General features: G+C 47.9%; 5 protein-coding genes and 1 non-coding gene across 19 annotated transcripts in view; 4 read left to right on the top strand and 2 right to left on the bottom strand.

The window, feature by feature from the left end:
• The window catches only part of Flna (filamin A), a 26239-nt gene extending 6638 nt beyond the window's left edge, over positions 1 to 19601 (bottom strand). For 2 of the 5 annotated variants that reach the window (XM_006992447.4, XM_042269264.2), the window contains exons 1-32: positions 19460 to 19601; positions 16021 to 16508; positions 12875 to 13123; positions 12672 to 12769; positions 12436 to 12583; positions 11720 to 11838; positions 11553 to 11630; positions 11297 to 11459; positions 11013 to 11213; positions 10315 to 10452; positions 10111 to 10234; positions 9827 to 9963; positions 9533 to 9726; positions 9200 to 9313; positions 8965 to 9108; positions 7961 to 8084; positions 7717 to 7877; positions 7543 to 7633; positions 7287 to 7456; positions 6962 to 7079; positions 6562 to 6824; positions 5461 to 6058; positions 5202 to 5375; positions 4966 to 5128; positions 4725 to 4885; positions 4463 to 4633; positions 3993 to 4116; positions 3751 to 3907; positions 2957 to 3146; positions 2775 to 2798; positions 321 to 568; positions 116 to 211 (exon numbers count right to left, since the gene is read on the bottom strand). In XM_006992447.4, the coding sequence (XP_006992509.1) occupies positions 116 to 211; positions 321 to 568; positions 2775 to 2798; positions 2957 to 3146; positions 3751 to 3907; positions 3993 to 4116; positions 4463 to 4633; positions 4725 to 4885; positions 4966 to 5128; positions 5202 to 5375; positions 5461 to 6058; positions 6562 to 6824; positions 6962 to 7079; positions 7287 to 7456; positions 7543 to 7633; positions 7717 to 7877; positions 7961 to 8084; positions 8965 to 9108; positions 9200 to 9313; positions 9533 to 9726; positions 9827 to 9963; positions 10111 to 10234; positions 10315 to 10452; positions 11013 to 11213; positions 11297 to 11459; positions 11553 to 11630; positions 11720 to 11838; positions 12436 to 12583; positions 12672 to 12769; positions 12875 to 13123; positions 16021 to 16393 (5313 nt within the window). In that variant the 5' untranslated portion in view covers positions 16394 to 16508; positions 19460 to 19601. Of the gene's footprint in view, positions 1 to 115; positions 212 to 320; positions 569 to 2774; positions 2799 to 2956; positions 3147 to 3750; positions 3908 to 3992; positions 4117 to 4462; positions 4634 to 4724; positions 4886 to 4965; positions 5129 to 5201; positions 5376 to 5460; positions 6059 to 6561; positions 6825 to 6961; positions 7080 to 7286; positions 7457 to 7542; positions 7634 to 7716; positions 7878 to 7960; positions 8085 to 8964; positions 9109 to 9199; positions 9314 to 9532; positions 9727 to 9826; positions 9964 to 10110; positions 10235 to 10314; positions 10453 to 11012; positions 11214 to 11296; positions 11460 to 11552; positions 11631 to 11719; positions 11839 to 12435; positions 12584 to 12671; positions 12770 to 12874; positions 13124 to 16020; positions 16509 to 17702; positions 17744 to 19459 lie in introns of those variants that run through there. The other 3 variants (XM_006992448.4, XM_076561676.1, XM_076561675.1) reach the window with 2 other exon arrangements.
• A 4441-nt stretch (positions 19602 to 24042) lies between these two features.
• Emd (emerin) lies at positions 24043 to 26514 on the top strand. Of its 2 annotated transcripts, XM_006992446.4 has the most exons (6): positions 24043 to 24272; positions 24436 to 24543; positions 24684 to 24761; positions 24956 to 25089; positions 25969 to 26015; positions 26098 to 26514. In XM_006992446.4, exons 1-6 carry the CDS (start codon positions 24191 to 24193, stop codon positions 26426 to 26428), a joined length of 780 nt encoding a protein of 259 aa, XP_006992508.1. In that variant the 5' UTR covers positions 24043 to 24190; the 3' UTR covers positions 26429 to 26514. The 2 variants fall into 2 exon arrangements, with proteins under 2 accessions (XP_006992508.1, XP_076417792.1); XM_076561677.1 differs by lacking the exon at positions 25969 to 26015.
• Positions 26515 to 44556: 18042 nt separating this feature from the next.
• Positions 44557 to 46990, top strand: Rpl10 (ribosomal protein L10). The gene is made up of 7 exons (XM_006992445.3): positions 44557 to 44598; positions 44706 to 44751; positions 45420 to 45478; positions 45570 to 45677; positions 45831 to 45969; positions 46518 to 46680; positions 46762 to 46990. Exons 2-7 carry the CDS (start codon positions 44729 to 44731, stop codon positions 46912 to 46914), a joined length of 645 nt encoding a protein of 214 aa, XP_006992507.3. The 5' UTR covers positions 44557 to 44598; positions 44706 to 44728; the 3' UTR covers positions 46915 to 46990.
• Positions 46335 to 46469, top strand: LOC121825926 (small nucleolar RNA SNORA70). The gene has a single exon (XR_006068289.1). It is a non-coding gene; the product is annotated as a small nucleolar RNA SNORA70 (small nucleolar RNA).
• Positions 46991 to 47064: 74 nt separating the features above from the next.
• Positions 47065 to 54592, bottom strand: Dnase1l1 (deoxyribonuclease 1 like 1). Its single transcript, XM_006992444.4, has 8 exons — positions 54455 to 54592; positions 49998 to 50305; positions 49573 to 49661; positions 49406 to 49492; positions 48522 to 48622; positions 48258 to 48370; positions 47930 to 48178; positions 47065 to 47814 (listed from the first exon to the last, which is right to left on the bottom strand). Exons 2-8 carry the CDS (start codon positions 50151 to 50153, stop codon positions 47686 to 47688), a joined length of 924 nt encoding a protein of 307 aa, XP_006992506.2. The 5' UTR covers positions 50154 to 50305; positions 54455 to 54592; the 3' UTR covers positions 47065 to 47685.
• A 38-nt stretch (positions 54593 to 54630) lies between these two features.
• Tafazzin (tafazzin, phospholipid-lysophospholipid transacylase) lies at positions 54631 to 63488 on the top strand. Of its 9 annotated transcripts, XM_006992439.4 has the most exons (11): positions 54631 to 54814; positions 54891 to 56310; positions 56458 to 56586; positions 56838 to 56883; positions 57123 to 57208; positions 61157 to 61237; positions 61315 to 61356; positions 61586 to 61651; positions 61795 to 61847; positions 62243 to 62320; positions 62437 to 63488. In XM_006992439.4, the coding sequence occupies exons 2-11, from the start codon at positions 56202 to 56204 to the stop codon at positions 62536 to 62538; spliced, it is 792 nt and encodes a 263-aa protein (XP_006992501.1). In that variant the 5' UTR covers positions 54631 to 54814; positions 54891 to 56201; the 3' UTR covers positions 62539 to 63488. The 9 variants fall into 9 exon arrangements, with proteins under 9 accessions (XP_006992501.1, XP_076417563.1, XP_015841585.1 ...); XM_076561448.1 differs by lacking the exon at positions 54891 to 56310 and having other exon boundaries at positions 54670 to 54814; positions 61589 to 61651; XM_076561447.1 differs by lacking the exon at positions 54631 to 54814 and having other exon boundaries at positions 55872 to 56310; positions 61589 to 61651.
• The last annotated feature ends 3877 nt before the right edge of the window (positions 63489 to 67365 follow it).

Here is a 67365-nt window from a genome sequence, read left to right as displayed (position 1 = left end):
ATCTGAGGTTTCTATGCACATATGGTAGAACAGGGCCACATGAGACACCCAGATGGCCAGCTCAAGTGTCCCTATGGGTCAGGCAAATTGAATAATAAACCAGGCCAGGCCTTACCCAGGTTTGCTGGCTACCCTGAGGATAGTTATACTGTGGAGCCAGCTGCTGAGGCCGTAGGGGGGTCTGCACTGTGGGTTGGTCCCCAGCCAAAGCCTGGAAGGCAAAGTGAGAGAGCTAAAGACTGTTGTCACAGAGGGACCTAGAAGGACAGACTAGGACTTTCCCAGATTTCCCTGCCCACCCGTCCTTGGCCCCTTCTCACTGTAACTTGGAAGGGGCTGTTGGGCACATGCTCGCCACCGAAGCGCACACAGATGACGTATTTGCCCGGCTGGGGGGCTGTGTAGAAGATGTCAAAGGTGCCATCCTCATTCTCCACCACGTCCACATCTACCTCTGAGCCATCAGGTGTGCACACTGTGCAAGTCACCTTGCCTTTGCCTGCTGCTTTCGTGTCCACAGTAATCACTGTCTCCTCCCCAATCTGGATGGTGGGGCCAATGCCAGCACCTGGGAGGGCAGAGTGGATCCCCAGAGGGGGAGCCAGCAGGTGAGCCAGGCATTTGGGATACTCCAATCAGCCTGACATCCATCCAGGTCTCTTAATGCTATGACCAAGCACAGCCAGCCCCACCCCCTAATCCAACCCATACCCCAAGCTAGGATGGTGAGTGGTTTCTCAGAAGGCAGGAAGGATTCTCCTGACCACCTCAAGCCTCTTTATGAAAGAGGCCCAACAGGTGGTACTGAGATACCTGGGAGGAAAAATAAGGGACCATCCCATCCCAGCACAAGCATTTATTGCCACCTCCTCTGCCAACTCAGCCTCAGGTGGTACCATGGTCTATGCTGATAAATACCAGCACTCTGACTAGGCCCATGGCTCCTTGTACCCCGTGGCCTGGCCCCGGGCTCCAGTGCTATGTGTGGATGCAGTGAGGCAGAGTCCTGCTGCAGTGTGGGGAGTGTGACACTTTCCTCCCTACCCACCCCCAGGCCTGAAGGTGAAACTGGAGTTTCCTGACAACTGAGAACGCTTGCTCAACCAGAGGCTTGCAGTGAGAAGCAGCCCAGCACAGACAAGAGCAAGTAGCAGGGAGGCAGCAGGATTAGCACCCGTGCAATGCATCACAGCAGGCTTGGCAAAGCTGTGGCGGCACCCAAGGAACAGGGGATAGAAGGCCCAAGCCACCACTGCAGGGTTGCAAGGATAAAGCATCTAAGCAGCCTCTAGGGCCCCATAGTGCCCAAGGAAAGGGAAAGGACAGTGACATTATGATCTGGGGCTCAGCTGTGGAGGCTTGAGAGCTGTGGGTTGTAAGGCCTGGCAGCAAGAGCACCCCTGCAGCCCAGCCTCCCAACAAGGAAAGCAGCTAGGTGCACCAGACCTACTTGGGGACCAAATTTAAGCCTCGCCCCCCCTTACCAGCCTACATCAAACCCCTCTATTGACCTTGGTCTCACATTCGCAACATGAGACTCAGATAGCATGTTTAGCTATATTCCTGGCTACCTGCTGCTCATGCTAACCTATAAGTTTCCTGCATGCCTGCCCTCTACTATTTAGCTAATGATTTGGGCCCTCTCCTGACAGCTACTTGATTACTCATTTCCATACCCAGGCTCAAGGTGATCAGCAGGTCTTAACCATAGCATCCTCAAAGTACACCTGTTAATCAAGCTACTGGTTAATGTCCCAACAGCCACTGACCTGGCCCAAGCCAACCTTCTGGCTTGCCCAAAGGTGATTAAATTCCCTTACTGGAACTTATTCCATTCCACACATAATGGTCAGAAAAATTGAGGCCACTCCAAGTCTCTAGCCTATTCTCCCCTCTCTTGCCCTGTGCACATATGTATAATCTCCAATCCCATGGACTATTCTACAAAGCAATCTAGCCTCTGCCACAAAAACCTAGCTACCTTATAATCCTGTCCTTGGCCACCTACCCAAGTGTCAGGCTTATAGCATTCAGAGGCATGTAAATAATTGTAGCCTTTTATCAGTATCCCTGTGGTGTTTCTGTTTTGGGGCAGACAAACCTGTCTGGTAGGAACTGTCTAATTAATGTCACTGCTGAGGGAATAGGAGGAGAGAAGGAAAGAAGGAGATGTGATGCAGAATGCACTTTGGGGCTCTGAGGCTGGGCCAGACCCCGCCATGCTGGCCACCCAAGCAGTTGACACTGGCACTACTGCACCACCAGCCAGCCCCACCCACTCATGCACCTCCCTCAGCCCAGGACACAGATGCCCCTGGGAGGCAGGGATAGAAGTCTGTGGATCTGACGAGGGCTAGAGACTCCCACTGGGTGGAGGAAACCACCTTGTACCCTGAGCCCACACAGGAGCCCTTGTGAGAAGGAAGCACCTGCTGCCCATCCCCAGGGGTGCCAAGATCCCCAGACCCCAAAGTCCCCAGTAGGGTGCCTCCTAGGATATACTTCACCCCAAAGCTCTCAGCTGCAACCCAAGTTCTCAGATGGGGAAATGGAGGCCCAGAGAGGGGAGAACCAGAGCACTCATGCTTAGCTCTAGAAACCTCCCTGGGCCCTGACCCTCCAGCCCATGGCCTTATCTACACAGCCTCCCCCATTCTGTCCTTGCCTAGAGCTGCAGCTGGAACTGTCCTGGGAATGAATTAGCAATGGAGAGGAAAGGAAACTGCCTCTCTGGGCAGCAGGGGCATTGGGAGTGGCCCCAGCAAGCAGCTTACCTAGCCCGTGACCTCCGATTGACACTGAGGTGAGAGGGCAGAGAGCAAGGAGAAAGGTCAGGTGAGTCACTCAAGGGGGTGGCCCCCAATCCCACACGCCGCCCCAAGCAGCGAGCCCTTGCACACAGGCACACCCAAGCCCCGTGCCGAGTGCCATGGTGGCTGATGGTGGGCTGGCTCACCTGTGACTGTGCACTTGCTGGCATCCCCAGTGGGCACAGCCCGGACACGGTATGGGGAGAAGGGGATCTCATCACCACCATACTTGATAAGGATTGTGTACCGGCCTGTCACATCTGGCACATAAGCCACTGTGTATGTGCCATCATGGTTGTCTTGGATGTGTGTTTTCTTGGGCTTGCCTTCAGGGTCCTGCGTAGCAAAGCACAGGGGAGGAGTCCTAGCAAGGCCTGGGCTATCTCAGGCCTTTCATAGAAACACCAAATACAGCTATAACAGTGATAGTTTCTGGACTCCTCTACCCCCATGGCCCCAGTGGCTACCTGTCTGTGGCAGAGTCGAGAATAGAAGCCCCCAAACATCCAGCATTCCCTGACATGACAAGAGCACAGATTGGTGCTCAGCTTCAGTCTTGGGCCTGTCCTATGGGCACTAGGAGTTTACATGAAAGATCTCAATGTTGTAACATTATACCTGTCCTGTGAGAATATTACATGTAAGGAAGCTGAAGCACTGTAGGCTTTTAGCACCATGCTCAATAGCAATGAATGTGTATTTGAGGAAGCTTGTCCCTTTCAACTTGGACAAAACTGCTACACATCCTAATGTAGTTGGTTATATTAGCAGACCAGAAGCAGAGGCCCTTCCCTTACAGTACAGCTCCAGGCAGACTAGTTATCTAGACTGGGCTGCCTACCCACCTGCAGCCCTATACTGCACCTGGCCAGGTCTTGTTCCTTGCCTCTCCTCCCTATGCCTGGAGTTGAAGTACAGCCCAGGAAGCCAGAAAGCTCACCGTAATCTGGACAGCCAATAGACCCTCCCCAGCATCCTTGGCATCAATGGTGAACTCCACAGGCAGGCTGGCAGGCACACCAGTGGTGTTGAGTCCAGGTCCACTGGCCTTCACCTTACTGGCATCATGTGTGGGCAGCACCTTGACCTTGAAGGGGCTGTGGGATCAGGGTGTTATGAATCATCAGAAAAATTTCAGTACCAAACTGCCTCCAGCATGCACAGTTGAACCCTGCTTCTTACCTCCGTGGCACCTCTTCTTCCCCATATAGCACAGAAATGCTATAGGACCCTTCTCGGCTGGGCACATAGTTGACAGTCTGAGTACCATCAGCATTGTCCACTACATCCACTGGCTCCACCAGACCTAGCCCCAGTCCCAAGGACAGATCTTTAGGTTGACTCCTTGTACCCAGTTCCAACCCCATCTCACTGGAGGACTAGGACTGGGCCCAAAGTCTGTCCTTAACTTCCCAATTCCAGGAATGACTCTAAGACCTTGTAGTATAAAACATATATCTAAGTGCCTCCTTAGGCCCTCTCTCTTGCCACATCTATTCAGTGGCCAAGTCCTGTCCATTATAACTTCTCTAGAGTTCTGCCTGGTTCTATGGTTGCCTGAAGCCCTCCACCATGTGCCCTAGCCTCCACATGCTGGATCTAAAAAGATGATACCTTCATAACTCCCTACTCCCAGATATGTGAACTCTCACCTTTAGGCCCCTGCACTTTGACTTGCAGTGGGGCAACTCCAGCCTTGCTTGTGTCCACCTTAAAGGACTGAGGAAGGTTGGCACGGACCATGCCTGGGCTTAGGCCAGGCCCAGAACACTTGACTTTAGATGCATCTGTCACATCATGCACAGGGACCTTGAATGGACTACCTGGAGTTTAATGTGAAAGGATGGTAGCTATGTAAGCGACTGTGGATATTAGCAGACAGTCCTAGTTTCATACTTATCATCATCTCCTCACCTGGCACTTGGTGGCCACCATACGTGACGTTAAGGCTATAGGTGCCAGCTTCATATGGTATGTATTCTACCGAGCAGCTGCCATCTTTATTATCCATGCAAGACATCTTGGCCTCGGAGGGGCCCTCAACAGCCAAGCCCAAGCCACCTGTGCCAGCTCCCCTATTCCAAACAGACAGTCTGTCATTACCTGGGGTTCCCAAGCCCATTGGCTGCCCTTGCCTCTTCAGTGGCTCACTCACCTAGTTTCCACTGTGAACTTGTTGGGTTTGTTAGTAGTACCACTTTGGATGCCTGGCCCATGGACACGTACCCGGGAGGGGTCACAGCCCTCTGTTACAGGCACCTTGAAGGGGCTGCTGGGCACAGGGCTGCCATCATAAGTCACATCCACAGAGTGTACTCCTAGAAGGCAGGGCAGGTCAGTAAGTCCACTTACTCCCTGCCCTGCCTAAGGTACTGCCCAGCATATTCATACCTTCCTCATAGGGAGTGTATTCCACTTTGTATGTGCCATCACCACAGTCCTGCACATAGGTTTCTGTCAGGTTGCCTGAGGGGTTGGCCACACGGGCCTTGACGTGTGGCCCTCCTGTCTGTGTAAGAGCCCGGGCATCCACACTAAACTCAGTGGTTGCTTCTCGGAAGATACCTGGAAAAGGCCACAGTGAGGAGGCTATGGCTATAGGACTCTTTGTACCCAGTGACTGCTACTCCCCTACAGTAGGCCTCCTTACCTTGACCCTCAATCCCAGGTCCATAGCACTGCACACCTGAGGTGTCCACAGCAGGCTCCACCTGCAGCTTGCTGGGGAAGTTGGGCACTGGCTGGCCACCATACTTGATTGTAACAGTGTAAGCCCCAGGACAGAGAGGAATGTAGGTGATTGTGTGTGTGCCATCACCATGGTCCTGAATGTATACTTCAGCTGGCAGTCCCGCCTCAGAGCAGATCTCAATAGTCAACTCAGCACTGCCAGCACTTGAGCAGTCCACTTGGAACTGCCCTACCTCACCAGCAGTAGCCCGCTCCAACCCAGGGCCTGAGCATTTCACCTTAGATGCATCAAAACAAGGAACCACATGGGCCTTGAATGGGGATCCAGGAATGTGGGTGTCAGCAAAAAGGATGTTGATGTTGTAGTCCCCAGGCTCAGTGGGCACATAAGACACAGAGCATGTGCCATCCCCGTTGTCCAGGCACTCAAGCTGTGCTTCACAGGGGCCTTCCACTGTCAGGCCCAGGCCACCAGTGCCAGCTCCCTTTGTATCAATGGTGAAGCGGGCAGGGGAGCCTGCATTGCCTCCCTGTAGCCCTGGTCCAAATGCCTTCACCTGAGGGAAGGAAGAGGTTAGAAGCAGCTACTAGCCTAACCTTTCATCTGCCTCCTTTTGCCATAGCTTTCCTCCCCACCCAGAGACATGAAAGGCATAGGCTGCCTAATAGGTCATCTACCCATCAATCATAAAGGCAAAAATGACAAAGGGTCAGGACAAATCTGAAGAAGATAGGGTGCCCTCAGAAAGGAAGATGGGAGCTAGGTGTGGTGGCGCACGCCTTTAATCCCAGCACTCAGGAGGCAGAGGCAGGCAGATCTCTGAGTTTGAGGTCAGCCTGGGCTACAAAGCGAGTTCCAGGACAGCCAGGGCTATTACACAGAAAAACCCTCCCCGATGAAAAAAGAAAAGGGAGGGAGGGAGGGAGGGAGGGAGGGAGGGAGGGAGGGAGGGAGGGAGGAAGGAAGGAAGGAAGGAAGGAAGGAAGGAAGGAAGGAAGGAAGGAAGGAAGGAAGGAAGGAAGATGGGCCCTCCCCTCATAAGCTCCCAAACCCAATTACCTTGCTAGGTTTGGTGGGAGCCACAGCTTCCAGTGGAAAGGGACTGCCAGGCACAGGCACACCATCATAGGTCACCTCCACCTCATAAGGCCCCTCTTCTCGGGGCACAAAACGTACCACACTGTTGTCAACTCCTAGGCCTGGCTCCACCTTGCAGGGCACTGCTGTACCTGAGGGACTCACAATCTTGGATGCTACTTTGCCTTGACCACCTGCACCCTTTGACTTCACTGTGAACTCCTGATCTTTGCCAACATCCATTTCTGTTGCAATGATGATAGTAGAGAAAGAGAAAAAAAAAAGAAATCAACCATCATTTATTTATGCAGCCTCAGGCAAGACTCAGATGGATAGAATTGAGTGGTCCTCCATGGCAATGACAAGTATAGCGACTACTTACTGTCACCAAGGCCAGACACCTTGATCTTGCTGAGGTCCAAGCTTGGAGATACTCCCACTGAAAATGGACTCTTGGGTATATGATCTCCTCCATAAGTGACACTGATACCTACTGGGCCCTAAAATAGGTACAGAAGGGCAGGGGTCACTCATCAGTCAGTACTCCAGTGTCTTTGGCCTATAGCTGCCCAGCTTGAGCAGGTGTAAAAGACACAAGCTTTGTTCCTCAGCCCCCTTCCCAGGTGAGAAATTAGAAACTTCTTACAGCAGGCTACCTAGCCCACCATATAAGAAATGGTATGGCTGCAGCAGGTGGAGATAGCTACCTGCTGCACGGGAGTGTACTTGACTGTGTAGGTATTATCATGGTGGTCAATGATGTCCACATCTCGCACTACATCTCCCTTAGCCAGTCCCGAGAACTGGACATCCAGCTTGCCTTTGCCAGCAGTTTTAGCATTGACCGTGAAATGGGTGGGTTTGCCAAGCTCAACACCTGAGGAGACATAACAAAATTGAGGTACCCTACTAAGTTCCCTACCCTTGGTTCCACTCAACCTTCTACAGAATACTCATCCTTACCAGTGCGCATAAGGCCAGGGCCTTCAGCCTTCACCTTGCTGGCATCATGAGAAGGCTCCACTTTGACTCTGATGGGGCTGGTGGGTGTGGCCTGCAAGTGATGGAAGGAAAACAGCTGAGGACAGCAGCACCCCAACACTTAGCAATCTAGGGACTAGGAGCAGCAACACCTACCTGGTCAGCAAAAAGGACCATGATGGTATAGCTGCCAGCCCCACGGGGTGTGTATTTCACAGTGAAGGTATCATTGTCATTGCGGATGATATCAAAGTCGATATCAGCCTCAGTGGGACCCACCACTCCAGGGGCACACTTGATACCAATGCTGACATCTCCTGTGGTCAACAAGTAGGATAAGAAGAGGCTGGAACATTGTGGAGACAGCCTGTCCTCCCATTCAAGACTAGGCCTTACTTACCCTGGCCAGCCTCCGTACAATCCACAGTAAAGTAGGTAGGTTCATGTGCCTTGAGTCCAGTCTTAGCCACTCCTGGACCATACACTTTGACTTTGTTTGGGTGGCTGCCAGCTCCCACATTCACCTGTAGAGTACAGGGGCAAATGAAAAAACATGACAAGTCTATGGCAGGAGAGCTGAGAGGCTCCCTCAGCTATTGCTGGTAGACAGGTCAAATATTGCTGCTGCCTTGGGACAACTGGAAGTTCCTCAAACAGATAAAAGTGGCCACATGATACTGTGATTCTACTCCTAGTGAAATAAACATATAGGTCCACACACTTAACCAAATGTTCCTACCAGAGCTATTCACATAGCCCAAAACTAACACATATCTACCAAATGTGTTTTCCATCTACACAATGTGATGTAAAAAGTATTCAGCCATAAAAAGATATGAAAGACCAACATGCTACAATGTGGAAAAACCTTCTCATGACACTCAGTGAAAGAAACCAAACAAAAAGTCACAGAGCAAACATGGCGGCGCACGCCTTTAATCCCAGCACTGGGGAGGCAGAGGCAGGCGGATCTCTGTGAGTTCGAGGCCAGCCTGGGCTACCAAGTGAGTTCCAGGACTGCTTGGTCTTCAGTGAGATGTCTCAAAAAGAAAACACACACACACACACACACCAAAAAGGTCACACTGTGTTTGTGTATAATATATATAATTATAATGTATATATAACTGCATCTATATGAAAGGTCCAGAAAAGGCAAATCCATAGATCAGGGGTTGCCAAGGGCTAAAGAAAGGGATAGGAGTTTCTTTGGGGATGAAAGGATAAGAATGTCTTTGGAGATGATGAAAATGTCCTAAACTAGACTATGGTGATGGCTGCTAAAAGTCAAGTCCACTGAAAATGGGAAAACTGTGTTGGTACGCAAGCCTGATCTAGTTAAAAACTGCTATAGGAACAAAGGGGTTCTGGGGAGATGGGCTAATGGCCCATGGGCTGGCTTACCCGGAAGGGACTATTGGGGATGCTGACACCACCCCAAGAAACCATGGCTGTGTGCTTCACTGGCTTTCTGGGCACATAAGAACAGCTGTAAGTGCCATTGCCATTGTCCTTGACTGTTGCCTCCACAGGGCAGCCCTCATTGTCCTGTAAGGCAAGCAAAAGCCAACAGCCTGCTGGTCAGTACCCAGACCTAGGGGCCTAACAATCCTGCCCCCAACATGGGTAGGCATCCCACCTGGACTTGAACTCGGAGAGGGGCCTTCCCAGCATGTTTGGCATCAACTATGAACTCTGCTGGCTTGTTGACAGCCACACCAGTCTTTTCCAATCCAGGCCCACGTGCCTTCACCTGGTAAGAAACTAATCTCAGACCAAGGAAAAGCCACCAAAGTCAGGCAGGGCAGTAAGTAACACACAGAGTGGCAGGACATGATTCTGGGAATACCAAGCCAGGCTCTGAGCTCTTAACCCCAGACTCACTGACAAGATGTGATAATGCCCACCCCCAGAAGCCTTTGCAAGCAAAAGTAGAAAGCCAAGGCTCGGGTCAGTGTTGTGTGCCCTTTACCCTGTCTGGGTAAAAATCCTGAGGTGCCTCTCGGATGTCAGCCATGAAAGGACTGAGACGGATGTCCTCGCTGTTACACAGCACATGAACAGCATACTCGCCAGCCTCCTGGGGCCAATAGCGCACATCACAGGAGCCATCACCCTTGTCATCACATTCGATCTTGGCCTGTGATGGACCTTCCACGGAGAAACCTGACAACAGCCATCAGTCCTATTGGTACCCTGGAGCCTTGGGGTAGGCTGCCCTTGTCACCCTCTGCTTCGGATGCCCACTCTGAAGCCTCCAACTTACCCAAGGTGCCCACATCATCACCAATGGCCTCTACCACGAAGTCTGCTGACTTGCCAACAACGCCGCCCTCCAGCCCAGGACCCCAGGCCCGCACCTTCTGATTGCCACACTCAGTGCCCACCTTCACCTCGAAGGGACTGCAAGCAAGAGTACCATATAGGTAAGCACCAAGAGGCACTGCCCTGTGCCCAACAACTGTGAGCTAGGCAGAAAGATGCCACTGGTCCCTCACCCGGCAGGGAGATGGAAGGGCTCAGAAATTGTGAGTAGTGAAGGGAGCTCACCTGCGGCCAATGTTCTGGCCACCCCATGTGATGGTGACTGTGTGTGTGCCAGGAATTGTAGGGTAATATTCAAAGCCATACACGCCATCCCCTAGGTCCTTCTGCTTTACACGCTCCTCGCCCTCTGCAAAGACAAGGAATAACTCAGGCCTGTCTAACTATGACATGAGGTCCATCACCCACCACCCCACCAGACAAACTTACTGGGGCCCTTTACAGTGACCTTTAGCTCCCCACTGCCAGCACCCTTTGTGTACACCTTGAAGTCGGCTGTCTCCTTCACTCGGACACCTTTAGGCTGGAGGCCTCGACCAACAGCCCGGCAGGCAGCAGGGTTACAGGCTGTGGACAAATAGGCCAGCTGAGTTGCTGGAAAACTGGGGTTGATTGTCCCTTCCCTTGCTACACACAGGGCCAGGCCATTGGGATTGGAGAGTTCCTTAGAGTTTGGCCCAACAGGCTGGTAAAGCACATGCAAGAAAGAACTGAAATGGGCCATGACCCTGGAACCTGCACCCCAAGCAGGAACATGGCAGTCTTCCTCCCAACTATTGGACACCAGCCCCAATACCTCCACCCAGCCCTCCCCAAAAAGAGGAAGATGGATCCAAGTACCATTGACCTGTGGGCAGAGCAGAGAGCAGCAGGTTTCTAGACAGCTGGAGCGTGCTCTTCCGAAGGTAAAAGCATGGAAAGGAAAGACAAGAGGGGCAAGGAGAGGAAGAGGAACAAGAAGGGCCCCAGTATGGGAAAGGAAAGACAGTGCTTGCCCAGACAGTAGAAGCTTGGAGACTGGGGCTCTCAAACAGGGGATTCAGTGGGACAGCCCCAATGGTCTACTCCTCCCTTGGGAGGCCCAGACCACAGCAGCACAGTAGAGGAGCATCCATGGCCAGGCCTACCTTGGCCAACAGTGACAGTGTAGGGGCTGCGAGGGATGGGAACACCAGCGAAGGTGACGTGCACTGTGTGGACACCCTCCATGGTGGGCTGGTAGTTACAGCGATAGGTGCTGTCACCCCTGGCCTCCAGCTGAGGCTCCACTGTGTCTTTCTGTCCTGTAGGGTCCTGGATGACGACTTCCACCTCACCTGTGCCAGCTCCTGTCCCAAGACACAGACTCAGCTCTGGGACTCCAGCATACCTCTCCCCTATGGCTGGCTGGGCCTCAGCTGCCTCCCCTCACCTGCAGTGAAGATCTCAAAGTAGGTAGTCTTGTTGGCGATGTTGCCGCTGGGCTCCAGACCAGGGCCCTGGGCAGTCACTTTGCTGGCATCACCCTGTGACTTGTCCACATATACCTCAAAGGGGCTCTTGGCAATATGTTGGCCAGCAAAGAGTACAGTCACCTATTCCCAGGAGGGGCAGGCTGTGAGGGTGAGATAAGAGGCCCTCTGCGGACTACCCATAGCCACCAGCCTCCTGCTCAGCCAAGGACTCACCTTATGAGTTCCTGTTACTTCAGGGACATACCAGACAGAGAAGGTACGGTTTTTGTCATTATTGGCAGTCACTTTGGCCTGTAGTGGGAAGGAGCCTATGAGTGTTAAGATCAGCTGTCCTAAAAGAAAACACAGCAGGATCCTGCCCTGCCAATGGATAACCCTACCTCTTCCTGGTGTCCAGCTGGGTCCTCCACATACACCAGCACCTCTCCCTGGCCAGCACTTCGGGTCTCCACAGTGAATTCTGCTCTCTTCTTTACCATATTGCCTGTAGGCTCAATGCCTGTCAGGAGAGGGTAAGGAAGCCATGGACTAGCTGGTAGGGCCACACCCTCACCTCTATACCCTGGTTCCTAGACACTAAAGCAGTAACAGGGACACAGCATTGAAGACTCTATCCTTCTGCAGGTTCAGTGCCCCTCCCCAAGCTAGGCACAATCCAATCAGGCAGGCTTGTTCAATATAAGCCCAGTATATTGAGCCTGGCCTCAGAAACCAGCTGTGTGTGCTCTTGCCACCAGGTTAGGCCCATTCTCTGGAACAGTCTGATTTGCTGCACTGGTTTCCCAAACCCTTGCACTTGCATGATCCTGACTGCTTCATCTCTAATTATAGAATAGTAACACACTGGGTCCTCCCTCAACCAAGAAACTTCCCAGAAGCCAGTATGACTTAAGGAACCTCAATAGGGAATGCCAATGCATTCCCTTGTCAGGGCACCATTTCTGACCAACCCTGATCCATTCATCCCCCTCAAGAGTGATTTGCCCAGCTGCCATGACCCTAAACCTCTTAGGACCCAACTTGAGAGAGACTACTGTCCCCATAGCCAGATATAGGTGCTCAACCCCCTGGAATGTCACTGCCCAGGCCCCCTTACCTGGCCCATAGGCTCGGGCTTTCTTTGGATTCAGTTTAGGCCGAAGAGGAGCCCCTGGCTTCAGCTTGGCCTTGGGAAACTGAGACAGGTAGGTCATGACAGAATGTTCATCTACGTTGGGGTCCACAATTTCCTCTGGGGTGATCACCTGTCACAGATAGAAGACAAGAGCCATTGGGCCTCTCCTCACCATAACCAAGCACCCTTTAGCTGCTAGAGCCATTCAGGGAGCATACCTGAGGAATGCCTAGCCAGTCGTCAGCCTGCTGCATGGCTTCTCGTGCATTGTTCACAGGCTTACTAGCATCCCAGGAGTCCCAGTCAGGACATAAGCCTACAACACAGAAAAGGTCATGTTGTGAGTCTAGGGGCTACAGGACCACCTTCTAGGTAGACCAGATAGCCTTAGCCCAAGATCTCCCATCTCTGTACCCCTCACCTGGGGCACAGCTATCAACAAGAGCACCCAGGGCCCGGCCACTCTGCCAGTCCCGACTGAAGTTGGTAATGGGCAGCTGTGGCAGCTTGTTCTGAATCCAGCCTAGGAGCCTCTGTTTGGGTGTTTGCTTCTTGGCTTCCTCATCTTCCTCCTCATCCCACATGGGCATCGAGATGGAGTAGTGTAGGATCAGGGTCCAGATGAGCCCTAAGATCAGCTTCAGATTCCCATCCACAATGGCCTTGCTGTCTGTGGGAAGAGGGGTGGCAACACTGGGCAGTTAGGGATTTCCCTCACCAAGGCCAGCGGGGAGGGACCTGGGTGGACAGGCACAGCAAGTCAATTAGGTGACAGAGGCCCCTTCCAGCTAAGGGTAGAATGTGGATCAAGCACCCTCTCTGCCCAGGGCCTCTGAAGGGGTGCAAAGAAATATTTAGTGATAAAAGACTTTTCAGGGGGAGGAAGAGACCCATAGACACATGATGACAATACAATGCAAAACCCCAAGGCCCAGAAGGAGGGTGAGAGAGCAAGTGAGATAAATGCTTTGCAACTGCTGAGATCAAAACCTGCCCCCTACCTCTTGGGATATATGGGAACAGACAGAAGTGGCCTAGCCCTAACTGGCCCAGAAACAGGGCCCCTGACCTCAAGCTGGGCTGGGACCAAAGAGGAAGGCTAGGTTGGCAAAGAGTAGTTAGGAAATACAACTGCTGTTCCAGGGTGGGGGACGAGGCAGGGGAAGTGGAGGTATTGGCAAGGATCCTTGTATGAAGGGGTGTGAGCCCCACCCTTTGCTACTTCCTTGTCCCCCCCCCAAGCTAGGAGTCAGGAGGTGGCACAAGAGGACTGGTTTGGGGGAGGGGCTATAAGTCAAAGGAACTACATTTGGTCCTGACTCATTGAAGCCTATGGGGAACTTCTGGGGTAACAGCCCCCATTGCCCAGTTGAAGGAGGAAGAAGAGGAAGAGTAGGGAGGGGCTAGCTTTAGCCTGCCTCTGTTGCCAAGGCCCACTTGGGAGTCCCTGTTGCAGATGTCTTGGGTGGGGTCCTCAAGCCCTGCTGCTTCAGCATAACCTGCTTAACTATTACTCACCACCCAGCCTACTTGCCACCTAACGGGCTAGGTCTCAGGCAGCCACCAGGCTTACCACAAGGGAAGTGGTTAGGGCGGGCACACCGAACATCCATCACCATGGTAACCCCTCTGAGCCCCACCCAAAGCCACCTCTGAGTCTTAACCTCCTCAAGGGTGTATGGCTTATGGTGGGTAGAGTTTTCTATAGCTCATCTTTGGAAAACTTACAGGCCTTTCCTGTAATCAGAGAATATTTCTCTAGTGAGTCAATGGGGGTGGGTCATGAAAACTAGAAGTACACCATTGGGAGGGCCATCTACATCAGGTGGCATCCCAGGAAGTGGGACAGCACCTGGAGGACTACCACTTGAGCCTCTCAAAGCAGTGTGATCTTCTTTCCTATTCCCTAACAGGTTGGGTCTGGCCTCCTGTGAATGTTTTTCATTCTTCCAAATTGGTGAGAGGATGGGGGAAGGAAGTTTAAAGATCAAGGGCACAATGACCCTACCCCAAGTCACAGGTCCAGCACAAAAGCCCCCAAGGAAACCATAAGTCCTTAGTGGCCTCTAAGGGGAGGAGCAAAGACAGATCCACCGTCCCAGGAAGGACCCTCCCCTGGTCTAATTAGGCTGGCTATGACAGCTAAGTCCCCCTCCTAAGAGGAGGAGAAGACCAGGGCCCAGGGTTGGGAGGCAGCCTAGTTAGATGGCCACGCCCCATCCCACCCCTAGCCCCTGGGCCAGCCAGCCCCCTCCCTCTCCTAATCACTGCTGCTTTCCAACATTTTTTTGCCTTATATGGCAAAGCTCTGGGAACTAGGCCTGCTCCAGCCAGCTCACAAGAAGGAGGGAAGAAGGGAGGAGGGAGGAGACCCCCCCCAAGAGCTGGGGTGTGGCCTGACTCCCCACATCCGGTTGCCCCCCCCAAGACTCAGAAATGACTCAGCTGGCTAGACTGAGGCTGGGACTAGGGATGGGCCTCCATACATCCACTGACATGCCTCTATGAGCATTCCAAAGAAAAAACTCAGCACTTGAAAACTGCTCTCTGAGGGGCCAGGAGAATCTTGGTCCCTCACTGATTTAGCATGTACCATCTCACTCAAAGTCCTAAGTATAACAGAAAGCCCTTTCTATTATGAAGAAAAGGTCCATTCTCCTACTCTTACTGTTCCACATTCCCAAGTTACCAATTCTGATGCCTGTCCATAAGCAGCCCCTACTTTGAAAAAGGCATGGGATCCTTCAAAAGGCAATATCAATGCCAATCTCTCCAGTTCAATGACATAGGCACTGAGCTGGCAGTAAACCCAATGCACACTGGAGCACCTTTCAATCAATCTCTGCATTCTAGATGCAGAAAACCAAGGTTTACATGGAAGTAAGAGTTTGATTCGTGATAGCAAAGCTGGCAACCAAGCACACTATGGCCAGATGCCCAAGTGCCTTCAGTCAACCACACCCAACACACCTGGGGTGCAGTTTTGCCAGAAATACATCTCTTTGCCCTCCTCCAAGTTCGCCAGAAAAGATATAAACTGGGGATTTGAACCACCTCCAATGGGGGAGTATTTTCAAGGCAAGAAGTTGAGGGCATCCTACATAATAGGAGCCACAAGCTGCACCCTCCACTTTAGAACTACAGAGGCACCTAAAAGCTAGAAGGGTCCTTTCAAAATTGCTGTTGTAGAGGAAGAGCCTGGACATCCCACTGCCCAAGGATGGAGTGCGGCTCTCAGGGGCAGAAACCTAGTCTGTGCCTGTCCCACTACGGGTGCAGCTTTGGGAGTGCTGGGGGTGCGGCCTACAGAGGATGTGAGCTCAGCCTGGGAGTAGGCCAGGAGGGCGCAGCGGGCGGGGGCGCGTAGCGGTTCACATGCTCAGTAGGCCAGCCTGCGCGCCTTTGTTCTCAAGGATCTCGCGGAGCTAGGCGGCTAAGAGGCCTAGGGGTACTCTTGGTTGCAGGGCATCTAGGGAGGGGAACCGGGAGGGGGGCTGTAGGGGTGAAAGGAGGGAGAGTTGCGGTGACCCCGCCCGCGTGGTGCCCCAGTGTGGCCCGCACCCTCACCTATGGACACGAGCTTGATGCTCTCACGGTCCAGGAACTCAAGCGCCACCGACACATTTTCGAGCTGCATCTGGCGAAAAGTGGGTCGTTGGTTGTGTTTGCGGTGCATCTTCTTCTGGCTGAGTACCTCGAGCAGTGCAATGAGCCGCAATCCATCGCTGAGGTCTGTCTGCAGATTGGCGATGCGCTTGCTCACGCACTTAAGGTGCTCATTGCACCAGCGGGTGAATGTGTTCTGCTGGATCTTCTTCCATGGTGCGTCCTCCGCTAGGTCTTTTTCGGTAGCCGGCATCTCGGCGTCGCGCGTATCGGTACCGCCTCCCGGAGCCGCGCCCGCTGCGCTCTGACCAGAGCGGGAGTGAGAGCTACTCATTTTGAGGCGCGAGGAGCAGAGGGGCGGTGCTGCAGCCTCAGCGAGGGGACGGCCCTTTAATTAAAGCCGAAGGCACTTCCGCGCTCAAGAGACAAGGCACAGAACAGAGGTTGCGCTGCGGAAAGAACGAGCCCTTTAAATGCGGGCGAAGGGTGGAGCCAGAAGCAAGGTTTCCTTAGGGGCGGGGCCTCCGGTTGGGGTTTCTGGGCCGTGACCGCCCCACCTCGCCCCGCCCGTTGGAATGCTCCCACAAAGCACCCCTCCCCTGCTCCGCCCAAGGCGACCAAGTTCTGCTTCAAGGAGGGTCATTGAGCCCCAAAGAGCGCAAGGAGGTCCGGCAACATCTGCTTACAGTAATACAAGAAACGGACTCCAGAGCTAGGAAAGGCTGAGCAATTCGGATTGCTCAACTCCAGCCGGCACACCCTTACAAGGGACTCTTTCTGCAGGGGGTGGAGCCAATAGGATCTCTGAATCATTTGGACTCCGCCCCGATCCTGCATCCTCCTCCTCTATCTTCATTTCCCCCTTCTTCCTGAGCTAAGGGTCCTCAGCCGCAGTCTGTTCCACAGCAATGCAAAGAGTCCAATCCTGAGAGCAAACCCTTCAAGAACGCCTGGTGCTGCTGCGAGCTCTTTGTGCCCACTAACGCCGAGAAACGGCTGCCATTCAGGGCTCTCATCACCTAACATAGCCACCCGCAGACCCTTGCCCATCCCACCCATCTCCGCTGGTCTTCTCAGTCTCCATGGCTCTGCTCACCTGCACCAGCTCATTCCCACCGTCTTCTCTGCCCCCTAGTTCCATCCGGGAGGAAATGGGGCAAGCAACTGGGCCAGGAGGCTGCCAGCACTCCAGGACCAAGCAGCCTTCCAAAGGCCCAGGGCATGCCAATGGGCATAATCAGAGGGCACCCACCTTGTGATGCGTGTAGACGGGTACACCTTGTGCCTGCCAACTCACAGTTCCTCCACCTGGGCCCCTGAGGAATTCTGGGGGTGAGTTCTCACCTGGCTTTATGTGACCAAAGTTTGGTGTGACCCTAGAGGTGTGGAAGGGCTCAGGGATAGGGTCCCAGATTGATGGGAGGAGAATCACCAGACGTCAAGCAATCACCAGATTGCTAAGGAGCCTGGGTTGTGTTCCCCAAGCAGTGTGAAGCTATTCACTAATGGTTAATTTTATGATACAAAATTCTGGGGATAATAATGAGGATGCTTGTATTGAGGCAGAGATGAGCAAAGGCACAGAGGCAAGAAACTGTAGGGGACACTCACTACCACCCTCTAGTGAAGGGAATTCAGCTTACCTTTCCCTTGGTAGACTCTTTCCATCTACATTGTCTGTACTCCAAGCCTCTCCAAAATGTTCCTTTCTCTATGTTTTTCCAGAAAGGCGGGCCTTTATCCCTACTTCTCAAATTCTAGCAATGAATTATCTTCTAAAAGACCCATGGCTTAAGGAGGCTCTGGGTTGGCCAACATGGCATGCCCAAATATGGTTGGCTCTTCTATGGCCTGGGGTGTCTGTATTGGCTGTGGTGGGGCTATGGTAAGGTCACAATGGGCATCACTTCTGTCTCAGCATGTTCATCTTGGGACTGTCTATAATCTCACCAGTCAAATAACATTTTCAGTACAGAACTCCCCTATCCCACCTCCAGTCACCTGCATATCCTCTCCTCTTCTGTTTTCATATACACAAAGAGAATTGGAGGACAGGATGGCAGAACTGTAACCAAAATGGTAACTCAAACGGAAACTTCCAGAGATGTCGTTCAAGACACGATTTGAGTTATCTTTCTGGTCGTCCCCCCCCCCCCCCCCGCCCCACTGGAGAGCAAATCCCCAGGTATGGAATTGCATCAATAATTGATTTTCCACTAAGTGCTATTTATCTGGATCACTTGAGTTCATTAATTTGCAGAGAACAAGGAAAATGGAATCGTAGTAACAGACCACACAGAATTTGGGTGTCCCAGCTTCCAGCCCTATGATTTGGCTTTGGTGGGGGGAGAGGAATTGGGGAGCGGGGTGGAGAGTTCTGGGCCTTAGAATGGACACACTGCCACCACCAGATGTCGCTCCATCCCAAAGACCCAGATGGGGCAGCCCAGGAAGCCAAAATCCAGCTCTTTCATATTTTCCCTTATTTGGAGTAGATTCTTGGATGTTAGACACACCCCGCCCACCTCCACCACCCCCACCATCAGACCCCAATCCAGGCCCTCCCACAGGGAAACTATAGGCCCAAGCCCACCAGCTATATTAGGATCCTGAAGAGCTGTTTCTAGACCTGTGTAGCCAGGGGGCGCCAGGAGGGAAGAAAGCAAAAAATCTCCGAAGTAAAACAGTGCCCATAAGGCAAATCCAGGTGTAACAGGAGAGAATGTTGATTTCCTGAACTCTCACCTTAGCCAGACTGCTTGGACCTGCAAGATACTGCGGGTGGATTTCACCCACTTTTTCTGGCCCAGGTCTGGCATTGGGATCTGGGAACGTTGGTGCTTATGTTCTGGCTGGCAATGACCATCATACTCAGAACCAATATGAGAGAGGACCCAAGATCCAGGCTTGAAATCTAGCTGGCTAAACCCTGCCACAGCCCCGGAATCGGCTCCTTGTGCCCAAACCAGCAGGGGACTCATCATCTCTCATATCCACCCTTGACATTGGCTGGAAAGTGTTCTTCCAAGTTGCCATTCACCCTTATCCCAATCAAGGTACTAGTCTCAAAAGACCTTTCTTTCCCAGATAGGCACGCAAATAACCAGTTTATGGGTACCCACGCCTGTACCCATCTCCTGCCAAACGCTCAGATACCATCCCCTCTTTCAGGAAACCCAATGGTCTCAAGCTCCCAGATTCCTGAGCACAGACATAAGTGTGTGGTAAACTATGCAAAGCTACCTCTGGACACTAAGGCGATGCCTGGGACCTGTATCCACACCCAAGCTGCACCTGGCCTCGACCTCTCTGCCTACTTTCCAGACATCTACCCAGCTCGCAAGCGGCACGCTCACTATCCAACCACTATCCGGCATGGAGCTGGCCACGGAGCCCTCACCTGCTGTCCCTGCAACCGCGGGGTGGCGCCCAGCTCTCCGCACTCGAGCCGGAAGCCTCAGAGCTCTGCTGGCGTCCACTGCGCGCTGCGCGCCTCCACGCGAATGTGCCGCTGCAGCCCGCCTTCTTGTTGGCCGCATCCCCGCCCCACGTCCGCCCCGCGCGGGGCCGGCCAAGCCTGGCCCGGCAAGAAAGCCTTAATTGGTAAAATCGCCCGGGAGCCGGGGTGGGGGGTGGGGGGGGGGCAGGAGCTCAAGTGCCCCTGCTGACTGGCGACGCCGCCCCCTAGAATGAGCTCACAGCTCCATGAGGGCCACCAGGCTTCCAGGGAGGGGGGGGGGTTCACCTCCAGAACAGGGTCTGCAAAACCAATGTTTAGGCAGAACCTTTAATAGGCTAGAGTATAGGGGAGTATATGAGTACAGAGGAGCCAAGTGCTTACTGGCTGGAATGGAGGCTCTGATCCAAAGCCACCTATTTTGGGGAGTTACCTACTACAGTCACAGCCTTCTGTCTCTGCCCAAGCCTGGGTTGGCCACACAGGTCAGGTCTTGTTCCATGGGAAGAGATGCAACAGGTAATTGTAGTGAGCACCAACCATTCCTAAGGCCCCAATGGGTCCCTGAGCCCCGTAATGAACAAGCTCCCCTAGCTAACATTTGGTCCCTGCTAGGTGCAGCTGTTGCCTGGGAGCACACAGCAGAAATACGCCGAATTCTCAAAGCAATCTGGTGCACTCTCAAAGCCTGGGAGTGTACAGTGTGGTACAACGTGCCAAGTATCTATGAACTTAGTGGGCACAGCCATTATCTAATATTGTCATGCTTTCTCTTCCTCTTCTATGTGCCCATTTCCTGGTAGCTTCAGATTCAACTCAAATGTCACTTCCTAGGGAAAGGACACATAAAGCAATGCCATTTTAACATTTTGGTATTTTATCATTTTGCCTGCGAACCCAATATGAGCCACATTTGCATCATGCCAGTGCGCACATACACACAAAATTGAAATAGATATTGCAAATGAGATTTCCCTTACCACCTACAATATATTCTGGGGTGTGTGTAGACTAGATCTCACTCTGTAGCTTGGCTGATCTGGAAATCACTATGTAGCACCCAGACTGGGCTTTGAAGTGGCAACCCCCTAATTCTGCCTCCCAAGTGCTGGAATAGCAGACATATTTGATTTGCTTTCCTACTCTATATTATCAAAAAGAGAAGGTAGCACATGCTTCATAGTAAAAGGGAGGAAGGAAAAAGTAGAAGGTAAGAAAGAAGGAGAGGAAGGAAGGAATAGGAAAAATAGTGGGGGGGAGTTTGATCACATCTGCAGAGTCAATTCAGTAACCAATATTTTAACTTGAATAGCAAAGTACTGGGCCCCCCTCCAGGCACTATGCATCCATTACTACCTTTGTTGGCTCTGCTGGCAATGATATTTCACACTCTGGCTTCCCAATTAGGATCAAGGTCTCTCACTGTTCTGTCCAGCTGGAGACCTCTACTAGGGAAGCCAATGAATTCATCATTTACTAAATTGGTGGCTTGACTTCAGATTCATGAGGTGGCTGCACTAGAATTCATGGAAATGATTGTCTTTTCAGAGGAGAAACCCATTTACCCACAGGCATGATAATCAGATCAACGATTAGGCAGATGGAAGAACTATAGGGGAGGTAGTGAGTGTGTAGCTACATTTCACACACACACACACACACACACACACACTACATTTGAACTCTACTGCTCCTCCCAGTACACACACACTCAAGAAGCACAAGAAGTTAGGGCCTCCAACTTCTTTCAGGTCTATCAACTATTAAGATTAGTTAATTCAGGATTAATTGTTCTTTGATAAAAAGCATAATAAGTTAAAAAGACATTTTCTTGCCAGTCGGTGGTGGCACACGCCTTTAGTCCCAGCACTTGGGAGGCAGAGGCAGGAAGATCCCTGAGTTTGAGGCCAGCCTGGTCTACAGAGTGAGATCCAGGACAGCCAGGGCTACACAGAGAAATCCTCTCTTGAAAAACAAAAACAAACAAAGAATTTTCTTCTTGTGTTGAATAAATGTTTTCATATAGATTTTTCCTTACAACTGGGGGAGGGGGTGTTTCTGGATTGAATCCAGAATTTAATACATGTCGGCCAAGTAATCTACCACCAAGATAATTATATCCCAAGCCTGCATTTTTCTTTTGCTTTTGAGATTTTGAGGCATGGTCTCACTATGTTACCCAGGTTGTCTTGAATTCACCTTGTAGCTCATGCAGGCCTTGAACTTTCAATTCTTCTGCCTCAAAATCCTAAGTGCTGAGTGGGATTACAGGACCAACATTTTTTTTTATTCTTACAGTGGGTCACTTCCAAGATTTTTCCCCATTAGCCATACCTGCCAAGGGCTACTCCTTCTGAGGAAGAACTTACCAGAGATCCACAGAATGCCCTGCACAAATCCTTCTAGCCCCTCTGACAAATCCTGGATGAGGTATGAGGCCATACTTTTGCAGCACCTAGGTGACCAGCTACTTCCTGGGGAGACTATTTCCATTAATCACTCAACTTGGGGCTATTGCAAAAGCCTCTTTCGACTCTGGGATCTTGATTTGTCTGCTGAATGATAGAGAAGGAAGCTACACTGCAATGGGGCTAGACTTAAGCTCCAAGTATGTGCAAGAAAACCACAGTTCAGCTTCCTGGTAACATCTATGATAGAATTTTATAGTGGAGTAGTGGGAGGATTAAGAGACAGAGTGCTGAGGCAGGTGCAGAGGGTGCTCCTTAGGGAGAAGGCAAACCTAAAATTCCTTGACCTCATAAGGAAGCAGCTTGATTCTGTATGGGGGGGCATAGGGGAGTACTGAGCAACCACTCTGTATGCAGAAGCCTCTGGGAGAGGGGCCAGCACAGGGGGAGGGGGATGCTGGGAAAACTGATTTTGCCAAAACTAAAAACATTTCATGAAGCAGCCTCTGAAAGGGCAGAATGTCTCTCTCTGCCCTACCCTGTCTCTCACTTACATATACTCCGGGCCAAGGTTCTCCTGTCTTTCCGTAAGACAGTATCGTTTCCAGGGATTCATACAACTCCATTTCCAGGGACAAATGAGGGCACTGTCTTTGAAATCCATCCAACAGTAACTCTTCATTAACAACTTTGTATGTGGTCAAAATGGGGCTCCATCTCCATTGCCTTCTTTAAACTTCCGTAGAGAATTGGCCTGTGACCTTCACCAAAGTACCCATCAGGCCAGTCTAGAACTGACCAGAGTACTTGCTATCACTAACATTTAAGACAATGGTTCTCAATCTGTGGGTCTCGATCCCTTTAACAATCTTTTTCTCCAAAAATATTTACATTAAGGTTCATAACAATAGCAAAATTATAGTTGTGAAATAGCAATGAAAATAATTTTATAGTTGTGGGGGGTCATCACAACCTGAGGAACTGTATTAAAGGGTCACAGCATTAGGAAGGTTGAGAACCACTGATTTAAGAAATCAGGCATCCCAGGCACCTTTTCTGCATGTACCCCTCCTTCTAGGTCTGTCCAATAAGGGGCAGCCTACCTAGTCCCAAATGACTTTGTGTAGAATGTAATGGTCACTCTTCCAGACAATCTTTGTCTGATACAGATGCTTAGTAAGCCTCAGCCGATCCCCAAGGTTTGCTTCTAGGTTTTGCACCCTGATGGCCTCCAAGGTCACACCAAGTTTAGGGGCTATTCTATTCTGCTAAGTGAGAACTCACCCCCAGAATTCCTCAGGGGCCCAGGTGGAGGAACTGTGAGTTGGCAGGCACAAGGTGTACCCGTCTACACGCATCACAAGGTGGGTGCCCTCTGATTATGCCCATTGGCATGCCCTGGGCCTTTGGAAGGCTGCTTGGTCCTGGAGTGCTGGCAGCCTCCTGGCCCAGTTGCTTGCCCCATTTCCTCCCGGATGGAACTAGGGGGCAGAGAAGACGGTGGGAATGAGCTGGTGCAGGTGAGCAGAGCCATGGAGACTGAGAAGACCAGCGGAGATGGGTGGGATGGGCAAGGGTCTGCGGGTGGCTATGTTAGGTGATGAGAGCCCTGAATGGCAGCCGTTTCTCGGCGTTAGTGGGCACAAAGAGCTCGCAGCAGCACCAGGCGTTCTTGAAGGGTTCGCTCTCAGGATTGGACTCTTTGCATTGCTGTGGAACAGACTGCGGCTGAGGACCCTAGGCGCTAGAGCACTAGGAAATAAAATCAGTGTGAAGCCAGTGACAAAGGTAAGTGAGATCTTACAGTCTCCCAACCACAGGCCGGTTTTAGCCAGCTGAGAATGAGCACTTCCCCGCCCCTCTAGTATGTTTAGCTCTAACACACTCTCTAACTCCGCCCCTCACCAGCCGGGCTCTCAGAAATAGACTCCTTGCCTGCCCCTCCGGCTCTCCTGCTGGCCCCGCCCTCTTCCTGTTCTAGCCAATACCACACAAGTGTGACGTTTCCGTTCGCCAGCCCCGCCTGTTCCCACTGCCAGACCGGTCTGTACCGGCCGTTCAGGCAGGTTTGAGCCTGCCCTGAGGAGCGTGCGCAACCCGCGTAGCCGCGGCTGTGACGCAAACGTGACAGAGGCGTGACGCGACCACAGCAGCTTCTGAGTCGTTGGCGCTTCCTCTGCCACGCTCGGAGCTGTCCGTTTCTTGTCCATAGGCCCGGGCCACCCCTTACGTTCAACACCGCTTCCCGGTGCAGGACGTGTCTGCCATGGACGACTATGCGATCTTGTCCGACACTGAGCTGGCCGCTGTGCTCCGGCAGTACAACATACCTCATGGGCCTATCGTGGGTACGCGACAGGCGGTGGCGCGCAGAATCTCTCCTGGGCCCCGCTTTCCCGCGCTCTTCCCTGAGCGTTCTCCCCACCTCTTCGCCCCCTCCCCGTGTTCCCCGGCGCTCTTGGGGTGCTTACCTCGCACCCCCTGACCGCCTCGCACCCTGTGTCTGGCCAGGCTCCACTCGCAAGCTCTACGAAAAGAAAATCTTCGAGTATGAGACCCAGAGACGGAGGCTCTCGCCCCCCAACTCATCATCCTCTTCATTCTCTTATCGGTTCTCAGGTGAGGCCTCTGCTGCAGAGCCCGGCTGAGCTGCTTGGGGGCACAAGGCTTGGGGAGGGAGGGTGTGGCTGAAGCAACTGAGGGAGTAGGGGGAAGCCTGGAGAGCTAATGGTCTGTACCTTCCCCCCCCTTAAATGCAGACTTGGATTCAGCCTCTGTGGACTCAGACATGTACGATCTGCCAAAAAAAGAGGACGCCTTACTTTACCAGAGCAAGGGTAAGACAGGTGTGGGGTGGGCACTTATATCTTTACCCCATGCTTCAGGGATTTGAGCACAGGGAAACCTCAAACTTGACCCACTCCCACCAGTTCTCAGTGGCTCTAGAGTGGTGGAACTTGCACAGAATTTAGGGCCATGAGGCCAGGTAAGGGATACCACTGTCTCCTCTACCACTGTTTTCCTTCCCAAGACTATAATGACGACTACTATGAGGAAAGCTATTTGACTACCAGGACATATGGGGAGCCCGAGTCTGTGGGCATGTCCAAGAGCTTCCGCCAGCCGGGGACCTCACTTGCAGATACTCACACCTTTCATCACCAGGTGAGTTGGCTGGCAGGCATAGTGTAGTCTCGGGGCATCCTAGCTAGGTCTGGATAAGTCCAAGGAGATATTAGGAGCAGAGAGTGGTCCTTAGGCCTTTAAACAGGGTTAGGGTCGGCATACAGCTGTTGAATCAAAGTTCTACTTTGGGGCCTCCAAAACTATTAGATTTGTGGGTGGACATGTAGCTCAGTAGAGTACCACTTAACCTGTGGTTCCATCTCCAGCAGCACACAAAATGTTTTTAGGTTTTGGGCTTTTTTTTTTTTTAAGATTTAATTACTTTGCTGGGCACACATCTTTAATCCTAGCACTTGAGAGACAGAGGTAGGCGGATCTCTATGAGCTTGAGGCCAGCTTGGTCTACAGAGTGAGTTCTAGGACAGCCAGAGTTACAAAGAGAAACCCTGTGTTGAAAAACAAAAAAAAAATAACTACTTTAATTATATTTATGCGTGTGTGGTAGTATGCATGAGTGCTGGCACATGCAGAGGCCAAAGGTGTCAGATTCCCCTTAGAACTGGAGCTACAGGCAGTTGTGAACTGCCTGATGAGTGCTGGACATTGAACTCAAGTACCCAGCCATCTCTCCAACCCACAAACTTTTGATCAGAGCACATGTAGCATTCCCTGCACTCTAGTCTGGGATCTAGGTTTAAGCCTTCTGAGAATACTGGGGGATAAAAGGATGCTGGGACAGAGTCAACAGGCATAGTCACTGAGTGGCAAGGCCCCACAGAAAAAAAGGCCATAGACCCAGAATGGTTCTGGAGGGAGGGGGCAATGGTCTGGCCTCTAGGATGTGATTAGAGTAGGCTGGCCAGAGATATTTATGGGGAAACCCCCCTCCCCAAGTACCTAATCCCTACTGTCCTGCAGGTGCGTGATGATATTTTCTCTTCTTCAGAAGAGGAGGGCAAGGATAGGTGAGTAATGAACACACATAGGGACAGGGACAGGTTTTGGGCTCAGGCTCTCCTGCCCACCTGTTCACTTCTTTTGCCACAGGGAACGTTCCATCTATGGCCGAGACAGTGCCTACCAGAGCATCGCACACTACCGCCCCATTTCCAATGTCTCCAGGAGTTCCCTGGGCTTATCCTATTATCCTACATCCTCCACCTCTTCTGTGTCCTCCTCTTCTTCTTCTCCCTCTTCCTGGCTTACCCGACGTGCCATCAGGCCAGAAAAGCAGGCCCCTGTTGCTGCTCTGGGCCAGGATCGACAGGTCCCACTCTGGGGCCAGCTATTACTCTTCCTTGTCTTTGCTGCCTTTCTGCTCTTTGTTTACTATTCCATACAAGCTGAAGAAGGCAACCCTTTCTGGATGGATCCCTGAGGGTATTGGTTTCAGAGCAGCTCTTAACAGGAGTTTTGGCTGATTGCCTTAGCAATGTTTGCTGGGGGTAGGGTGGGGGGGGGGCTTTTTGTGTGTTCTAGTTAAGGGGTTCAGGGCCTAGCCTAGGGCAGTGCTTATCTCCCACCTCCTCCTGCCAAGAAGGCAGCAAATGCTGGCCTTCCACAGCCCAGTGGGCCCACATGTACCTTCCTCTGGAGCCTCCTAGCTCTATTGCCTGTGACCCTTAGAGCTCCAGGAGATAAGACCTCACTTCTTTAGAGGAAAACTTGGTGGTGGCAGTGGTAGTTGGTAGTTGTCATGCATGCCTGTTTGTTGTTACCTTTTCAAGGTGTATTAACCAAAGGCCACCCTGGCTTTGTTTTCGTGGACACAATAAAAAAAACATGTTTATTTTTACTTCGTTGGCTTTTTCTACCTGGGTGGGAGTTGGGCTGCCATGGCACAGGTGCTTGGTCTTGGGTCTTAAAAATCACTATGGCTTTTTCCTTTGGTTGTGCATTTTACTTTGATCTTGGGGAAGGGATCAAATGCTACCCAACTATAAGTCTGTTTTGGTTGTGGGTTTTATTTCTGGGCTTGCTCCCTCCCTGAAGCACTTATAACTACTTACAAAGAATAACTACCATGTAACCAAATGTGCCTATGGGAAATGCAGGCAAAACTGCTTGTATGACACATACAGGCACTTTAGCCAGGATAGGCTCATGCCAACATCCGAGGTTACAAGATTAGAAAAATGAGGCATCTTGCCAGTGGATTGTTGTTCAGCTCCTGGAATTGATGATCATTTGATGGCATAGAGGTATATTCAAAAAATACAATGTTCCCATGAGTATCCTAATTCTTTGCCTATTTATTCTTGCTGAGTTTCCAGGTTTTCTGTTCTGGATATATATTACATAATATTAAAAAGGTTTTATCCAGCCAGGCCGTGGTGGCGCACGCCTTTAATCCCAGCACTCGGGAGGCAGAGCCAGGCGGATCTCTGTGAGTTCGAGGCCAGCCTGGGCTACCAAGTGAGTTCCAGGAAAGGCGCAAAGCTACACAGAGAAACCCTGTCTCGAAAAACCAAAAAAAAAAAAAGGTTTTATCCAGGCATAGTGGTGCACAGCGTTTGGGAGGCAGAAACAGGAGGATCTCTTTGAATTCGAGGCTGCCATGATCTACATATCACAGTTCCAGGACAGTGTCTCAAAATGAAAATTAAAAAAATTTAAATCCTAGGCTGCAGAGATAATAGCTCAGTGGTTAAGAGCACTGGTTGCTCTTCCAGAGGACCCAGGTTCAATTCCCAGCACACACATGGTAGTTTACAGGCTGGCCGTGGCTCCAGCTCCAGGGGAGCTGATGCTCTCTTCTGATTTCTGTGGGCAGAAGACATACATGTTATATATAGATAGATGAAGACAAAAGTCATACATATAATTTTTTTAATCTTTAAAAAATAAAAAACAACCAGAAACCCAAGATAAAGTTGCATGACATTTTTAAAAGTTCATTTGTCCCGTCATCCATCTTAATACAATTCTTATTTTATTTTATTTTTTTACTGTTTTGGAAGATAGAGTTTGTGTAGCTCAAACTTGGAATGCTCACACTGTAGATCCAGCTGGCCTCAAACTCAGAGACCCATCTGCCTTTGCCTCTGTCTCCTGAGTGTTGGGATTAAAGCTGTGTACCACTTCTGCCTGGCTTAACATGATATTTTTATTTCGACATACATAAAAAATATAAAAAAATTTTAATATAAGAAATTCTCTTAACATGAGAATTTTTGTACACTTGTAGAACATTTTTATTATTTTCTCCCCAGGTAACCCCTATTGAGTCCATTTAGAGTTGTTTATATTTCATGTGTTTAGGGCTGACCACTTGTACTGGCTGGTTTTGGGTGTCAACTTGACACAAGCTAAAGCCATTAGAGAGGAAGGAGCCTCAGTTGAGGAATTGCCTCCATGAGATCCAGCTGTAAGGCATTTTCTCAGTGACTAGACTGAAGGTTCTCTATCCTGCCCGGGCAGCAGCTGTTTTTATAAAATAATCACTCAGAGGCTTAATTACAAACTGTTTGGTCTATGGCTCAGGCTTATTGCTAGCTAGCTATTACATCTTAAATTAGCCCATTTCTATTAATCCATATATTGCCTAGTGGCCATGGCATTACTGGTCTGCTGACAGCTTGCTCCTTGGGTGGCTGGATGACCTCTCTCTGACTCCATCCTTCTTCATCACTGTCTTCACTTTGAATGTACCGCCTAACCTTATTCTGCCTCACCATTGGCCAAACAGCTTTATTTATTAACCAATGAGAGCAACACACAGCATACAGCAAGACATCCCACAGCAAGTGACCGATGGGGGAAGGTCCAGCCCATGATAGGTGGTTCCATTCTTGGACTGGTAGTCATGGGTTCTATAAGAAAGGCTGAACAAGCCAGGGGAAGCAAGCCAGTAAGCAGCACCCCTCCATAGCCTCTGCATCAGTCAGCTCCTGCCTCCAGGATCCTGCTCCTGAGTTCCAGTCCTGACTTCCTTTGGTGATGAACAGCAATGCTGAAGTGTAAGACAAATAAACCCTTTCCTCCCCAACATGTTTTTTGTTCATGGTGTTTTGTTGCAGCAATAGAAACACTAACTAAGACACCACTTGTGATTGAAAAACCTATCAGGATGCTTGTACCTAGAGAAAACTGATTTTTCCCTCTCTTGGCAGACATTGATTGCCTATAGTTGTTTACCTATGGATGGGACCTTGTGAATTTTCCCTCCTCCACATTGACATGTCAAGTGGAGTTGTCATTATACAGATCTTATTTAAGCAACCATGTCTTTTATTTTTCTTCTTTCAGTTTTGTGCTTCGTGTGTGTTTTGTTCATATTCTCTCCCCTTCCCCCAACTCTTCTCATATCCACCCCCGCTTACTGACCCACCCAACTTTATGTCTTAAGAAAAAAAAAGTTCCAGGCCAATTTATGCTGCTCAAATATTCTTGGATGTCTTCCATTGGAGCATGATCAACATAGGGAAAACTGTCTTCCTTTCCTAGAAGATAACAGTTCCTATTCAATCCATGGCTAGGGGTGGGATTGTATGGCCAAATCCCCTCCATGCTGAGATTTGTTGGTTTTTTTTTGTTTTGTTTTGTTTTGTTCTTGGTTTTTGGTTTTGGTTTTACGAGAAAGGTTTTCTCTGTATAGCCTTAGCTGTCCTGGAACTCTCTCAGTAGACCAGGTGGGCCTGGAACTCAGAGACTTGCTTGCCTCTGCCTCCCAAATGCTGAGGTTAAAGGCATATGCCACCATCACCATGCTGAGATTTGGAAGGTGAAGACAGCATAAGGAGTTCAAGGCCAGCTGGTCTACATGAAACCCTCTTCAAAAAAAAAGGGGGGGGGGTGGCTCATTAGTTAAGAGCACTAGCTGCTTTTCCAGAGGACCCAGGTTCAATTCCCAGCACCCACATGGCAGCTCACAACTGTCTGTAACTCCAGTTCCAGGGAATCCATACCTTACACAGACATAAATGCAAACAAAACACCAATGCACATAAAAATAAATTATTTAAGAAAAAAGGTGGATAAGATAGCTCAGAGGGTAAAAGTGCTTTCAATGAAAGCCTGACAACCTCAGTAAACACACAGTAAAATTTAAATTAAAAAAAAAAAACAGTCAGGGAGTGGTAGTGCACACCTTTAATCCCAGAACTTGGGAGGCAGAGTCAGGCAAATCTCTCTTGAGTTCAAAACCAGCCTGGTCTACAAAGCAAGTTCTAGACAGCAGGGCTATAAGGAGAAACTGTATCTAGAAAAAAAAAAACCAGAGTGGAACGCCATATACTGTCCTGCATGCCTGGCTCCATGCTGCCAACAGGGAAGAAAGGTGAATTGGCAGGCACACATTCCCCGTAGGAAGTAGAAGCCCAGCCAAGGGTGGGGTCATGGCTTCAGTTCTTGCTCAGCTTGTTCCTTGCTACAGGTAGTAGGAATTAGCCCAGCTTCTCATCTCACATAGCAACCACACAGTATTTGTGCATTCATCCTAGGCTCCTGAGCACTTGTGCTCTTGGCTGTCTTGGGCCACAGGATGACCCTTACCACTTGTTCCTGCCAATTTCTTTGTTTGATCCTACATTTTTGTGTGTGTGATCTTAAAAATAATACATGGAGGGCTGGAGAGATTGCTCAGCAGTTAAGAGCACTGGCTGCTCTTGCAAAAGACTCAAGTTCATATTTCCAGCATCTACATGATGGCCCACAGCTGACTATAAGTCCAGTTTCAGGGGCTCCAGCTCTGTCTTTTGGCTTCTTTTACCACCAGGCATGCATGTGGTACACAGACAGACATGAAGTCAAACCACTCTTAGCCATAATTTTTTAATTAAAAAAATACTACATGAGGATGTCTCAGTATGTAAGGATAGTTGCCACCAATCCTAACAATGAGAATCAACTCCTGCGAATTGTCCTCTGACCTCCACATGAAAGCTATGACACACATGTGTGTCCATACACATGCATAAATAAATATTTTTTAGCCATGCAGTGATAGTGCATGACTTTAATCTCAGCACTCTGAAGGGAGAGGCAGGTAGATCTCTGAATTCAAGGCCATCCAGGGCCACATAGTAAAACAGTGCCTCAAAAAAAATAACATGGAGTCTGGAGAAATTATTCAGAGGTTAAGAGCACTTGATCTTCCAGAAGACAGATTTAGTTCTCACCATCCATGTCTTATAGTTCCCAAATACCTGTAACTCCAGTACCAGGGTATCTGTCACTCTTTTCTGGCCTCCATAGGTATCTGCATGCTTGTGATGTGAATACACACAAACTTTATAGGCTGGGTCGTTGTGGTGGCACATCTTTAAATCCCAGCTCTTGGGAGGCAGAGGCAGGCAGATTTCTGTGAGTTCAAGGCCAGCCTGGCCTACAAAACAAGTTCCAGGACAGACAGAACTGTTAAACAGAGAAACCCTGTCTCAAAAAAAACCAAACAAACAAACAAAAAAACAAAAACAAAACACACACACACACACACACACACACACACACACACACAAAGGCAAGGTTAGTCTGAACTATATAATGAGCTCCAGGCCAGCCAGAACTACAAAGCAAGACTACCTAAAAAATTAAAAACTGGATATAGTGGTGCACAATTTTAATCCCAGCATTCCCAGGGGACTAGTCATCCTCTTCTGACCTCCTTGATCACTCAGTGCACATACATCCATGCAAGCAAAACAAACACATAAAACAAAAATAAATCTTTTAAAAAATAATTATTTTATGTGGCTTGGTATTTTACCTGTATGTACATCCAGGTGAGGGTGTAGGATCCCTTAGAACTAGAGTTGCACATATTTATGAGCTGCTATATGGGTGCTGGGAACTGAACTGCTGAGCCATCTCTCCAGCCCTAAATCTTTTCTATTTTAATATGTTTATTTTTTTAAAAATGGTGCCGGGCAGTGGTCTTTAACCCCACGTGCACGCCTTTAATCCCAGCACTTGGAAGGCAGAGGAAAGCAGATCTCTGTGAGTTTGAGGCCAGCCCGGTCTACAGATCAAGTTCCAGGACAGGCTCCAAAGAGAAACCCTGTTTCAAAAAACCTGTTTCTCTTTGATTCCAAAGAGAATACCTGTCCAAAGCTACACAGAGAAACCCTGTTTCGAAAAACCAAATAAATAAATAAATAAATAAATAATGGAATGATGGCACATGCCTTTAATCCCAGCACTTGGGAGGCAGAGGCAGGCAGATCTCTGAGTTCCATATCAGCCTGGTCTACAGAGTGAGTTCCAGGACAGCCAAAGCTACATACGGAGACCCTTTTTCACAAAAAGGTTGTGTTTATGTATCTTTTATATGAGTGCTCTATATGCATGTATGTCAGCATACCACGAGAGGGTATCAGATCCCATTATAAATGGTGGTGAGTCACCATTCAGGTGCTGGGAACTGAACTCAGGACCTCTGGAAGAGAACCAGTGCTCTTAACTACTGAGCCATCTCTCTTTAAAACAGCAAGTAAGTATGGGGCTAGGGATTTAGCTCAGTGGTAGAGCACTTACCTAGCAAAGCACAAGGACCTGAGTTTGGTCCTCAGCTATGAATAAAAAAGTAGAATGGGGATGTAGTTGGTAGAGTGCTTGCCTAGTATGCATGAAGCCCTAGTTTGGATCCACAGCACTACATTAGCTGGGTGCACTGGTTCACAGGGTAATCATAGCACTCCAGAGATGAAGGCAGAAGAATCAGAAGTGCAAGGTCATTTTCAGGTATATTAGTGAGTACTAGGCCAGCCTGGGGGGTTCAGGAGACAGTCTCAAAAAAACAAATGATGCAGAAAAAACATGAACCAGCTAGACATGGTGGTATGGTGCATGCAATCTCAGATGTGGAAATGGAGGTAGCAAAGTAGAGGCCAGCCTAGGCAACTCAATGAGACCCTTGTGAAATGCTTTCCAAAAAAGAATGAGTTATGGGGGGGGGGGAGAATAAGGGAATCCGTGGCTGATATGTAAAATTAAATTACAAAATAAAATAAAAAAAAAAAAAGAATGAGTTATGAGCTGTGTATCAGATTTTCTTTTAGGCCACCAACCAGTTCCCAAATAATGACATGGAGACTTCTTTTTTTTTTTTTTTTTTTTTTTGGTTTTTCGAGACAGGGTTTCTCTGTGTAGCTTTGCGCCTTTCCTGGGACTCACTTGGTAGCCCAGGCTGGCCTCGAACTCACAGAGATCCGCCTGGCTCTGCCTCCCGAGTGCTGGGATTAAAGGCGTGCGCCGCCGCCGCCGCCGCCGCCGCCGCCGCCGCCGCCGCCGCCGCCGCCGCCGCCACCACCACCACCCGGCTGGAGACTTCTTATTAGTTATGAATGCTCAGCCTTAGCTTATGCTTGTCCCACAGATTATAACTTAACCTGTTTCTCTTCATCTATGTTTTGCTTCAGGCTTTTTACTTTCCTTCCTTCCTTCCTTCCTTCCTTCCCTCCCTCCCTCCCTCCCTCCCTCCCTTCCTTCTCTTCCTTTTTTTATGCCTTATTTTCACTGCTTCTTGTGCCTGGCTGCCTGGCGGCTGCCTGGCTTATGGCCCTGGCATGTCCCTCTCTTTCTTCCTCATTCTCGCCTCTCGTTCTCACCTTTCATTCTCTCTTATTTATTCTCTCTGCTCACCAGCCCTTCCTATCCCTCTTCTGCCTAGCTATTGGTCGTTCAGCTTTTTATTAAACCAATCATGTACCTAAGGCAGGCAAAGTAAAACAGCAACACATCTTTACATCATTAACAAAGGCAGCATAAACAAATGCAACACACCTTTACACAGTTAAAGTAATATTAATATTCCACAGCATAAACAAATGTAGCACATCTTTTTTTTCTTTTTTTGAGACAGGATTCCTCTGTATAACAGCCTTGGCTGTCCTGGAACTCCCTCTGTAGACCAGGATGGCCTCCAACTCACACAGATCCACCTGCCTCTGCCTCCCAAGTGCTGAGATTAAAAGTACACCACCACTGCCCAGCGCAAATTTAACACATCTTTACATAGTTAAAATAATATTCCACAACAGAGCTGGGTGGTGGTGGTGCACGCCTTTAATCCTAGCACTCAGGAGGCAGAGGCAGGTGGATCTCTGAGGTCGAGGCCAGCCTGCTCTACAGAGAGAGTTTCAGCACAGCCAGGGCTGCACAGAGAAACCCTGTCTCCAGGGGGTGGGTGGAAAAGAATGAGTTATTTTTATTTTTCTTGACACTCACAGCCTAAGTCTCTAACCTTAGGTTTATTGCAAACCATTTCCATCTGGCTGCTTCCCCAGCACCTCACCACTGTATCTATGACCCAGGTTACTGCCTTCTACTCCTCACCATCTCAGTTTCAATGCAAAGGATTGAAGTCTGGCCCTAGCTGCCCAGTGATCCATTGTAGGTAGTGGACATGCTACTTCCTTATAGATCAGTACTAAGGATGTAAGAGTTCTGTCAAAGATTCTATATATGGAGTGTCAAAATAATCAGGCAAATTCCCAACAGCACCTTAGAAGGACATGATGACAGCATTCTGCTTCAGCAACTGCTCACACAGTACACTGAGGAGGGACTGGATGCTTGGGATGGTTATTGGACTGCATCTGATGAGGACCAGGTAGAAGTAGATGGAGCATAACACCTGTACTGGACCCTGTGGTATCAAGGTTGGCATCCCAAAGTTATGAGGCAGCCGGTGGTGAGGAGATAAGAGACAGCACAAGAAGAGGATCTAGGTTCTGAAAAGAACAAGGATAGGGATTGTTGTCAGGCTTTGGAACAAAAGGGCCCACCCTCTACCTCAGGTCTCGAATTGTTGCATGTGTGGAGAATATAACAGCTATATATGTGTCTGTGGCAATTTCATACTTTCTGGCATTGAGTAAGAAAAGGAAGAGTGACCTTAATATGTCAAACTCTCCCAATTTTCTTTCTTTCTTTCTTTCATTCATTCATTCATTTATTCAAGGGATACCAGGCTCATCCATGGCCAAGGACCAAATAGAAAGTCCCTGGAGGCTGAATAGATGGTTCAGGGGTTAGGAGCACTGACTGCTAATCCAAAGATCTGGGTTCTGTAGTTGGTTGTTTTATTTCTCATTACTCTTTTGTGGGGCCTTCCACCCAGCTCACAAATAAACACACCGAGGCTTATTATTACTTATAAATGCCTGGCCTTAGCTTGACTTGTTTTTAGCCGATTTTCTTAAATTATCCCATCTACCTTTTACCTCTGGGCCTTTATCTTTCTCTATTTTTGTATATCTTTTCTTTCCTTCTTACTCTATGGCTTGCTGTATAGATGGGTGGCTGGCCCCTGGATTCCTCCTCCTTCTCTTCTTGTTCCTTCCCTTCCTCTAATGGTCTTCTTCTATTTATTCTCTCTGCCTGCCAGCCCCACCTAGCCTTTCTCCCGCCTTGCTATTGATCATTCAGGTCTTTATTAGACAATCAGGTGATTTAGACAGGCAAAGAATCATAGCTCCACAGAGTTAAACAAATGCAACATAAAAGAATGCAACACATCTTTGCATCATTAAAACAAATGTTCCAGGGCTGGAGAGATGGCTCAGCAGTTAAGAGCACTTGGCTGCTCTTCCAGAGGACAGGGTTTGAATTCCCAGCACCCACATGGCAGCTAACAACTGTCTGTCCAAAATATGACACCCTCACACAAACATACATACAGGCAAAACACCAATGCACATAAAATAAAAATAAATATATTATTAAAAAAATAAATGTTCCACAGCATAAACAAATGTAACACATCTTAAAATAATATACTACAACAGGTCATAACCATCTGTAACTACCATTCCAGGGAATCTGATGGCCTCTTCTGACCTCCACAGGCACATAGTACATATATATGCAAGCAAACATTTATGCACATAAAAATTAAAATAATAAAAAGGGTTCCTGGGAGCTCTGAGCCTTCTTTAAGGCTCTCTAGCAACCTGCCTGGGCTCCTCTCAGATTCCTGATGCCTCTCATTTTGGTTTAGTTCTCAACCTCCAAGGCTTCTAAGAGCTCTGAGGGTTCAACTTCATTGAATCTTAAGGGTTCTGGTGCCTTAGAAAGGCACATGAGTACCCAGACATGAACTAAGTGTTGTGCCACAGGCTCGTGAAGGCTCTATAGACCTCCATGTAAAATAAAGGCTGCCAGCTCTGTAGAGCTCCAGAACCCACTCTCCAAGACCTGAGGGGCAGCTGTGATTCCACCCTCTAAAAGTTTCCAAGGGTTCAGAGTTACAAGTGGTCAAGACTTCTGAGGGATCTAGGACTCTACACCCCCACCTCAGGACTCCAGTAGTCGATGGAGAATACAGGGTGTATGTTGCTGGAGTTATCTCCAGTCCCACCTGGGACCACAGCCACTCAGACCCAAATAAACATACAGATGCTTATGTTATTTAAACTGTTCTGCCTAATGGCTCAGGCTTTTTGTTATCCAGTTCTTATATCTTTTTTTAATTTTTTAATTTTTATTTATTTATTTATTTATTTATTTATTTATTTATTTATTTTTGGTTTTTCGAGACAGGGTTTCTCTGTGTAGTTTTGTGCCTTTCCTGGGACTCACTTGGTAGTCCAGGCTGGCCTCGAACTCACAGAGATCCGCCTGGCTCTGCCTCCCAGTGCTGGGATTAAAGGCGTTTGTGCCACCACCACCCGGCTTAGTTCTTATATCTTAAATTAACCCATTTTTATCAATCTACAAGTTGCCACGTGGCTTGTGGCTTACCAGTACTGTCACATCATGCTTCCTCTGTCTCTGGCTGGTGACTCCTGACTCAGCCTTCCTGTTCCCAGAATTCTCTTCTCTGCTTATCCCACCTATACTACACTTCCTGCCTGGCTACTGGACAATCAATGTTTTATTTATCAATGAATCAGAACAACACATTCACAGCATCCCCAGCAGGTGTAGTTGCTCAAAGTGTCAACAAGAGACTGTGCCAGACACTGATCAGCCTACTAATTCTCTCCCTCTATGACTATGTAAGTACAGCCTGTGGAAGTACAATGTGCACAGTCACCATGATTGTGCTAGGCCCTGATGACCAGGGAGGAGCCTAACAGCTGGGGGCAGATAGGCGGAGCAGAATTGACAGTAGTGTGGGAAGAGGTCCAGGAAGGCCTTTGCCCTGTAGGGCAAGGCAAGCACAGTATACATCTTATGGAGCTAACATATAGGAGGAGGATAGCCAAAAGGTTCTTGTGCCTGACTTCCACATGACAAAGCCAGAGTTTGCACTAGGAGGGTACCTGCAGGACAGTGACCATCTATAAGATAGAAGGTAGATTATTGAATCTATTCTGAAAAGAAAAAAAGAGAATATAGATATGATAAGATAAAAGGTAGATTATTGAATCTACTCTCAAAAAAAGATATAGAAATGATGGATAAAGGGTAAATTATTGAATCTACTCTGAAAAAAAGGGGAGGATATAGATATAAGATAAAAAGGTAAATTATTAAATCTTTTAGAAGGCAACTACTAGTTTTAAATATTTTTACATTGGATTGGATTTTTGTATATTGTATATACAAATTATGTATATTGATACAAATTTCAGATTGATTTTGCTAGAAAATACTGCACATATATTTCTAATCTTGTTCAAGGTATTCTACCTTATACAGCTCATTTAACAATGTAATGCAAATTGCTAGTCCTTGAAAGTTATTACCAACTAATTAGGATATAAAGAAATGAAAGTTAGTAGTTAGTTATTACAATTGGATTTGTAGTCAGATTAGGTATGTTTTCAAGGTCAAACAGATATATTTTAGATAGACAGGTCATCTTCAAACACTTCAGAGATCTACAGAATATGGCATTTAAGATGTTTTAATAATATAGATTCTTTTTTTTAAATGACAATGAGACATGTCTGCTCCTGGCAGCACCAATATACTTCAGAGAATATGGTGGGCATTGAAGAAACTCCACATGGAGTTTACTTTCTCTGTGGCAAAAGTTAGCCACTGGGCAAGAAAATGTCCTGCCTCAACTGCTGACAGTATGCTGTCCAAAATGGACAAGCAGGACACAAAAGAAAGGACTGCTGATCTTTTCCAAGACAAGGTAAGACAGCCCTTCAAAAAATCCTTCTTCACAGATGAGTCTGTCAGATATGCTAGGCCTGTAGGCTGAAGATGGATGCCCCAACGTTGCAGAGGAATATTGGGTGACTGTCCAGGCAGCCAGCTGTTTCTGTCATTTCTCACATTTTTTGGAAGTCACTTGTTTGCACTTCCTGCTTACTCAGTTAATATTATTTCCTTCTTGGGTCTCTGAGGGAGTTGAAGATTAGATAGTTATAGTTTTCCTTGTTAACAAATTCAGAAAATAAACTCACTAAAGAGTTATAAAGTGTACAAATTTGAAAGACATCAAAAATAGTTTTTGGTTGGTAATACAAGTTAGGATAGAAAGTGAATTAGGTGCAACATTTTGGACTTACCAAAATAGGATAAATAATGGAGTATTTTCTCTGAATCTGTCAAATGTTAATGGACCAGACATTGTTAATGTAATTCTTGACTGTATATATTATATATATACTTATTGTACTTATTGTATATAGTTTTTCTTATATTAGTTATAACCTTTTTTATTATTTTAGACAAAAAAGGGGAAATGTGGTGATATACTGTGTACCTTAATAAACTTGCCTGAGGGTCAGAAGACAGAGCCACACACTAGATTAGACATAGAGGCCAGGCAACAGTGGCATACACTTTTAATCCTATCACTGACGAGGCAGAAATCCATCTGGATCTCTGTGAGTTCAAGGCCACACTGGGATACATGAGATTGATTCAATCTAGGAGAGAAACATAGCCAGGCAGTGGTGGCACACACACCTTTAATCACAGGAAGTAATATGGCAGGGCAGAGGAAGGTATATATGGTGTGAGGAAACATGAACTCTCTCTCTCTTTAGGCTGAGGATTTTGTAGAGGTAAGAACTAGTGGCTGGCTGTTCTGCTTCTCTGATTTTTCAGCTTTCACCCTGATATCTGACTCTGGGTTTTTTAATAAAAGGCCATCTAAGATTCTAACAACAACCATCTGGCATCTGTTAATTTGTTTTAGATAGGGTCTCATGAACCTCAAGCTGGCCTCAAACTCATTGTATAGCCACGAATGATCTAGAATTCCTGATCTTTTTGATTCAACTTTCCAAGTACTGGGATTACAGATATGTGTCATAATGCCAAGAATGTTAAGGGCTTTGTGTCTGCTAGGCAAGTAAAAATTGAGCCACATCCCCACTTGCCCATATATCTTCTGAAAAGAACCCAATGGTTGACAGACAGACAACAGGACACCTAAGAAAGGACAAAAATGGGACTGGATCATCACATTTACTTTCTTTTTGTGCTGGATCCAGACTTTCTGCACCTAGTACTAGCATGCTTCATGGTCTGAGGATAGCTGTTCACAAAAGACACTGCCCAAGGGACAGGTAGACAGAACTAAATAAAATCTCTCCCTTGGCCCATTGGTATTATTGTTGAACAGGCGGGATAGAGAGGAGGGCCCAACACTCTGGGAGCCTCCAGAAGCTTCCCACCTGGACAGGGGGTAAAAAGAATCAAAGGCAAGTCCAAGGAGGTACAGCATTAACAGAGGTGGATGGGACAGCTTCCCCCTCTACATAACTACGACTGCATCCTGGGACAATCCCTGCTCCCTAATCACCCAGCGCCTCTTACCCAGTCCTGGCACCAATTCTGCCCACACAGGCCCACCTTCACACCCTCTTCTCAAGCCAAGGCCTGGCAAAGTTACTCAAGGGAGCCACTGCCCGCCCAGGGCTGAGTTGGGTTAAGCAGGGGTCCCTGTCTCCTTGCCTCTACATCATACACAGGTGGCCGAGACACCTGGGGCTGTAGATAGGGCAGACGATGCTGACTGGGGATGGGACAGGCTTCTGAGGAAACCTGGTGAGAGGCTTCAGGCAGTGAACTGGAAGATATCTATCTGGTCAGGGAGGCAAAAGGAAAAGAGATGGGTGCCCTATACTGGCCAGGAGCCAGGCATATGATACCTGTAAGTATGCCTATCATCCTTAATGGATCCTTTTAAAAAGGATTAACTATTTTATGTGTATAAGTGTCTTCCTGCATGTATGTCTGTGTACCACATGCATGCCTGGTGCCTAGAGAAGCCAGAAGAGAGCATTTTGTTGCCTGGGTCTGGAGTTGGAGATAGTTGTGAGCCACTATAATATGGATGCTGGGAATCGATCAATTCTGGATCTTGTGGAAGAGGAGCAGGTACTCTTAACAGCTGAGCCATCTCTCCAGTCCCATGCCTACCATTCTTGACAGACCCAGCCACACAGAAAATACAGGAGGTCCCACAGGCTACCAGGAAGAGGCAGGCAGGGTACACAGTTGTGGCCACTTCAGCTGACTGACTCTGCAAGTCAGCCAGGCCACATGGCCTAGAATCTGCAGTGGGGTGGAGATGCCCAACCACAACACAGTCCATGCCCTGGCTCTGTTGGCCAACAGGTACCAGAAGTCAAGAGGTCAAGGCCACATGGCCATACACCTCCCACAGCCTGACCTCCCTCCCGCCCCGTGATACCAAGAAGGGGACCAGGGACTGATTGGCTCCAGCTGAAAGCAGGGCCCAGAGACTGCAAATTCAGGCTGGGCTCAGGGCAGGGCAAGGCAGGGGGCAGGCCCAGCCGACCATTCCTCTTCCCTTAGCCTGACAGCCCAGACACTCTGCTCAACCACCCCCACCCCCATAAGGAAAGGGGGACAATGCCTTCAGTAGGGTTTCCCTCAGCAGCCGGGGGCGGGGCACAGCACTCATACCCCACCAGGAACTGACCAGTAATCCCTTGGGCTTCTAGAGGGCTGGCCCAGGCCAAGGTGGCAGGGTGGGAATAGACCAAAGGGGACAAGCAGCAGGTGATCATGGGAACAACCCACAGAGGCCACAGAGAGTTGGGCGTAGGGGCGAGGGCTGCAGACATCCGTGGAGGAGCAGATGCCCATGCATATGCCAGGCAGCCAGAGCCTGAAAGAGAGGCAGGGAGACTCAGGTGGGTGGCAGGAGGGGATCAACCAGGGTCCCAAGACTGATAGGTGAAGGCAGGCAGAGGGCACCAGTTTGAGTCATGGTACCTGTCAAGGACTACCAGAGACAAGGCAGTGTATGACACTGACCCTCCGTGCCCTCTCCTCATCCCTCAGTGTGTGTCCTTTCTCTACACACCCAGATTAGAGAGGACGTCAAGGCCCAGCTGCCATGGTCAGTGAGAAGGGCTCAAGGGGCAGAACACTAGCCCACAACAGCAGTTCCAGGCCAAATTAAGTGCAGACAGTAGAACTTGATTTGTAGCCAAAGCAGAGCCCTTGATTTGAGACAGCTGGAGAGGCTCTGCCTGTAGGTACCAAGAGTGGCCACACTGTCTCCAAAAGGCCCTAGGGTCCTACTTGTGGGCAGGGACATACTGGAATCAGCTTCTGGAGACCCTGGTGTATGAGAGACCCTGGCCATAATGCTCCAATATAGCTCTACTGGGAACCTAGAGAGAAACAGTGGAGTAGGAGGGAGCAGCTGCTAAGCCAGGATGGGTACATGGGTCAAGTTCCAACTGGTGGCTGTCCTAACTGTACCTATCTACAGAGAGGCCCATAAAGGAACCCCATGGGCCAAGATGCCATGCAAATATTAGTGGGCAGACCTAGCCCCTCCCCTGGTTCTCTGAGACTATCCCAGGCAAGGGAAGTCTGGCTCCTTGCTCCTTACCTTCCTATCAGATCATGCTAAAGGTGGCTCATATCCACTAGGAAGACAGAGAAAACAAACAGATAGCTCTGAGTCTGTGTGTATTTTGAGCTTGGCTGTGTCTCAAAGAGCCCAAGGACACTCAGCCCAGCATTCTGGCTGAAAGAATATCTCATGTACCACCAACATATTCATGTAAGGAAGGCCTGGGAGACTGTGCTCCTGGGGTTAAAGATTTGCAAAGCAGGAGCCAGGCACTGTTAAACAAAATATTCATATACAAAAATAAATCTAAGGGCTAAAGAGAAAGGTCAGTTGTAAGAGCACTGTTGTTCTTTTTTTTTTTTTAAAAAAAAAAAAAAAGATTTATTTATTATGTATACAGTGTTCTGCCTACATGTTTGCCTGCAGGCCAGAAGCGGCACCAGACCTCATTACAGATGGTTGGGAGCCACCATGTGGTTGCTGGGAATTGAACTCAGGACCTTTGGAAGAAAAGCCAGTACTCTTAGACGCTGAGCCATCTCTCTAGCCCCTGCAGTGTTGTTCTTGCAGAAGACCTGAGGTCAGTTCCCAGCACCCACATAGGGTTCACAACTGTCAGTAACTCCATGTCCAGATGATTCGACACCTTCTTCTGTCCTCTACCAGCTTTAGACATGCATGTGGTACACTTACATGCATATATGCAAAATACTCATACACATAAAAATAAATGGCTGGGTGTGGTGGCACAGGCCTTCAATCCCAACACTTTGGAAACAGGCATTTGGATCTCTGTGAGATGGAGGCTAGCCTGATCTACATAGTGTGTTTCAGGCAAGCCAGGGTGACAGATCTTGTTTCAAAAAATGTTTAATTGAAAAAGAGGCCAAAATATATTATAGACAATAAATACATAAATGTTTAAAATAAATAAATAAATCTAAAACATAAATAAAATATTGGAGAAAAGAAGTGCCATTCATGTGGAAGGCACTAACCTTGGGGTTACCTGTCACACAGCAGTTGGGAATCAGAGGGCAGTCCATCCTGAGTGAGCCAAAAACAAGGAAAGCCCAGAGGGAGCTGGATAAGAATAACAAGGGAAAAGGGAAAGATTTGAGTACCTGTGGGTGACTCTGGGAGATGATATCTTCCCACAGCAGTAAGATGCTAGGTCCAGGCAGGGTGTGGTGGCACATGCCTTTAAATTCAGTACTGTGGATGCAGAAGCTGGTACCTGTCTGAGTTTGAGTTTAATGGCAGCCTGCTCAGGCCAGCCAAGGCAACATATAGTGAGACCCTGTCTCAAAAATACATACATACATATATATTTACTTACATAAATCTGGCTGGACACAACTGTCTTCAGGAGATAGGTGGCAATGTGTGGGGATGGACTACTGTGTGGAAGCCTACAGGAACTGGGTGATAGCCCCAGGGAAGCAATTTCAAAGAAAGGCAGAGGAAACCTACTAACTCTTGACTGCAGCTGGGGTTCCTAAGCATGCTGGAACAAGCTGGGCCTGTGTACCTGGGAGATGCACAGTAAGAACTGTAGGGAGGAAGTCTCCTTGTCCCTACCTTTACCTATAGAAAAGTCAATGGATTTCTCTGCAGTACTGTCCTTATCATGTCTCCTTCAGGTGACACTAGAACCAAGAATTCAAAGAGTCTCAGTGACTGATGTCCAGACACTTGCTCCTGGGTCAGAACAGTATTCTCCTTCTGGTGTCTCCCTGAATAGTAACCTTGTATGGGAAAGTAGTTAGTGGTTAGCTGCCAATCTTCCTAGACATACCCAGATGTACATTTTGAACTCATCTTAGTGAAAAGAAGGGGTGTGCTACATCTTGGGTTTTTTGTTTTTTTTTTTTTTTTTGGTTTTTCGAGACAGGGTTTCTCTGTGTAGCTTTGCGCCTTTCCTGGATCTCGCTCTGTAGACCAGGCTGGCCTTGAACTCACAGAGATCCACCTGGCTCTGCCTCCCGCCCGAGTGCTGGGATTAAAGGCGTGCGCCACCACTGCCCGGCAACATCTTGTTTTTATTTTGGAACCTTGAGTAAAGGAGCTTCAATGCCCCTATTGGGGCGTGGCCCAAGGCATTGTGACCCTCCTTCTTTGGCTAAATGGAAGTAGTGGTGTTGCCACTGTTTTTTTTTTTTTTTTTTTGCCAGTTTACAATCTCCTTGAGAATGTAAGTTATCTTTTCCCGGGAGTTTAGAGTGGAGAGGACCCAACTAGTGACTACGACCGCAATTGCCTACGGAGGCTTTTTGTCCGCCTCTTGAAACCGAGCGCCTATCATGGTGCTCTTTGCGGGCTCTTCGGTGTAGGTATAAGCGTTGTGGGTGGATCTCCGGCTCCAACTTCCCTGCTGACAAAGGAACCGGGAGTTCCTGGCATAGCACTTTCGCGCCACTTCCTGTAGCTTTGAGGAAAATTTGAACCAGTATTCTGGAGTCCCATAAGCTAGGAAACACCTGCATGGCCGCCCAGTTCCACTGAGAAAAACTCCTCTTTTTCAAGTCTTAGGATATTGTTAGGATATTAGTTACAGCAAAGTCTGTTAATGGCTCCCCGCCCAAAATGGCCAGACGGAAGCTGGTGTCTCCTGCCTATGTGTCGAAACCTCATTCGCTAGCTCTCGGCTCCGATTCCCATGTCCAGACACCAAAGCACTCTGCGCATGTTTCGGGCCGGCCTGGTACACATGCGCAGAGCGCCGCTGCATCTATGATCCTGGCGTCTGATAGAGCGTCGACATCACGCCATAGCTGGGACTCTATGGTTTCTACGCTGGAAGATAGGCTGCCTATATAAGGCATGCGCAGGCGTGGGAGCGTCTCTTTTCCTCTGGCGCGGTAAGTGAGTTCGTTTCCTTGGTGTTCTCCGGTGCTTTCTTCGTTCTTTTTTAGGACTTTTACACTTAATCTGGGTCTGTATTCTTACTTTGACCGTTTCATTACAGCCACCGACGATCCTATTGTCATCATGGGTCGCCGCCCCGCCCGGTGGTAAGTGCTGAAGCCATACTATTTTTCTACTGTAAAAACGGAGGAATAATTGCATTTATTCCCAAAGAAATTTCTTGGGGGTGGACTCTCGGTCACTCAGCGACCCTAAACTGAAAACTGGCCCCAGGTTTTTGGGTGTTTCTTTAGTACTTTACTGGGAGCTTTGTTTTTTCAAGCTTGTGGGTGGGTTGACCCAAGACTAGTTTAAAGCGCTTGTGTAGAGCTAGAAGCATGTGCGTATGCGTCCAACCTTCTTTCTCGCAAATAAACCTTGTCACAAAGATTCCCATGCTATTTCCGGACCCTTGTGCTTTGTGGTTTCGACCGTACACCAAGGGCCGGCCAAACGGTTGTGGGCGCCACCTAGCTGTATGCCCTGCAGGGGGCGCCATTTTCTCTTCACGTGGCTGAGGACGGGTTTTATGTCCACGTGCTCTAAGGTCTTGAAAAATTGTGCTATCTCACCCCACTCTGATTAGGGGGTGATACTGGTGCTTGGCTTCTGTTTCATGAGTTTTGTATGGCAGCCTGTTTAATTAGTTGCCTTAGAGTTAGTTTACAGTAATGGAGACCGATTTCAGGGTTGGTTTTGTCCTCCCTGTCACTGCTTAAAGCTTTCTGTGTTTAGTTGCCACACTTACCACACCTGACTTGCCTTCCTCCTGCAGTTACCGGTATTGTAAGAACAAGCCGTACCCAAAGTCTCGCTTCTGCCGAGGTGTCCCTGGTAAGTTGGGACAAACTTGCAAACTGAATCTGTGGTGCTGTCTGATTCTCACTCCGTAGGCATTTAGCACTGTAATACTTGTGTTTTTCAGATGCTAAAATCCGCATCTTTGACTTGGGACGTAAGAAAGCAAAGGTTGATGAATTCCCACTTTGTGGCCACATGGTGTCAGATGAATATGAGCAGCTCTCTTCTGAAGGTGAGATCCCCTTTGTTGATCAACATTTCTTCCTGTGTACATGGTACATGGTATTAGCTACTTCACTAATCTGAGGTTTCTACTAACATGACCTCCATCCCAGTCCTTCCTCTACACTATCCTGTTTTCACTGCTGCTTTTCTTCCCACTCAGCTCTGGAGGCTGCCCGTATTTGTGCCAACAAATACATGGTAAAGAGTTGTGGCAAGGATGGCTTTCATATTCGAGTGAGGCTCCACCCTTTCCATGTTATCCGAATCAACAAGATGTTGTCCTGTGCTGGGGCTGACAGGTAAGCTGGCAGTTCTCACCCTTCCCCGTAATTTGTGGCCTGTAATATTGTGTTTGTTTTTACCAGTCAAGACAGATGGGCTGGGAAGATGGTTCAGCTCTGGCTAGGAGCACTTGGCTCTTGTAGAAGACCCATGTACAATTCTAAAGGGGTCCAATGCTGGGACACTAGTGTGGTGCATGGGCATACAACTAAGGCTTATCAGCCTCTGGTCCTGAAGTAAAGGGAAAACTTGTGCTATTCGTACTCTTTTTTTTCTGACCATGACAATCATCTGCCTGGAGTACATAGTTGGGTGGCTTTCGAAAAGCTAGTAATGCCACCCACATGATTATTTTGGGATTTTTTTGCTTGCTTGTTTGTTTTTGCAGCTAATTAAGCCGACCAGGTCCCTTTCCCCATGGGGGCCTGGTGTGCAATGGTTGCAAACAGCAGCTTCCTTGGTAGTGTATGCAGCCTGTTGCCTATATAGGTTGCTCTAAGGGACCTTGGAGACAGTTTTCTGGCAGTTATTCAAGCCTCTGATTTCAATGTTGTTCCCAATCTAGGCTCCAAACAGGTATGCGTGGTGCCTTTGGGAAGCCCCAGGGCACAGTGGCCAGGGTTCACATTGGCCAGGTCATCATGTCCATCCGCACCAAGCTGCAGAATAAGGAACATGTGATTGAGGCTCTTCGTAGAGCCAAGTTCAAGTTCCCTGGCCGCCAGAAGGTAGGTGGTATTATTAAGTTCCCTTCTGCTTTCTTGCTTTGATCCTCTTCACTAAGTTATTTTTCTTCTGTCTCCTTCTAGATCCACATCTCAAAGAAATGGGGCTTCACCAAGTTTAATGCGGATGAATTTGAAGACATGGTTGCTGAGAAGCGCCTTATTCCTGATGGCTGTGGGGTCAAGTATATCCCCAATCGTGGTCCTTTGGACAAATGGCGAGCCCTGCACTCCTGAGGGGTTCCACAGTGTTCTCCTGTACCCTACCAAATCATGTTCAGTAATAAATCTCACATCCAGTCTGCTTAATGTATTTGTATCTGATTCTTAAGACCATGGGGTTGTATATTTTGGTTAAGCAGGGCAGTTAGGTGAATTAAGCATACAAAGAGTTAAAATTGGTGATTTTATTGGAATATTTTAAACCTGACATTCCTGGCAGAGCCATATAGTACACGAGTACAGAGCAAGTTTATCATACCATGGATATGTGGCCCGGAAACAAGACTAGCCCATATTATTTAACCATTTGAGAAGCAGGATAACTTAGATCTAAAAATTTGGAAACAAACCTGGGGTGATGGTGTAATGAACATTTCTTACATCTACCAGAGCTTTTTGCAAGCTAGTGGTGAGTTCTGTCTCCACGGTGTTTTTCTTTTCATGTGAGCTCATTTTCAATAAGCTACCTGGCATACAATACCCTTCCTGTCAGTTGCACAAGTCTCCGCAGGTATAGTCTAAATCCCTGAGTCCATTTCTAGTCCTGGAACTTCTTTGTCTCTGCTTCCAACTACCTGAGGTAAAGGTAAAGTGGCATACATTGACAAGTCCTGTCTATTCCAAACGGGAACCCAGGGCATTGGATTTAATAGGCAAGAACACTGCCAGCCCTGTCTTCCTCTTGGAATATCAGGCAGCAGAAATCCTACATGAAAAGGAGGGTTGCAGTTGAAGTCCTTCAGGTCTTGCCTCAACTCCAGGAGATGGCAGTCAAGTCAATGGCCATCAGGTATAAAAGGTGTCAAGCCACCTACCCAACTGAGATAGCAGAATGGCCAGACTAAGGGTTGGATACTTGGAGCTGCCCCGGCTCAGCTCCACCTCCACAGGATAATGGTCACTGATGCTGAGAGCCTGTGGTAGGACAGCAAGATGAAGTGTCAGTGCCTGAGGGGGCTTTCCTGTCAACTCACCTCCACAATTCTGCCCTCAGCATTGTGTAGCCCTTGTGGCAACTTAGTTTCTTTACCTCTTCCTCAGTCAGCTGAAAACTCCTGGGGAAGTTGAAGGGAGCTGCAGCCCTCAGCAGTGTCTGACAGCCCTGTCCATGCAGCACAATTCGGTCGTATGTACAGTTGGTGCTGGCCCGCACTGTAGTGTCTACTCCATCAGGAATCACCCAGCGGAAAGCTGCCTCAGTCCGCAGTAGCAGGCTGTTGAGACGCTTTTTAGTCAGTGATGCACAGTCAGCATTGAAGTCTCCAAGCAGGATCACATCCTAAAGATGAAACAAGTGGTTGGGCTTTGCCAGAGGGCAGTCCCACCATCCCCTCTCCTCTGCAAGCTATTACCCCTACCTCATTTTGCCAGCGTTGGGAGACATCCAGAAACACATCATATAGGGCATTCAGCTCCTTCTCTACGTCCTTGGGAGTAGTATGGAGTGGAACCAGTACCACACTAGGAAGAACTGCAAGGCCCAAGAAGCTGAGGCTGCCACAGCTGCCAGCCCTTCTCACATACATCCACTTCTGCTTCCCCTAGGAACCAACCCGCAGGAAAGCCAGCTGCACCTCCCCTCCTATTTCCATGTACTAGGCCCACCTTTCTTCCCCTCTTACTTTTGCTGGGGAGAGTGAACTGGGCCACAAATGGTTCTCGGGCAAAAAGGTCATCTGTGTCATTGTATTGATAGACATTCAGAACCTGTGTCTTGTCAGACCTGGGAAAACCAAGAGGTGGAAAGCAATGGACCCAAGTCTTATTTATGTGAAAACAGCAGAGCTAGTGCTCAAGGAAGAACATTCATGGTTCCTTGTTCTGCCAGTTTCATATGGGCACATGAACTAGAACTTCTGTTTTTTCTTTTTTTCTTTCTTCCTATTTTTCTTTTTTTTTTTTTTAAGACAGGGTCGCTCTATTATGTACTCCTGGCTGTCCTGGAACTCTAGACCAGGCTGGCCTTGAACTCAGAGATCCACCTGTCTCTGCCTCTGAGTGCTAGGATTAAAGGCATGGACCACCACTTCTAGCTTAAAAGCATTTATCACTGGGGATACTCTGCCACTGAGTTATGCCTCCAGCCCTCTGGGACTATTTTTGTTTTTGTTTTAAGATTTTATTTTATGTGTATGAGTGTTTTGCTTGCATGTATGTCTCTGTATACCATGGGTCTGCAGAGGCCAGAAGAGGGTGTCTGATCCCCTGGAACTGAAGTTATTGATGGTTGTGTGCTATGCTATTGTGTGGGTGCTGGGAATAAAACCCTAGTCTCTGAAAGAGCAGCAAGTGCTCTTAAACCACTGAACCGTCTCTCCAGCTCTACCTAGAACTTTCATTAGTCTTTTTGAGATCCATTTCATTATTGCCCAGCTGGTCTTGAACTCATGGACTCAAGCAATTCTTCTACCTAATTTAGCCTCATGAATAGACTAGCTGGGTCTTCAGACCACCAAGTTCAGCTAGAATTGTCTTTATGAGGATAGATTTCAAGCCCCGTACTCACCGGTAGATATATACATACTTCTCCTTGTATGTGCTGCGCCCCAGCAGGGAGCTGTTTACGAAGCTGTAACTCCTGGAACCATCAAATCTGCCAGAAAAAGAACCCAGAGTTAGGGCCCTTGAGGCTCTGGGTGGAATCCAGATTAGATTGACAGAACCCTTCTTTACCTATTAAGTTCTCGAAGCAAAAAGGAGACAGTTTTCTGGGAAGAATCCACCACCTCCTGAAGCACCATGATATCACATCGGGTCAGGATCTGCAGGGAATGAGGGATACCAGCTCAATTCAGAGCTGTCACTATGGAGGGGCTGACATATGTAAAGACTGGCATCAGAGTGGCTACTGATAGCAGTGGGACTAGGTGGCACCCAGGAAAATTAAAAGCATCATTCCATTATACCTTGCCCATTTTTTTAGAGGAAGAGGTTGGTAATTAAATGATAGTTAAAAGACACTTTTCACATCTGTGCACTCACATTTCCGGATGCCCCCCCCTCACTTTTTAGTGCATGTCCCTGGTCAGACAAAGCTGAGGGCTTTTGGTCAAGGTCCTTAAGGGCACAGATAATTTGCAACAATGAGCTTAACCTACCTGAACTAAGGTATCCATCACTGGCTCCTTCGCCACCTTGGCCAGTGTCAGTCTTTGGGTATTGAAGGCACAGATACGAAAGGCTTCAGCCCCACCAGCCAAGAGGATGAGCAGGAGAGCCACAACAAGACCTTGCATGGCCATATGTGGTGGCATCAGGAGCCCTCCAAAGGAATCCAGGTTGTCCAGAGTGTACTGTCACTGCAGCTGATCTCAGCTAATTGGTGTGCTCCCTGCTGCTGGCCCTGAATGTTTCTTGCATCTCTTCCTGGGAAATGTTTCAACTTCTGTACATTAGGCTTGGCCACCTGATAAGATACATGTGGTATGGCATAAAACTTTCTAGGCACGGTAGAGAAGCACCCTGGCATTGAGCAATTCCCCAGTCCTGAGACCCTGTCTTTCAAAAAAACAAAAACAAGGCTAGGTGTGGTGGCATACTCCTATAATAATAATCTACAATGCTAGAAAGATAAAGACTGTGAGTTCAAGCCTCAGTACTGAAAAGAAGGAGGGAGGAGAGGGGAGGAGGGGAGGAGAGGGAGAGGGAGACAGAGAGAGAGAGAGAGAGAGAGAGAGAGAGAGAGAGAGAGAGAGAGAGAGAGAGAGAGAGAGGACTTTCCAGGTTTGGTGGCATATACCTACACTCCCAGTACTTGGATACTGCAGGGCTTTGATCCCCTTATGAATCTTGAGACTGATGAGTGTGTGGAAATGACTACTAGTGAGCAGCAGAACAACACTGGAATAGTGGTCATATGAGGAAACAGTATCATCTTGTTAGAAAACTTGGAAAGCATCTAAACAATGGCTTTTCAGTAGAGAAGTCCACAACCCTCCCCAAAGGGTCTCTTTTGACTGTGATGTAGAATTGGGTCATGTACATTTTTATATGAAAATTTTTGCTAAATAAACTTCTGTGATACTCAAGAAAAACACACAATCACAATGATTAAAAAAGATAGTGCAGGGAGGTGTTGGCGCACGCCTTTAATCCCAGCACTTGGGTGACAGAAGAAGGTGAATCTCTGAGTTTGAGGCCAGCCTGGTCTACAGAGCAAGTTCCAGGACAGCCAGGGCTGTTACACAGAGAAACTCTGTCTCAAGAAATAACAAAATATTATTTTTAATTATGTATATGTTTATGGGGTAAGTGTACATGCAGATGCCTAAGGAGGCCACAGAGAGAGTTGAATCTCCTGGAGCTGAAGTTAGAGGCAGTTATGAGCTATTTTTGTTCTCTGCAAGAGCAGTATACACTATTAATTATTGAGCATCTCTCCTGCCTTGGTTTTATATTTATTTGTTGTTTGTTTGTTTGTTTGAGATATGGTTTCTTTGTGTAGCTCTGGCTGTCCTGGAACTCACTAAATAGACCAGGTTGGCCTCAGACTCATAGAGATCTGCCTGCCTCTGCCTCCTGAGTGCTGGGATTAAAGGCATGTACCACCACCGTCTAGTTTATTTTTATATTATTATTATTATTATTAGTATTTAGCTATTTTGTTTTTTTTTTAATTTTATTTTATTGTTACAATATAATTTAGTTCTACATATTATTTTGGGTTTTTTGAGACAAGTTTTCACTATGTAGCCTTGAACCCCATTCTGTAGACCAGGCTGTCCTCCAACTCAAAGAGATTCCACTGCCTCTGCTTCCTGAGTGCTGGGATTAAAGATATGTACTACCACACCTGGCTCTAGACCTGGCTTTAATTTTTTAAAATTATTGTTGTTATTGTGTGTGTTGGTTGGTGGGCAAGTGCCATGGCTCATATGTGGTGGTCAGGGGACAACTTTGTGGAGTCATCTCCTTTCTGCTACCTTTACGTAGGTTCTGGTGATCAAACTCAGGGTACTAGGCTTTCACAGCAGGTGCCTTTACCCACTGACACATCTTGTCAGTCTAGAAATTCTCTTCCATTTTAAAAAAAGGTATATTTCACTTTCAATTATGTGTATGTGTCTGCATGTGGATATGTTCATGTAAGGGCAGGTAACTTCAAAGTCCAGACACATCAGATCCCTCTTAAGCTGGAGCTACAGGAGATTGTGAGCAACCTATAGGCACTTGAAACCAAACTCAGGTCCTCTGCAAGAATAGTAAACACTCTTTTTTTTCCCCTGAGATAGGGTTTCTCTGTGTAACAGTCCTGGCTGTCCTGGAACTCACTTTGTAGACCAGGCTGGCCTCGAACTCGCAGAGATCTGCCTGCCTCTGCCTCCTGAGTGCTGGGATTAAAGGCATGCACTACCACTGCCTGGTCTCATCTTCCTTATTAAGAATGATTAATATTCCAGTCTATGTTCAGACACACTTTGTCCATCAGCATTGGGGTACATCCACTACTTGGATTCATTTATTTATTTATTTATTTATTTATTTATTTATTTATTTATTTATTTATTTATTTGTTTATTTATTTGTTTGCTTGTTTGTTTTTTGAGACAGGGTCTCTCTGTATAGTCTTGGCTATCCTGAAACTTGCTCTGTAGACCAGGCTGGCCTCAAATTCACATAGCTCAACCTGCCTCTGCTTCTTGAGTGTTAGGATTAAAGGCGTGTGCCACCATTGCCTGGCTCTTATTTAATTTTTTATGTGGGTTATTGAGGATTGAAGATGGGGCCTTACACATGCTGAGGAACTGCTCTACCACTGAGCTATATCCTTAACCCCGGAGTGTTTTGTTTGTTTGCTTGTTTTTTGGGGGTAAACTGAACTTGAACTTCTGATTTTCCTGCCTTTACTTCACCCACACTGGAATTACAGGTGTATACTACCAAGTGCTGGGGCTAGAACCCAGGGCCTCATATGTTGGCTATGTTGGGAAGGCTATACTATGTAAGCTATATTAGGTAAGCCTCATAACTACGAAAGCATTGTATCATCTGAACCTCCAGCTCAGCCATTTTGAGTAAAGTAATTTCCTAAAGCAGAACTGCTGATTCATATGATAGTTTTATTTTTAATTTTTAAGGAACACCAAACTGCTTTTCACAGCTGTTGTTCCATTTTACATTTCTACTAACTGTGCATAAGGGTTTGACCTCATTCTTTTTTTTTTGGTTTTTCGAGATAGGGTTTCTCTGTGTAGCTTTGTGCCTTTCCTGGGACTCACTTGGTAGCCCAGACTGGCCTCGAACTCACAGAGATCCGCCTGGCTCTGCCTCCCGAGTGCTAGGATTAAAGGCGTGTGCCACCACTGCCCGGCTTTGACCTCATTCTTTTAACCTATTTTCTCGAAATGTCGAGAAGTAGCTGGGTGGTGGTGGCATATGCCTTTAATCTCAACACTCAGGAGGTAGAGGCAGGCAAATCTCAGAGTTCTAGGCCGGCCTCGTCTACAGAATGAGTTCTAGGCAGCCAGGGATACACAGAGAAACCCTGTCTTGAAATAAAAATAAATAAATAAATAAACTGCTGTGTACCATTTTCCACATAGGCCCACTTCCTAGCTAGGACAGAGATAGTCCCAGATTCAGGAAGGTTCAGTTTGTCCTATCCATATTAGAAAATAAAACATGAACCTCTTCAGGCATTTCTTTCTTCTTCTTAAACCTTTTTTCTTTTTTTAAACATGTATTTGTGTGTGTTGGTGTATGTATGCACGTGTGCATGCTTCTATGTGGAGTCTGTTTTTTCTTCTACCATGTGGGTTCCAGGGATCAAACTCAGGCCATCAAATTTGACAGCAATTGTCCTTATCTGCTGAGTCATTATACCATACCATCTCTCTTTCTATTTGTGACATGTTATGTGCTTTCCTTTTCCCCTTTTCTTTCTTTTTTCATTTTTGCTTGTTTAATATACAGGCCTCAATTTATAACCAAGGCTGGTCTGTAATTCACTATGTAGTCCCAGGCTAGCCTCAACTTTACTGGGTGCTCCTGGAGCCCCTCTTTGAGCATCTGTCTCAGGTTTATCTTTGTCTCAGAGTCAGCTCTGCCTTACCATATCTTTTGGGCTCACCCTTTACTGTACTCCCTGTCCATGTCATTCTGAAGCATGAGGCCCTCTGTTTCTGTCTGCTTGCTTTCTCAGTCACCCTGTCACTTTCTCTTCTCTGTTAGTTTCTTCCTGTGTGTCTTGTTCTATCATCCCGGTTCTGCCCATCTCAGTGTTTCTGTGTCTTCCTGGCTGGCCTTGATATTTGTTTCTTTCTGGACATCTGCTCTGTCACTCATGCTTATTTTCGTCTCTTTGCACTGGTTTCTATTCTGGGATACATGTGAGCATTGGTGCAGCTCTACACTGGCCAAACTACATTTAGAGACTGAGACCACTAGAACTCTGGGAAAGAACCACAAAGAATTATGGTTCCTGGCCTCAGCTCAATGCCCATCCTAATCTTCCAAAGCCAGCCTTAGTTTTGGATCAAAGTTCCCTTCCCCTCTTAAGCCCCTCCCAGGTAGAGAGCAACCTCCTCCCTTTCCCTAGCCCTCAGGATTCTCATACCTCGGCAGACCTACTTGGCCGCACGCCTGCCTCAGCCTTGAACCGATTGAAACACTCCACAGAATCGCAGCGCCAGCCAGGGTAAGGACTTGGAGTGGGGAAAAGAGGAAGCCCGCTTCCAGACCCACCCAAAGAGCCAGCCCCACAGCCAGCTCGCTTGTCCCAACAAGAGGGCTGGGCTCCGCCCCTCTGCCCAGGAGGCGGCGCCTGGGAATTGGCCACCTGCCCGCCCTCCCCGCCCAAGATGGGTGGTGTCTCTTCAGAGCAGACAGTACTTTGGGGACCTGAGTATGGTTGGTGCTACCCGCGCCAAGGAGCAGTGGCCCATCATTGAGCAGTTATCTGGACCCAGGGACCAAGGTGAGTAGGTTTGCTCACTCATTCTCTGACACCTTCTTCGCAGCAGGAAGCGAAACAAAGACAGTCTTTTCTCCAGGTTCTCACGCCCTCCTAATTTATGTTTGCCAATGTGACTGCTCACAAAACCCAAAGCAATGGACCTTCTGCACAGGATAGGCAGCGCGACTGGCCACTGAATCCTTTCAAGTCCCCACTGGATGACTATGGAGTGGCAGCTTAGAAAAACGTCTCATGGGCACAAATTTGTTACTTTTGCTACCACAGGAATGCTAGGCAAGGACTTTATTGTGGAGATAACCCCCCTTACCCTCCACCCGCCAGCTTACTGGGGGAAATACTACAGTACAATCAATAAAACTGAGTTTTAAAACAATACCAGGATGTGGTGGTGGCATATGCCTTTAATCTCAGCATTTGGAAGGCAGGTATCGCTGTGAGTTTGGGTCTAGCCTGGTCTATATATTAAGTTCCAGACTAGTCAGGGATCACAGTAAATCCGCCCCCCTCTCAAAAAAAAAGCCTCTTGTGATGCCCACATAATACCATCACTTGAGAGACGGAGGCAGGAGATTGTTGTGACTTCAAGGCCAGCCTAGGTTACATAGTGAGTTTGAGGTTAGTGTGGGCTGCACGAGACTATATTGTTTTAAATGGAGGGGGCCGATAAAAGATAATCTCTGAGGCTTCCTGGACGCTAACCTAGGCGAAAAATGTGACCCCAGGTTCAATAATAGACCTTGCTTCTAAATGATGGCACAGAATGATGGACGCGGACACTCAATGCCCTTTTCTTGCCTCTGCGTGTGCCTTCAGAAGCGTGTATAACCGGATTCACACTGGGTGGGGGAGGGAGAGGGAGAGATAATAAGTAAAAGGGTTCCGCCAGCCTAGGCCTTGAGTGGCTTCAGGTAATGGTGCTGCGCAGCTCATGTCACCTATAGACACTAGAATTAGGGAACCAAAGAGACTCGTAGCTTCCGGCGGTCTCCAGCCAAGACCCTGACGGGAAGGAGGCGGGGCGAGACTGGCGTAGACCTGCCCCCAGCAGCCGTCAAGCGACCTAGGCGTGTTTTGCGACAACAGGCGGGGAGCCTTTTCCGGCGGGTATGCGGACCCTGAGGCCCCCCCAAGGCAAGTTCTCTTAGTACGTATGGCTCCCCACAGCAACCCTGGCTCCTGGCCATAGCGGCGGCGCTTCTCTGTTTAGAGAGCGGTGCTAAGGAGGCCCTGAGCTGCCCCATTAGGTGACCTTAGTCTAGCCCCCTGCTAGCCTGACCTTAGTCTAGTCCCCTGCTAGTGTGTCTGAGATCTCTCTCCTGAGCGGTGGAGGACACGGGCTGGCCCGGGGCAGGAGAAGCTCCGGGCAGCAGGGTCGGGACCGGAGGAGATGCCCCTCCACGTGAAGTGGCCGTTCCCCGCGGTGCCCCGGCTCACCTGGACCATAGCCAGCAGTGTCGTCATGGGCCTGGTGGGCACCTACAGCTGCTTCTGGACCAGTGAGTGGCCAAAGGCCAAGGCAGAGTCTGTCACAGGCTCCCAGCCTGGCCAGAGTTTGATTTTGGTTTGGGTACTGGGGGTGTGACAGGGTCTCTTTGGCGGCAGGTGGAGATGAGCAAGAGCTTGAGCCTGACTTCTCTTCCCAGAGTACATGAACCAACTCACCGTGCACAACAAAGAAGTGTTGTATGAGCTCATTGAGAACCGAGGCCCTGCCACACCCCTTATCACCGTCTCCAACCACCAATCCTGCATGGATGACCCTCATCTATGGGGTACTGTGTCAGTGTACTTGGGTTCAGGGAGGAAAAACAGGAACAGGCCCCAGCCAAAGACAGAGTGGATTCACTTCTTACCAGGTTCTTAGGAAAACCATGGCATTATTTGTGGGATATACTGTCTAGCTGTTGGAAGTTTTGTGTTCCTCTTAGGATTCCTCCAGGGAATGTTATTTGAACAGGATATCAGAAATTTAGAAGGAATGTAGAAGTGGCCATGTCAAATCAAGGGCTTTCCTTTTTCCTAGGAATCCTGAAACTCCGCCACATCTGGAACCTGAAGTTGATGCGTTGGTGAGGAGCAATAGGCCCCTTAAAGTGGTCCACCCATTTCTGCCCAGATTTGCCTTCCTCCTCTCTTCAGGAGGTGGCATCCATCAGTCAAGGAAGGGCATGGGTGGGGCCCCATAGACCCTTCTCTTGAGCTTCATTCTGCATGACAATGATGGCAGATGTTGTACTGGGTGGGGGAGTTAGGAACAAGGACTAGGAAGTCTTGAAGGCAGGGATGACTGGGTCTGTTGCTGCTCTAGGACCCCTGCAGCTGCAGACATCTGCTTCACCAAGGAGCTACACTCTCATTTCTTCAGCTTGGGCAAATGTGTGCCTGTGTGTCGAGGTGAGCTGCTCCTCTTGAGAGGCATGTGCAGGCCTCCCTTGGGGGTAAGGAAGCTGGTGGTCAGTGTCTCTGTCTTAGAAGGATTCAGGAGAGCCATAACATAACAGTATAGGTGGCAGAGGGTAAGAAGAAGGATGGCCTCTTAGATCCTCTGCAGAAGCCTGAGAATTGTCCAGAACTCACATGAGAATTCAAGGAAGCTTTATTTGCCATCCCTTCTGTATCTACTATTCCTCTCAGGGAGAGGAGTGCAGTACCATCACTTTATGGTGTCAGTGGGGTACATGTATAGAAGGCTAGAGGATTTGCTTCTGTGAGAACAAACAGACTGGAGGGGGGAGGAGCCTGGGATTGAATGATCACTCAGTACTTTTCACAAACCCCTAGATGTAGGGGCCATCTTGATCCCCATTCTCTAGATAGGGCTCAGATTCTCAAGACAGAGTTCAGAAGTCCAAGGTCATAGACTGACCTTGGATAAATTTAGGATTCAGATCCACATTTCCCTTTCCTCTGGGGAAGCAGATTTCTTTTTAAGCAAAGAATGAAAGAAAAAAGTCTAAAAATGGGCAAATAAGCCGGGCGTTGGTGGCGCACGCCTTTAAGCCCAGCACTCGGGAGGCAGAGCCAGGCGGATCTCTGTGAGTTCGAGGCCAGCCTGGGCTACCAAGTGAGCTCCAGGAAAGGCGCAAAGCTACACAGAGAAACCCTGTCTCGAAAAACCAAAAAAAAAAAAAAAAAAAAAATGGGCAAATAAGCTGAGGGGTAGAGGCACATGCCTTTAATCCAAGCACTTAGGAGGCAGAGGCAATTGCATCACTGAGTTTGAGGACAGCCTGGTCTACAGAGCAAGTTCCAGAACAGCCAGGGCTACAGAAAAAGTTTATCTCGAAAAACAAAAACAAAACAAAAAACAAAAAACATTCCAAAAGGGAGGGGAGAGCATGTGCTAGGTGCTAGAGAAGAGAAGAGAAAGGTAGAAAATGTCTGAAGGAGGGAAAGATCTATTTCCATCTTTCTAAGCATTCCAGTGAGACTACATCATCTTGCTGAATGACAGTGGCATTTTCTCTTAGGTCCTGCTCTGATATGTCAGCATTTTAATAATTTACACCTGTCTCTGACTCTAAGTGCCTCTCCTCAACAAGCTCAAAAGTCTTGTGTGTGTGTGTGTGTGTCTGTTTTTATTCTTTTTCTTTTGTTTTCAGTTTGGGGGACAGAACATAGAGACTTGTGCATTCTAGGCATATACTATACCTCTGAGTTATATTCCCAGTTCTGTTCATTCTTTTTTTATCTATACCTAGATTTATTTATTTATTTATTTATTTATTTATTTTTATTTATTGGTTTTTCCAGACAGGGTTTCTCTGTGTAGCTTTGAGCCTTTTCTGGCTCTTGCTCTGTAGACCAGGCTGGCCTCGAACTCACAGATCCACCTGCCTCTGCCTCCTGAGTGCTGGGACTAAAGGCGTGCGCCACCACTGCCGGCCTGTACCTAGATTTTATTTCAGTTAAAAACAGGATCTGAGATGGGCATGATGTCTCTGAGTTTGAGGCTATCCTGGTCTATAGCGCTAGTTCCAAGATAGCCAGGGCTACGAAGAGAAACTCTGTCTCAAAACAAACAAAAAAAGCTAGGTATGGTGGCCTGTGCCTGTAGTCCTGTATTTGTGAGGTGAAAAATAGGTGATTTACCATGAGTTTGAGGCTAGCTTGGGCTGGAGACTGAGACCTGTCTCAAAAAAAAGCCCGTGTGTGTACACAAGTGTGTGCCCACATACACACATACAAAGAAATTGAGGGCTGGAGGTGTGGCTCAATGGTACAGTTTGTGCGTAGCTGGCACAGAGCCCTGAGTTCTATCCCCAGCATTGTAAAAATTATAAAACAAAAACTAGAAAATGAAACATTAATTTCAAGGACAGCAAAGATTTAGTTACATGCAACTGAAACAGAGCTTGCGATACTCTTTCTGTGTTAAAACAAACAAACCATTTTTCTCTAAGCCTAAGACTTTGTAGGTTGACCTTTAAGCACTGAAGTGATTTTACACAAGTAGAAATAGCATTTGCAAAAGCTAAAAAGTGTGAGCTGCTGTTATCCTTTTTACTTCCCATTTTTAAGCTCAGAGGGTATATACCAGTGGGTTTTGCTAGAGAAGCAAACACCTTTAGTGACCACCCTTGCTATGTACTGCCATCCCAAGCAAGGAACTTGTGTCTCATTCTGTTCCCTGAAATCATTCCCACTTGTGACCCCTGAGTGAGCTGCCAGATCAGGTACCTGTTGAAGTTGAGCTGAGACTCCTGAGCCCCTAACCATATCTTCCAAATAGCAGGCTTACAGAGAACTGTGGAAAGGCAATCTCCCCCCACCCCCCAGACAGGGTTTTTCTGTGTAGCTTTGCACCTTCTTAGACCTCACTCTGTAGACCAGGTTAGCCTCAAATTCACAGAGATCTGCCTGCCTCTGCCTCCCAAGTGCTGGGATTAAAGACGTGTGCCACCACCTCCCAGCAGAAAGGCAATTCTTTTTTTTTTTTTTTTTTTTTTTTTTTTTTTTTTTTTGGTTTTTCGAGAGAAAGGCAATTCTTAATGTACTGACCTGAGATAGCCCCAATGTTGCTCTGTCTCTTGTGAGACATCCATCTCTGCCCCATTTTATAAGATTAGGATATTTGCCCATTCCTTTAGCCTCCTCCCTTCCCTTTCCTGGTTCTGTCCACTCTATGGTTATTCTTCCACTGTTGTGGAGAGTCTTACTATATCCAGGTGACTGAAGGTTGCTAGCCAGCAAGAGGTGTTAGGCCTCTACGTCTATAGTATGGCTGATAGCTAGGCTACCTGGATGATCTATGTTTGTGTTGTTGCCTTTCCTTAATCCAGTGTGATCATCTCAGAATATCTCTAAGGTTTTACTAGCCTCAGGGCAGCTTGACTCCTATTTTCAGTTTTTTTTTTCAATCTTTTTGTTTGTTTTTTGAGACATGGTCTCATATAACCCAGGCTGGCCTTGAAATACTGATCGATCCTTCCAAGTTTCCCAGTTTCTTTTGTGTTTTCTGTTTACTGGAATGTTCTCCCTTGGCCCAGAAACCTCAAGGAAGGTCAAGGTAGTGGCATCCAAAGAGTAGAGAGGCTCTGGAGCTGATCTGGAGTCAGCAATGGGTGCGTGTTGTGGGGGCAGGTTCTAGCAGGAAGGCCATAGGGGCAGAGGGAAGTGGAGGACTTGCCATGGTTATCATTTCAGTAAGAGATACTGTCTAGCCAGATGTCTTTTTTTTTTTTTTGGTTTTTTGAGACAGGGTTTCTCTGTGTAGCTTTGTGCCTTTCCTGGAACTCACTCTGTAGACCAGACTGGCCTCGAACTCACAGAGATCCGCCTGGCTCTGCCTCCCGAGTACTAGGATTAAAGGTGTGCGCGACCACCGCCCGGCACTAGATATCTTGATGTAGACCTGTAATTCCAGCACCAGGAAAGCTGAGGCAAGAGTATTGCCATAAGTTTGAGGCAAGCTTGTGTAACACAGTAATATGTCTCAAAAAAGAAAAGGAAGGTGCTATTTGCACATGAGAGGCACTAAGAGGTTGAGAGGACATTGTTTTGATACAGGATTTTACTCTGTGGCCCATCCTGACCTCAAACTCACAGCAGCTCTCCTGCTTCAGCCTCCCAAGTGCTGGGATTGTAGGCATGAGCCACCATGCCCATCTTGAGAGGAGGATGTGGTCAAACCAAAAATGTGAAGGGTCAGGGTGGCAGGGAGGAACAGGCTCTGGAAATAGATATTGGAGGTGTCTATGGATGATGCTATGAACTGTTGCCTCTATCCTAATGAGGATGGATCAGGAGTGGCTTTAATGTGTGAATCTACTTCACTGAGGTTTGGAGAGCTTGATATCTTCCCCAGAGAATGAATCAAAGAGAACAGACCTTTCTCTGCAGGAGATGGTGTCTACCAGAAAGGGATGGACTTCATTTTGGAGAAGCTTAACCATGGGGACTGGGTACACATCTTTCCAGAAGGTCAGTTGGGTGCTTGGTCAGGGTCCTGCAGCATACATGTTTTCAGGTTCCAAGCCTTGTCTCTATTCTTTCACTAGGGAAAGTAAACATGAGTTCTGAGTTCCTGCGCTTCAAATGGGGTAAGTGTTGCTGGTCAAGCTGACACAGCCAAGTTCCCCATCCAAACATGGCCCTGTGGATCCCTGGCTTCATTCTCCTCTCTGGTGGGTGTATCAGGAGCAGTGGGAAGGGGACAGATGGTGAGTCAAGGACTAGTCTTTAACTGAGAGACAGTAGAAGTGACATTGGCCAGAGATTGGCACGGAAGCTTGGCTCAACTTGTGCCAGTGTTTCTGCCTCTCTCCTAAGTAGGAATTGGACGGCTGATTGCTGAGTGTCATCTAAACCCCATCATCCTGCCACTATGGCATGTTGGTGAGCCAGGGACTGGGGGTAGGGAGGGACTTCCTTAGATGTTTTTAAGGGGATTGTGGGTTGGATGGCTAAGAGAAGTGCCTGGGGCTCTCTCTGGTACACTGCTTCTCCCAATGGCTGGCTTTCTATCCACTGTGCTACAGGAATGAATGATGTCCTCCCTAATAGCCCACCCTACTTCCCCCGATTTGGACAGGTGGGTAGGCACTGCTGATTCTTATCTGTCTATCTACTTGCCTGCTATCTGCCCTGTGTCTCCTAGCCCATACTATAAAGGATTGGTTATTTGCTGAACATAAGCGTGTAGTGGGGGGCTAGGTGGGGCTTTTCTGGAAGCAAGGCCTTTAGAATAGGAATTGAAAATCAGGTGGGGGACAAGGTGGGGCAGGACAGGTGATTGATAGGACGGATCCTAGGATTAGTCTGTCTTTTGGATATCACCAAGCCCAGCTGCCAGTTTTGAAGAGAGAGACAGTGGCTTTCAGGAGCACCAAGCCCATTGGGCAGGGCAAAGCAGGGCTCTGACTCCTCATATTGTTTGAGCTGGAACTATAGGCTCCTTGTCATCCTTGATGGCCTGCCTCCTTACAGAAAATCACCGTGCTGATCGGGAAGCCCTTCAGTGCACTCCCTGTGCTTGAGCGGCTCCGGGCAGAAAACAAGTCAGCTGTGAGTTTCCACCCAAGGTCCCCTAGCTGTCCTTGGCCTTCCCAGCCCCTCAGACTCCCAGGGTACCTCAGCCATGGTCCCTGGGGAGTGCAGGCCAGCACCATCCTTGCTCTCAGGTGGAGATTCGGAAAGCCCTCACAGACTTCATTCAAGAGGAATTCCAGCGGCTGAAGATGCAGGCGGAACAGCTCCACAACCATTTCCAGCCTGGAAGATAGGTTTTGCCTGCCCAGTCTGTGCCCTGAAGTCCTTAGCCAAGGGAGCACTGGATCCTCCAGGGTTTGGGAAGAGGTGGTGCAGGACCCTGCCCAACCCTACTTGGCTCTGTACTGCCTTTGAGATTCTTCTCTGCACAAAACTGAGGCTGGAAGATGAACTCATGGTTTTAACTCAGATAGATTGGCTCATAATCCCTGCTGGATACTCTTTTTTTTGTTGTTTTGTTTTGAGACAGGGTTTCTCTATGTAGCCCTGGCTCTCCTAGAACTTACTCTGTAGACCAGGTTGGCCTTGAACTCATAGTGATCCATCTGCCTGTGCCTCCCAAGAGCTGGGATTAAAGGTGTGTGCCACCATTGCTTGGCCTGGATACCCTTTCTTATCCTCAAGCATCTGGCTCCTCTGGGTCTCCTGGACTAAAAGAAGAGCTTTGGCTGTCCCTCACACTTGGCAGAGAAGGGAGGAAGACTCTTAGGCAGGGGCTGGCCTCCTTCTCACATCTCTCAGGGGCTAGCATTGGAAGGGAGCAAAGCAGGCAGTTGCGAAACTAGTAGGAGAATATGTGTCCTGCCCATAGATGCAGAAAGAGGACCCAAATGGCCCCTTGGATGGACTACCACTTGCCTACCCTTTCCCAGGAACTTCTCACAATCTCCTTAGGGATGGCTGTCAGCCAGGTCAGTCTTCTACCTGAGCTTCTCCTGCTGCAAGGTTTGTCCTTGGGTGGTCTCCAGACAAGAGCAAGTCTTGGCCAGGATTCAAGCCTAGCTAAACTTAACTAGATGTTTTTGCTAGATTGCAGAAAAAGGGCCCCCAAGACCTGACTGTGAATCCCCCAATGTCAGGGCCTACCCACTTCTCTAACCTTTTTGCCTTGACATTCCCTATGTCCTGAGGTCTGGGTTTTCGTGTTTTTAGAGTAATAAAATATTTGTGTTATGCCACTATACCTCTGTCTTCTGTGTAGGAATGCAGATGGGAAGTACCTTGCTGGACAAGAAAACAGGACCCTTGAGCCTGGATACAATGAGATCATTTAAGTAGATGGACATAGGGATTTCACTGTGCTCTGACCACTTGAGACTTCCATTATTAACTTTAAGCCCTATAACAGTGTGGCAGGAGTAGAGATTCATAATGGCGGCAAAACAAGACTAATAAACTAGCTTCAAAACCTCAAGTGAAGTCAGACATGGTAGTACACACCTGTGATCCCAGCACTAGGGAGGCTGAAGCAGGAATATTGCCACATGTTCAAGGTTGGCCTGGGATACTGAGTAAGAGACTGAAAAGAAAAAAAAAATTAAAGTCAAGCATGGGAGGCAAAGACAGGCAGATCTCTCTGAGCTACATAGTGAAATCCTGTCTCAATAGGAAAATTAGGTGTATATGGTGGTACACTCTAATCTCAGCATTTGGGGTGAGTGTGTCTTAGGGTTTCTGTTGCTGTGAAGAGACACCATGATCACAGCAACTGTTTTTTCCAAGATAGAGTTTCTCTGTGTAGCTCTTGAACTCACAGAGATCCATCTGCCTCTGCCTCCTGAGTGCTAAGATTAAAGGCGTGTGTCACCACAGCTGGCCACAGCAACTCTTATAAAGGAAAACATTTAATTGGGGTGGCTTACAGTTTCAGAAGTTTAGTCCATTATCATCATGGTGGCATGCAGGCAGACTTGGTACTGGAGAAAAAGCTGAGAGTTTTACATCTTGATGTGCAGGCAGCAGGAGTCTGTGTCCACACTGTGCATAGCTTGAACATAGAAGACCTCAAAGCCCACCTGCACAGTGACACACCAAACTACCACAAGGTGGGTCTTTGAATTTGAGGCCAGCCTAGTCTACATAGTGCATTCCAGGCTAGCCAGGGCTACACAATGAGACCCTGTCTTGGGAAAGTGGAGTTGGGGGACAATTAAAAATTTAAAACATTTTTCAGAAGGGGAAAACATCACTTTGTGGGGATAGAATACACGTAAAAGCCAACCATACAACTTAGGTCCAAGGGTAACATTGCCTTTTCATGTATTTATTTTGTATATATTTGAGAAATACTAGCTACATTTCTTAAGGAGTTTTGAACTCATACCAATGTTACAATTCCATTTGTTCAAACACACACCCTGGTGGAATGGTGATGCAAGCCTATAATCCCAGCAATTGTAAAGTGAAGTTCAAGGTCTTTAGCTATATAGTGAGTTCAGGGCCAGCTTGGGCTATAGGAGACCTTTTATCAAAAAGAAAAAGTAGGGTCAGCAAGATGTTTGAGCAAGCCTGTCAACCTGAGTTAGATCCCCAGAAACCCGCATGATGGAAGGAGAGAAGGAACTGCCGAAAGTTGTCTCTCATCTGACCAATACATACATACATGCTATGACACTCACATGCCCATATATGTGTGTACACACACAGATGCACACAGGGAATGCTGAAGAAATGGTTCAGCAGTTAAGAATGATTATTGATTTTGTGGAGGACCCAGGTTCTATACCTAGCATCCATGTCAGGGGACTCAACCACCTATAACTCCAGCTCCAGGGGACCCAGTGCCCTCTCTGGCCTCCATGGGCACCTACACACAAACATACACATAAATAATAAAAATAAATCTTAAAAAATAACTTAAAATACTGCCTCCTGTGTGCTAGGCAAGCAGTCTACTACTGAGCTACACCATGTGCTTTAAATACAGGCTATTTTTGAGTATGGTCTTACAGTCACAACAAAATTAGTATATTGAACTTCTACCTACCCCATATACCCTGCACATATAGTCTACCCTACCACCAGAATTTTGTACTAAGACACATCTGTCACATGGATGAACTCACATAACATATCTCCCTGAGTCCATAGTTTATTTATATAGGTATAGTCTATCATGTGCCCACCATTATTGTAGCTTTACTACCATAAATACTATACTCTTTTTGTTTTGTTTTGTTTTGTTTTTCGAGACAGGGTTTCTCTGTGTAGTTTTGGTGCCTGTCCTGGATCTCACTCTGTAGACCAGGCTGGCCTCGAACTCACAGAGATCCTCCTGGCTCTGCCTCCCGAGTGCTGGGATTAAAGGCATGCGCCACCGGCACCTGGCAATACTATACTCCTCTTACTCATCTCCCCTCCCAACAAACCCCTGGCTACTGCTAGTCTTTTACTGTTCCACAGCTTTGCTTTAGGTAGAATGCAGCAAATTTGGAATCATAGTTGACAGTTTTATCAGATTGCTTGTATAGCTGCTTTCCTTTTAGCACTGAATTAGATTCCCTTGTATGAATGTGCCAGTTTATTTAGCTATTCACCTACTGAAAGACATTTTGGATACTTCCAAACTTTAGTAATTACGATTTAAAATGCTCTAAACATTTTTTTCATGAATATACACTTTTAACTTATTTGGGTAAGTACCAAGGAATATGCTTGCTGGTTTATATGGCAAGAATATGTTTAATTTTTGTCAGAAGCCAACATCTAGTCTTCTAAAGGAGCTATATTGTTTGTATTCCTACCAGCAATTAATGGGTTTCTGAGCTTTCTGCTGCTGTGACAAAATACTTGAGAGAAGTCAACTTAAAGGAGGAACTATATTGGCTTCTGCTTTCAGTGTTTCAATCATGGTCACTTGATCCCATCACTGTAGGCTTGTGAGAGCATCATGATGGGGGAGGACACAATGGAACAGAGCTGTGCACCCTTTGGCAGTGGGAAGCAAAGAGTAGGAGAGAGATGGGGCAGAGGTAAGATAAGACCAAGATTTGTCATGGTGGTGCCTACCTATAATTTTAGCCCTTAGGAGGATGACTCAAGTTCAAGGCCAGCCTGAGCCACAAAACAAGAAACTGTTTCGAACAAACAGTAACCCAGGCATGATGATAAATACCAGTAATGCCTGAATTTTGGAGGTAGAGACAGGAAGAGTAGGAATTCAGATCATCCTTGGCTATATAGCAAATTCAGAGCCTTTTTGGGCTACATGAAACCTGTCTTTAAAATTAATACAGCCTTCAGCCAAGCACAAGCCTTTAATTGCAGAACTCTGGAAACAGGCAGGATCAGAAGAATTCAAAGTCATCCTCAACTGGATGTCCAGTTCCAGACCAACCAGGGCTACCTATCAAGCCCTTATCTTAAAACAACAATGGCAACCAAGGACTGTGGCTGGTATAGTGTGTGCCTAGCATGTAAGAAGTCCTGGGTTTGATCCCTAGCATGACAAAAAAAAGACCTTAAAAAGAAAGGAGGGGGTGTGGGAGAGATGGCTCAACAGAACACTGACTGCTCTTCCAGAGGACCCAGGTTTGTTTCTCATCACCCATGTGGTAACATACAACCATGTGTAACTCCAGTTACAGAAGATCCAAAGCTCTCTTGCCTCTACTGGTACCAGGCATACATGTGGTACACATACATATATGCAGACAAACACAGAAAATTTAAAAAATAAGCCAGGCAATGGTGCACGCCTTTAATCCCAGCACCCGGGAGGCAGAGTCTGGTGGATCTCTGTGAGTTCAAGGCCAGCCTGGTCTACAGAGCGAGATCCAGGAAAGGCACAAAGCTACACAGAGAAACCCTGTCTCAAAAAAAACCAAAAAAAAAAAATAAATAAATAAAAAATAAACCTTAGAAGGGGTTGGAGATGTGGCTCAATGATAGAGCACTTACTTAGAATGTGTGAGGCCCTGAGTGCCTGGGTTTAATTCCAGCCCTTAAAAAAATCAAGAAATTGCTGGGCATTGGTGGTGCATGCCTTTAATCCCAGCATTCAGGAGGCAGAGCCAGGAGGATCTCTGTGAGTTCAAGGCCAGCATGGGCTATAGAGCGAG

The sequence above is a fragment of the Peromyscus maniculatus genome, chromosome X (genome assembly GCF_049852395.1).
Source record: "Peromyscus maniculatus bairdii isolate BWxNUB_F1_BW_parent chromosome X, HU_Pman_BW_mat_3.1, whole genome shotgun sequence".
In the NCBI taxonomy this organism is placed as follows: domain Eukaryota; kingdom Metazoa; phylum Chordata; class Mammalia; order Rodentia; family Cricetidae; genus Peromyscus; species Peromyscus maniculatus.
Note: the sequence above shows the minus strand (reverse complement) of the source record. Positions and strands in the feature narration are given on the sequence as shown.

Coding starts and splice junctions, on each gene's coding strand:
- Dnase1l1 (XM_006992444.4), bottom strand. CDS start 50,153: ATGCCACCACATATGGCCATGCAAGGTCTTGTTGTGGCTCTCCTGCTC. Junction 49,662..49,997: donor TGATGGATACCTTAGTTCAG/GTAGGTTAAGCT, acceptor CATTCCCTGCAG/ATCCTGACCCGATGTGATAT. Junction 48,179..48,257: donor CCCAACGCTGGCAAAATGAG/GTAGGGGTAATA, acceptor TTTCATCTTTAG/GATGTGATCCTGCTTGGAGA.
- Rpl10 (XM_006992445.3), top strand. CDS start 44,729: ATGGGTCGCCGCCCCGCCCGGTG. Junction 45,479..45,569: donor CTTCTGCCGAGGTGTCCCTG/GTAAGTTGGGAC, acceptor TGTGTTTTTCAG/ATGCTAAAATCCGCATCTTT. Junction 45,678..45,830: donor TGAGCAGCTCTCTTCTGAAG/GTGAGATCCCCT, acceptor CTTCCCACTCAG/CTCTGGAGGCTGCCCGTATT.
- Emd (XM_006992446.4), top strand. CDS start 24,191: ATGGACGACTATGCGATCTTGTCCGACACTGAGCTGGCCGCTGTGCTC. Junction 24,273..24,435: donor ACCTCATGGGCCTATCGTGG/GTACGCGACAGG, acceptor GTGTCTGGCCAG/GCTCCACTCGCAAGCTCTAC. Junction 24,544..24,683: donor ATTCTCTTATCGGTTCTCAG/GTGAGGCCTCTG, acceptor CCTTAAATGCAG/ACTTGGATTCAGCCTCTGTG.
- Tafazzin (XM_076561445.1), top strand. CDS start 56,202: ATGCCCCTCCACGTGAAGTGGCCGTTCCCCGCGGTGCCCCGGCTCACC. Junction 61,357..61,585: donor GTTCCTGCGCTTCAAATGGG/GTAAGTGTTGCT, acceptor CTCTCTCCTAAG/TAGGAATTGGACGGCTGATT. Junction 61,848..62,242: donor ACTTCCCCCGATTTGGACAG/GTGGGTAGGCAC, acceptor GCCTCCTTACAG/AAAATCACCGTGCTGATCGG.